The 72,089-nt window shown below is 41.6% G+C and overlaps 2 protein-coding genes and 2 long non-coding RNA genes across 6 annotated transcripts; 3 read left to right on the top strand and 1 right to left on the bottom strand.

The window, feature by feature from the left end:
- Window positions 1-32,413: 32,413 nt before the first annotated feature.
- LOC134217137 (uncharacterized) lies at window positions 32,414-33,416 on the top strand. The gene is made up of 2 exons (XR_009980923.1): window positions 32,414-32,796; window positions 33,219-33,416. It is a non-coding gene; the product is annotated as an uncharacterized LOC134217137 (long non-coding RNA).
- Window positions 33,417-51,178: 17,762 nt separating this feature from the next.
- Window positions 51,179-51,963, top strand: LOC134212978 (transmembrane protein 242). The gene is made up of 3 exons (XM_062691391.1): window positions 51,179-51,366; window positions 51,431-51,669; window positions 51,726-51,963. The coding sequence occupies exons 1-3, from the start codon at window positions 51,264-51,266 to the stop codon at window positions 51,861-51,863; spliced, it is 480 nt and encodes a 159-aa protein (XP_062547375.1). The 5' UTR covers window positions 51,179-51,263; the 3' UTR covers window positions 51,864-51,963.
- On the bottom strand, window positions 51,869-56,261 carry LOC134212977 (inhibitor of nuclear factor kappa-B kinase subunit beta). Of its 2 annotated transcripts, XM_062691390.1 has the most exons (6): window positions 56,161-56,238; window positions 55,692-55,840; window positions 53,768-55,230; window positions 52,656-53,005; window positions 52,198-52,602; window positions 51,869-52,143 (listed from the first exon to the last, which is right to left on the bottom strand). In XM_062691390.1, exons 2-6 carry the CDS (start codon window positions 55,813-55,815, stop codon window positions 52,101-52,103), a joined length of 2,385 nt encoding a protein of 794 aa, XP_062547374.1. In that variant the 5' UTR covers window positions 55,816-55,840; window positions 56,161-56,238; the 3' UTR covers window positions 51,869-52,100. The 2 variants fall into 2 exon arrangements, with proteins under 2 accessions (XP_062547374.1, XP_062547373.1); XM_062691389.1 differs by having other exon boundaries at window positions 55,692-56,261.
- A 716-nt stretch (window positions 56,262-56,977) lies between these two features.
- LOC134217136 (uncharacterized) lies at window positions 56,978-71,708 on the top strand. Of its 2 annotated transcripts, XR_009980922.1 has the most exons (5): window positions 56,978-57,050; window positions 57,116-57,816; window positions 58,611-58,745; window positions 58,806-58,958; window positions 71,124-71,708. It is a non-coding gene; the product is annotated as an uncharacterized LOC134217136 (long non-coding RNA). The 2 variants fall into 2 exon arrangements; XR_009980921.1 differs by having other exon boundaries at window positions 56,987-57,816.
- Window positions 71,709-72,089: the final 381 nt, after the last annotated feature.

Genomic DNA, 72,089 nt, shown 5'->3' with positions numbered 1-72,089 from the left:
CTATCGTAACACTGCTTCCCAGGCGGGCCCTGTCGCGCTCGGTTCCGCCTACAAGCATGTACTTTGTCTTTGACGCATTCACCACCAGTCCAACTTTTGTTGCTTCACGTTTCAGGCGGGTGTACAGTTCTGCCACCTTTGCAAATGTTCGGCCGACAATGTCCATGTCATCCGCGAAACAAATAAATTGACTGGATCTGTTGAAAATCGTACCTCGGCTGTTACACCCGGCTCTTCGCATGACACCTTCTAGCGCAATGTTGAACAACAGGCACGAAAGTCCATCACCTTGTCTTAGTCCCCGGCGCGATTCGAACGAACTGGAGTGTTCGCCCGAAATCTTCACACAGTTTTGCACACCATCCACCGTTGCTTTGATCAGTCTGGTAAGCTTCCCAGGGAAGCTGTTCTCGTCCATAATTTTCCATAGCTCTACGCGGTCTATACTGTCGTATGCCGCCTTGAAATCAACGAACAGATGGTGCGTTGGGACCTGGTATTCACGGCATTTTGAAGGATTTGCCGTACAGTAAAGATCTGGTCCGTTGTCGAGCGGCCGTCAACGAAGCCGGCTTGATAACTTCCCACGAACTCGTTCACTAATGGTGACAGACGACGGAAGATGATCTGGGATATCACTTTGTAGGCGGCATTAAGGATGGTGATCGCTCGAAAGTTCTCACACTCCAGTTTGTCGCCTTTCTTGTAGATGGGGCATATAACCCCTTCCTTCCACTCCTCCGGTAGCTGTTCGGTTTCCCAGATTCTGACTATCAGTTTGTGCAGGCAAGTGGCCAGCTTTTCCGGGCCCATCTTGATGAGCTCAGCTCCAATACCATCCTTACCAGCTGCTTTATAGGTCTTTAGCTGTTGAATGGCATCCTTAACTTCCCTCAAGGTGGGGGCTGGTTGGCTTCCATCGTCCGCTGAACTGACGTAGTCATCTCCTCCGCTGCCTTGACTTTCACTGCCTGTACTCTCAGCGCCATTCAGATGTTCCTCGTAGTGCTGCTTCCACCTTTCGATCACCACACGTTCGTCTGTCAAGATGCTCCCATCCTTATCCCGGCACATTTCGGCTCGCGGCACGAAGCCTTTGCGGGATGCGTTGAACTTCTGATAGAACTTGCGTGTTTCTTGAGAACGGCACAGCTGTTCCATCTCCTCGCACTCCGCTTCTTCCAGGCGGCGTTTCTTCTCCTGAAAAAGGCGGGTCTGCTGTCTCCGCTTCCGTCTATAACGTTCCACGTTCTGCCGGGTACCTTGCTGCAGCGCGACCGCCCGCGCTGCGTCCTTCTCCTCCAGAATCTGTCTGCACTCTTCGTCGAACCAATCGTTCCGTCGACTTCGACCCATATATCCGACGTTGTTCTCCGCTGCGTCGTTAATGGCTGCTTTCACTGTACTCCAGCAGTCCTCAAGAGGGGCCCCATCGAGCTCACCCTCTTCCGGCAACGCTGCCTCGAGATGCTGCGCGTATGCAGTGGTGACATCAGGTTGCTTCAGTCGCTCTAGGTCGTACCGCGGCGGTCGTCGGTACCGAACATTGTTGATGACGGATAGTTTTGGGCGCAGTTTAACCATCACCAGATAGTGGTCAGAGTCGATGTTAGCGCCACGATATGTCCTGACGTCGATAATGTCGGAGAAGTGCCGTCCATCAATCAGAACGTGGTCGATTTGAGATTCTGTCTGCAGTGGTGATCTCCAGGTGTACCGATACGGGAGGCTGTGTTGGAAGTAGGTGCTACGAATGGCCATATTCTTGGAGGCGGCGAAATCAATTAGTCGTAGGCCGTTTTCGTTCGTCAGCCGGTGAGCGCTGAACTTTCCAATAGTCGGTCTAAACTCCTCCTCTTGGCCAACCTGAGCGTTCAAATCTCCTATGATGATTTTGACGTCGTGGCTGGGGCAGCTGTCGTACTCACGTTCCAGCTGTGCGTAGAATGCGTCCTTATCATCATCAGTGCTTCCGGAGTGTGGGCTATGGACGTTGATTATGCTGAAGTTGAAGAACCGGCCTTTGATCCTCAACCTGCACATTCTTTCATTGATCGGCCACCACCCGATCACGCGCCTTTGCATATCGCCCATCACTATGAAAGCTGTTCCCAGCTCATGTATGTTGCCGCAGCTCTGATAGATGGTATGATTACCTCTAAACGTTCGCACCATTGATCCCTTCCAACAAACCTCCTGCAGCGCTACGATGCCGAATCCACGGTCCTTGAGTACATCGGCGAGTATGCGTGTGCTCCCGATGAAGTTGAGAGATTTGCAGTTCCACGAACCGAGTTTCCAATCGCTAGTCCCTTTTCGTCGCAGTGGTCTTCGCCGATGGTTCCGGTCCGTACTCTCTTGTTGATTGTTCGTTGCTTATGATTTTTTAAAGGCTGGCTTGCAGGGCCTGACACCAAACCCCCTAAATTTCCGGAGGACCATTCCTCCTTATTTCCGGTGGACCATGGTGCACAGTTTCACTTAGTGTCCCTCGCTGGCACTCGGACGATGATCAGCCGCCCCTAACATGGAGAACAGACGCTGTTGTGAGCCGATCCTGACATGGAGAACAGACGCTCAATAAGATTTGCACCTCCGGAGAGGAGCAAACCCCCCTTCCCTGTCAGCATACGACCATAGTTCCCACCGGGGTTGGTTACCCGATCTTCCCTAAGGTTGCTCGTATCCCGGCCAGCACCGCGGGGAGGTAGGGATAGGAGTTGCTGGGTAAGAGGCTAAGGACCGCGAGATGGGGTCTATTTTATTCCTTCAGGTACGCGAAGTACCAATGGTACGCTTTACCCAGCATTCGCCGTGCCTATCAAGGGCAATGCCCTTGCTAATATTGTGATCAAGCCTATGTAAATGCTCAAATAAGTGCAGCGTCAGAATTATTGAGGAGAGGTGAGGTTTTTGATAAACTGTAAATTTATTTAAACACGCACGCACCCACACAAAAGCACATACACACACATTCACAACACATATAAACACACATACATACTCATATACACACATACAGATATACACACAAGCACACTCATATACATCATACATAAACACGCACACGATTTTTATTATATATTAGGTATCTATATTATTGGAAGCGTTTGGTACGGGAGGTCCACGCTTTCTTCCTTTCCCCTCGATTCCAAGCTATTAAGTGACTTTAAGTATTCCTGATGTCGCTCAATATCTTGGAGTCATCTCTGCGGTACATACTGCGTAGTTGGTCTGGCCATATGAAAAGAAAAATGACGGAATTCAGAAACCGTCAAACGGAAAACCTGGGATTTAGCGCTGTCTACAAGACCATTTCAAGCAAGAGCATTTGTTCAGTAATAAGAACTTCCGTGTGTTCCTCTCACTACCATTGTTCACCAGTTCAAGGAGAGTTAGTACGTATTTAAACCGCTTTCTCGATTTTTCCAGCAGTCAGTTCAGCCTAGGACCGGGTACCGAGTTTTTTTTAACTAATTGCTTGAAAAGTTGTTTCCGCTGCATATAGTTTAGTCTCAAACAAGAGGAATTCGAGTCTTTCAACTGTCTGCAAGGTAACATTAATTATGTTTTATTTCTGAGACTGCTGTTGGTAGCGGGGACTAAATACGATGAATTCTTACAACTTATTGCCCTAGCTATAAAAATGGATTAGGCTAGGGCTATGTTTGGTAGATCGTACACCGGAACACACTACGTCAAAGTGATCTACCGTGTAACGGGAAGTTCACATGCTTAGTCGTACGTGCCGTGCACCTTAAGGTTGCCTACGATCTATCGAGTGAATCGTGTATAATGGCTATCCGAAGATTCTTGCGAAGATGAGGGTCTCCAGTACATATTTTTTCGGACAACGGTACCAATTTTGTGGGCGCCAACCGGGAATCAGATACAACAGATCGACGTAGCAAGCACTGGCACTTTCACCGGCGCACGCACGAAATGGTCATTCAATCCTCCCTCCGCCCCTCACATAGGCGGGGTATGGGAACGAATGGTACGCAGCGTTAAAGAAGCAATGGTTGCATTGAACGATGGACGCAAATTAACCGACGAAATCTCATGGACTGTGCTAGTCGAAACGGAAGGTTTGATCAACTCACGTCCTCTCACTTACATGCCACAAGAGATTAATTCTCCCGAAGCATTGACACCAAACCATTTCATCTTGGGTTGCTCGACTGGGGCACACGAGCCTCTAGAGCCACCGACGAATGTAGGACAAGTTCTCCGAAGTAGTTTTCAACGATCTCAACAATTAGCAGATGTTGCCTGGAAGCGATGGGCGAATGAATACTCTCCTACAATCAACAAGCGGACCAAGTGGCTGGATGACGTGAGATCCGTCAAGGTAGGTGATCTTGTTTATGTGTCGGAAGGCAAGAGAAGGTCGTGGATTAGAGGTTTTGTGGAAGAAACTATTCCTAGCAAAGACGGAAGAGTTCGGCAAGCAGTAGTGCGAACGGCATCTGGAAAGCTAAGGTGTTCAGTGATTAAGCTAGCGGTGTTGGAGCTGGGTAGCTCTACGGAAGACCCTCCTTTCGATCCACGGGGAGGGGGATGTTCTGGCAACACGACTTCTGAACCATCGCTTCCTAATGCAGAATCCAGCCCTAAACGCACACTACGTTCTTCACAACAATGAGCTGCAATATAGATTTGTATAGATAACAATTCGTCGCTGTACGATCTTATCAGTTAATTTCCTAGCGAACGTGATTCGTTTATTTCTATTAAATTTGTCCTATATAGTGCTAGTGAGCTACGGACATGAAAAATGGACAATGCTCGAGGAGGACTTGCAAGCACTCGGAGTATTCGAGAGACGGGTGCTTAGGACCCATCTTTGGCGGCGTGCAAGAAGACGGTTTGTGACGGCGAAGAATGAACCACGAGCTCGCCCAGCTCTACGGCGAACCCAGTATCCAGAAGGTTGCTAAAACCGGAAGGGTACGATGGGCAGGAAATGTTGCAAGAATTCCGAACAGCAACCCTGCAAAGACGGTGTTCGCTTCCGATCCGGCAGGTACAAGACGGCGTGGAGCATAGCGAGCAAGGTGGGCAGACCAACTTGGCAAAACGACTTGGCGAGAGTGGGGCGCATTCGAGGATGGAGAGATGCGGCTTCGAACCGTGTATTGTGGCGTCAAATTGTTGATTCAGTGTTATCTGTTTAGATGTAAACTAAATAAATTAACGAAAATGCCTTTCGCCATAATGATTTCCGAAAGTTATCTCCTAGTGTGCCGCTGTAAGCACACTCAAAGTAGGCGATTCATTAGATATTGCCTTACTTTGGTGCAATCTTACTGCCACACAGGAATCGTTTGAAAAAACCGCATACCTATATCCATTTTACACAATCTTTCGATTTTTTCGATACAGATCAATAGTTTTCGGCAAAACTCAACACCCTGGGATACTTCCAGTGCAATGAATCCAGTGCTTTATAATGAATCGCCTACTTTGAGCGTGCTTACAGCGGCACACTAGGATTTAACTTTCGGAAATCAGTATGGCGAAAAGCATTGGTATCTCGAAAATAAGCACCTCAATTGAAAAAATATTTGGTAGGCGTAGTAGCGGACACCTTCCTACATATTTTTTATTCTTATTACTTCTTACATAACTGATACCAAACAGTTTTTCGAAAAAAGTTCCTACTGTTGAGAAAACCCGCGTCAGATGTCTTTGGTCATACAAACTTCGGGTGGTTAACTCATGCTGGCTACTTTCACATATACGTTAGCGCCCGGTGCTGGCAGCGGCGGATTAAAAACCAGCCACTGTATGTGATTCACTGCTCTTCAAAGTGCGTGCGCATATGTAGTTTCTCAAACAAATGATGAAAGTATTTTTTTCGTTTTGTTTTTGCTAGAATATGTATTTTAGAACAAGGATTCAGAATACATAAAAATCGCATATTGGCCAAAAATGTCACATATGCAGTTCATTTATCTTCCACTTATTTTATTATGATAGGGTGAATATGGGAGATGACTATTTTGTCTTTTTTTTTAATTTATATCACTGCACATTTATAGTAAGAATCAATTTCTTCACCAAAATGTTTTGATTACGTATCTACCCAAAGTATAATAATTTCGTTTCAATCTTGTTTTCTTGGGCTTCCCTATTGTGGGCTCATTTGGATTGACCACCGCCCAAGTGGCCCCAAGCTCCAATATCGGAAAATTGTGGTAGCGTGTTAATGTTTCGATATCACTCGCCGGCTTCGTTTATTGTCCAAACATCCCAACGCATGACAGAAAAATGAAGCTGCGCTTTTGTTTTCGGTTTTCCGAAAGCGATAAATTTTATGTGCCCACTTGTGTTCGTTCATACGACTACCGGACTCGGGGGCCTTCGTCTGGGTGGTCGATCATATGTGAATGAGAGCGCTTCCTTTTGACTCAAGCCGAAACCAAATCAGAACGAAAACGTCGAATGAACGAATTTTGTGTTTTATTGACAAAACTTCTAATACCAAAAAATCAACCTTGGAAGTCGTTAAGAGATAAGCAAATGCTCCGCGATTAACTGGTAGGATAAGGTTCAAAATTGAGACAGGCACCTTTCGCTGTCCTTGCTCTGAAAGCGATTCGACTCAACTGGTTCTATAAACCGAGAATTGAGAAAATAAAATTTAATGATGAAATAGACGAACCGACATGGTATGGTCAATTAATAGAGAGGTTGCAGGTGCCTTTGTTCGTTCGTGTCCTTTGACGCATCTTCAACGACATTCCTGGGTAATTTTTAACGGGTTTATTTCTGGGATACATATTTTTATTAATTGGAATTCAGAATGGGCACATTAGTCTCGCAAGCAATGGTAGTTAAATTTGAAACAAAAATGAACCGAAATTTTGGAATATCTACATGGCATTGGTATGTTGTTATTGATGTATAATAAATTGATAGAATAAATGGATCGGAATAAGTTGATATAGATAATGATATAGTTGCATACACAGAGTGAATTGCATTTGACACATACACTTTATGTGAAAAAACTGTTCGTTGTAATGTTCACTACTCGAAAGTATAAAGTTTCTTCTTCCATGTTCAATTAAATAATTCTAGGAACTGTTTTCAAATAGGCGTAACTGTATTTTACCTTGAAATCTTTAACGGCTAATACTCTCTCAATTTAGCATATTTCGTTCAACTAACGTTACTAGCAGATAGCTCGAAATCTATTATTTCTGTTAGGCACAAAAGATCATCATAATAGTTTGAACGAAGGGCACAATCGTCGTTCTAAAAATCAAGGTATTAATTACGCACATTTGGAAAAAGCTCCTAAAATTTCAGAAAAAAATATTTAATTATTTGGTTGACCATCTCCAATACACATTATTCTTCTGATTGCTTTGCAGTTCATTTCCTTCGTAAAATAATTCAAGAAACACACCAACCGGAATGTACATGACTCATTCGAATACATTTTAGTTTGGCAGCTGTATTCGAAAAATTTTATCCCCAGACTTTCTCATCTCCAAAAGTCTAGCATTACTCACGTGGATTTATTTATGATTTCGAACTTGGTCTCTCCCATTCATAGTTGAAATCTTCATCAGCACGGGCGGCCCTTCCCTCGTTCGTGCACACGCGCGTATCCCAAAAATTCAACAATCCAAGTTCGGTCGGTATGTCTCATTCCTAATAATATTTCATCCCCCGATCATTCGCTGTCTGTTCGTAGGCAGGGATATGAATGCGATCGCACCCAGCCCATATAACGACTGCTGTGCGAAGGTGTGGGTATATCATTTCATTAAACTTTTTTTTCTCTTGTTTTTGTATATCACTCTTTGCGTGAAAACTGGATCCATACATATAACGTCTCACTCTGGCATGGCTCGGCTCTCGTCTCGTGGGGAATGTATGTTGGTATTTTTAATGAAACTTATCAAATATTTTAGCGTTACTAATATTCCTCCCCGCCAGCTGTGTGTCTTTCGCTCGAGTGCCGCCCTGTGTGGTTGATGTTCAGAGTCGAACTATAACTTTTATTATTATTCTGTCTAATGAACTAAACAATTGAAAACATCTTTTCTGAAATCTCTGTATGGGAAAGATCGATTTTTTTATCTCTGGGATGAGTTACGTGTTCTTTAATTTCAATTCAGCAATAGACAACTTCAAGATGAATTTTCATTTTATTTGATAATCGAATGATTTTACTTCACCAAATTACGATAACATATGCTTGATAGCCGACCCTGCCGATTGTGTTACATCAGGACCATCGTCGTCGCTGCCGTTTCTCGAATAGAGCAAGCGTGAAGGTAATGCTGCCCTGGTGGCCACCCCTTTTCTGTGCGTCGTTCGATATGGCTCATCATACGTTTCAGTCGCTTCGGCATCAGTCAACCGCCATTATAGGCAAAACAGGAATCCTTCTCCCTTGTTTCCTCCTACAATTGTATGCACCGCAACAGCGAGGAGACTCTTGAAGCGCGCGCATTCCAACCATTGGAGTGTAATACAATATAACAAACTAGTTTATTTGTGGACGCAGTAGCGCCCGTGGCAAGTGTTTTTTTCGATATTGTCGCGCTTATCTTTTTCTAGAATGCTGCGGCGGTCTTACACTCGCAGGCTCGACTGCGAAGGTAAACGTCAAGATAGCCGCCGTGTTAAAAGATAGGCAGAATTTTCCCGCTCAGAACAAAACCACGTGCTTTTCGCGAAATGACAGCTGTGTTCGATTGTATTAGTGAGAGGCAACCGGAGTCACTGAGTCCATGGAGAGTGTTTATCATAGCAAGTGCATACAGTGGTTGAGATATTCATTGACTCTGTTGTGTTTAGTGACCGTTGCGATTACCTGAGAAGCACCCAGCAGGACACCGCAGTATTCTATTTTATCTCGAGATGCATAATATAAACGGGTAATTAATTCATGCATTGAAAAAATCAAAATTTTCAACGTCTGTTGTCTGTGATTTTTTCATCAAATGCTGTGTCTGGTTATCTAAGGTTGTCACTGGTTTTGTTTTCTGCATCTGATACATAGTAAAAAAGAATTGAAGTGTTAATTATTTTATTTTTTTGGAGAATTTCCCCGCGTGCTGCGTCTGGTTGGCTAGTCACCGGACAGACAAACAGGGCTATTATATATAGTAATAGACTGTTGAAACGAAATGAATACGTTTCAAAAACACAAATATTTTAATTTACTCTATATATGATATTAATGTTATGTAAATGGATTTTGAAAAATGGCGTTATTAAAACTTTATAGGCATTGATCTCCTAACTGCACGTAATTAAGATTTTCCTTTTGGCATTGAGTTGAGTGTAAAGGTGTGGGATTTCTGTTCTAAAGAGAATTTTCACTTCATTCCTTGACATATTGCAATATGTTCGATTTAATCTGAAAAAATGCAATGGAAATCACCGCTAAGCAATGGGAAACCTCAAACCATATCTCTGTGGAAAACGAACTGCAGTCTAAATCAGTCTTTTCTTGAGGGTTGCTTGAATTTTTCAGGTGTTATGTATCACATTTTTCCGATGTAAGGTGTAAGGTGTTGTTTATAGAGAAACCACCTGCCTTTTCCTTAGTCAGACTTCTTATTTCACTAAGTTATCGTGCTCATTCCTTTCGAAAAGGCCAATCAAATTGAAAATGCAACTCACATATCGATCATGCAATCCAAAGAGCTTGAACTATAACTAACTCTGTATGTGGAACAGCAATAAAAGGCGTTAAAAATTTGCGCATCACCTTCACACTCATTCGCATGACACGTTTAGTGTAAAAAGATGGCCCGCTGGGAAGTTAATTAATTAATCAGATGGATGCAATGGGCATATCTTTATAAGGCACATTTTCAAAGACACGACTACCATGTATTTAGATGGTGGTCAACTCCTTCATTTGAAGTAAAATTTTAATTGCAATTGATGCCAAGAGAGTCAGGCACGTGTATATCGATGCTGCTTTTCAAACTTAGTTAAGTTATTATTGTAATACGAGTAACAATGTTGTTATGAACTTTTTTTCACAAAAAAAACGTCAACAGTTTTCCTAGGAAGATAGAATACTGTGATATTTTATTATTTTCCTGGAACAGGTCATCGAAAAAAATGGAATCAAAATCATCCAAAATCATTACATTTATTTTTATTTAATGAGTTTTTGACTATTTATTTAGCGGTAAGCACTCATGTTGGCAATACGAGCTAACATCGGTACGTTATTCTTTTTGTTCGATATAATATAATTATGTGACCGTGCTATGGAGATCAGAATATTTTTCCTACTTTTAGTAATTTAGCTCACTTTCAAATCAAAATGCTGTTTATGACTGCAGTAACAAGCATTTCCATAAAACCACCGTTCTACCTCACAAACAACAGACCCAACATTGCCACCCGAACAAATTTAATTAATTTAGGCGTTATAATCTGGGAGCTCGCAGCACCACGCAGCGTAATAAAGTGTTCCATGTCGGCCAGCGGACTCTAATTTACCGACTGAACCTCCCGTTGACGGTCGCGTACCGACCATCTAAACTGCACCCTTTTATCCGTCAGTCACCAAGAAAGTCGCTACACCTTCGAAAGCCATCCTACTTTCGGATTCTTTATTAATAATAATTAAAACAAAAAAAGCGTGAGCAATAAACCGAAATCAACCCTTCTCGTTTGTCCTATCTCGGGATCTATATAAATTTTAGCTGTGGCAGTTCGACGCTAGAATGTAACTAAGGAGAACGACCTAAGGGTCGCCTTTTGTCGTATCCGACCGACATTCGCTTAAGGATCCACAGACTATAGAGGTAAGAAGGTGGGCCATAACAACCAAAGGAATTGAGCATCATGCTTTTACGCTTTAACTATGTTCAGATTACGAACTTTTTATTAAAATTATCGCCATGAGATTGGTAGATTCTAGATGTTCCAACCAGAAATAAAATTTATAAAATCTTTTGATTTGATCAATGTTATTCTTATGAAATAAAGTAAAACCTAGTATTGATATTATTTTTTACAAAATATTGTAGGATGAAATAGAACACGGTTTTAATTATACACAGAGTATAACTGTGAGAAAGACGTTACTGAATAATAAGCCTAGTAAACGTGTCTGCTTCTTATTTTTATGTGGGCCAGAGTTGCATTATTTAAAACGAAGAATGAACGTAAGCCCGTATATCCCCGGGCATGGGCTAGGAGAACCGGGTGAATGCTGTCATCAAAGAACAGGTAGAATCACTAAAATTTACCACGGCAAGGTATAGCAAATGGAATTCAAAATGATTTTAAAAATTACAAGCTGATTTTTTCAAATGGTTTATTTCACGATATTAGAAACTCAATAAACATCAAAAATAGTACCTTTTCCGGGATCAATTTGAGAAAAACATTTATTATCATGAACAATCAAAAAAGTATATGTACAATGTAGATACTCAAAAGTTTAACCCTGTAATGTTGAGCAAATACATATCATTTTGAAATTTTTAAAACTATTTAAAGAAATGTATCCCATATCTCGCTGTGGAATTTTTTCGTGGTTCTACTTTTTCTTTTATGACATTTCTCCTAGCGTATGGGCTGTGATGGATTTGTAGAATCCAGAGGTGTTGGAGTCGTCTTCATGCAGCGTCGCAGCGTTTCTGTGATTTAATTCATCGTAAAATATCTTGGTACAAACTGCAACTTACAGTTTCATATTGCGAGGTTCTAATCTTGATCTTTACTCTTCACTTAGTTCGTTGATTGTATTGATTTGTATCATATCATCATGTCATATTATGTTATTAGTAATGATTGATATTATAGACGACTTATTGAGGCTGCTTAAATATCCTGCCTTGGCCCCGGGGAGTCATGTCAGGTCTATTTGGACTCCCACCAGGACTTGGTCGAGAACGCTAGCATAGTTGCATATATCCAATAAGTTGAATAGCTCAAATTTAGGGTGCAAACAAATAAACTTAAAAAAAACAAGAGAGGATTCATCGCGACAACCATAACATTGGTTCACATTCAAATACACCCGTTTTATGCTTGGTTGCTATAAAACGATACACATATTTAACTTGCGCCGCGATAATATAATGCACAAACCCATTCGTGGCTGCTATCAAATTTCAGTGTAACTAATATGGCTATCGTTGAAAATTAAGCCATTTTTCATCACGGAAAATGATAATTTGAATGAAAACGCTTGATTCATATGAGGCAAATGTCGGTAGCGAAAAGTAGTTACAAGTCATTAAAATACCTGGTAGCGATAAGCCAACCATTCGCTTTTATATTCGAGGGAAAAGATAAAGGGACGCTATCAGAATAAATTTATATAGTCTCAACTTCAGTTTGTAAGATGTGGTTTGTTCATAACCTTCTGTTGGATGGATAAAAAGCTCAACTTTTTATCATTTTATGGAGTCGTTCAATATAAATGTACGAAAACTAATTATGTACGTACAGGCTAAACTAAGACTCTGCCTCCGATTTTTTTTTTGGCTTTCCAATAAAACCAATAAAACATCATTCGGGAATTGAAACAAAGCCTTTAAATATCAAATAAATGTTGCGATACGCTATTGCGAGGTTTCGAAATCAAAAACTGAGGAAATGACGGGTTTGAATGGATCAATGACCAAATGATGTGGGCAGTAGGGACTATGTCCAAGGGCTTGACGTTCCCTCCCCAGGCCATCTGCGAGTTGTGGAGCTTGCCTAGGATGTGGTGGGGTTTGACAGTGGGCCCTGTTAAATTCCTATAAAAAGCTGCATGTATCCGCAAGTAGGCCCCACCAAAGCGACCGTGTGCCGCTCAAAGCGCACAAGCCCAAGTCCTGGTGTTAGGTGGGACGCACAGGACGGCCCTCCGACAAGACAGGAGGTTTGGGCAGGCCCAATAAGCCGCCTGGAAAACCAATCATCACCAACTATATAGAAGATAATGCGACTCGATATAATCGGCAAAGACCTAGGCGACTAATAAAGGATCACGATTGGAAGCTTGGAACATGGAACTGCAAGTCGCTAGGTTTCGCAGGTTGCGACAGGATGATCTACGATGAATTACATCCCCGCAACTTCGACGTCGTGGCGCTGCAGGAGATTTGCTGGACAGGACAGAAAGTGTGGAAAAGCGGGCATCGAGCGACTATCTTCTACCAAAGCTGTGGCACCCCCAAAGAGCTGGGAACCGGGTAAGATGCGCCAACGCGTGATTGGGTGGCAGCCAATTAACGCAAGGATGTGCAAACTGAGGATTAAAGGCCGTTTCTTCAACTATAGCATCATCAACGTGCACTGCCCACACGAAGGGAAACCCGACGACGAGAAAGAAGCGTTCTACGCACAGCTGGAGCAGACATACGATGGATGCCCACTGCGGGACGTCAAAATCGTCATCGGTGACATGAACGCACAGATAGGAAGGGAGGAAATGTATATACCGGTCATCGGACCGGATAGTCTGCACACCGTATCGAATGACAACAGCCAACGATGCATAAACTTCGCAGCCTCCCGCGGAATGGTAGTCCGAAGCACCTTCTTTCCCCGCAAAAATATCCGCAAGGCCACATGGAGATTACCTAATCAAGAAACGGAAAACCAAATCGACCACGTTCTAATCGACGGTAAATTCTTTTCCGACATCACGAACGTCCGCACTTACCGCAGTGCGAATATTGAATCCGACCACTACCTCGTTGCAGTATGCCTACGCTCAAAACTCTCGACGGTGTACAACACGCGTCGAAGTCGGACGCCGCGGCTTAACATTGGGCGGCTACAAGACGGTAGACTAGCCTAAGAATACGCGCAGCAGCTGGAAATGGCACTCCCAACGGAAGAGCAGCTAGGCGCAGCGTCTCTTGAAGATTGCTGGAGAGATATTCGATCCGCCATTGGTAGCAACGCAACTGCTGCACTTGGCACGGTGCCCCCGGATCAGAGAAACTACTGGTATGACGGCGAATGTGAAAGTTAGTAGAAAAGAAGAATGCAGCATGGGCGAGATTGCTGCAACACCGCACGAGGGCGAACGAGGCACGATATAAACGGGCGCGGAACAGACAAAACTCGATTTTCCGGAGGAAAAAGCGCCAGCAGGAAAGTCGAGACCGTGAAGAAACGGAGCAACTGTACCGCGCTAATAACACACGAAAGTTCTATGAGAAGTTGAACCGTTCACGTAGAGGCCACGTGCCACAGCCTTATATGCGTAAGGACATAAACGGGAACCTTCTTACGAACGAGCGTGAGGTGATCCAAAGGTGGCTGAATGGCGATGTGGCAGACGAAGATGGCGGTATGGTGATGGACCTGGGAGAACGCGCGCAGGACATAATTCTACCGGCTCCGGATCTCCAGAAAATCCAGGAGGAGATTGGCCGGCTGAAGAACAACAAAGCCCCTGGGGTTGACCAACTACCAGGAGAGCTATTTAAACACGGTGGTGAGGCACTGGCTAGAGCGCTGCACTGGGTCATTACCAAGGTTTGGGAGGAGGAACTTTTGCCGCAGGAGTGGATGAAAGGTGTCGTGTGTCCCATCTACAAAAAGGGCGATAAGCTGGATTGTAACAACTACCGCGCAATCACATTGCTGAACGCCGCCTAGAAGGTACTCTCCCAAATTTTATGCCATCGACTAGCACCAATTGCAAGGGAGTTCGTGGGACAGTACCAGGCGGGTTTTATGGGCGAACGCTCCACCACGGACCAGGTGTTCGCCATTCGCCAAGTACTGCAGAAATGCCGCGAATACAACGTGCCCACACATCACCTATTCATCGACTTCAAAGCCGCATATGATACAATCGATCGGGACCAGCTATGGCAGCTAATGCACGAACACGGATTTCCGGATAAACTGATACGGTTGATCAAAGCGACGATGGATCGGGTGATGTGCGTAGTTCGAGTTTCAGGGGCATTCTCGAGACCCTTCGAATCGCTTTGGAAGGGGTAATACGAAGAGCAGGGATTAACACGAGTGGTACAATTTTCAATAAGTCCGTCCAGCTATTTGGCTTCGCCGACTACATAGATATTATGGCACGTAACTTTGAGAAGATGGAGGAAGCCTACATCAGACTGAAGAGGGAAGCCCAGCGGATCGGACTAGTCATCAACACGTCGAAAACAAAGTACATGATAGGGAGAGGTTCAAGAGAAGACAATGTGAGCCACCCACCGCGAGTTTGTATCGGTGGTGACGAAATCGAGGTGGTAGAAGAATTTGTGTACTTGGGCTCACTGGTGACTGCCGAAAATGATACCAGCAGAGAAATTCGGAGACGCATAGTGGCTGGAAATCGTACGTACTTTGGACTCCGTAAGACGCTCCGAATAGAGTTCGCCGCCGTACCAAACTGACAATCTACAAAACGCTCAGTCCTCTACGGACACGAGACCTGGACGATGCTCGTGGAGGACCAACGCGCACGGGGAGTTTTTGAAAGGAAAGTGCTGCGTACCATCTATGGTGGGGTGCCGATGGCGGACGGTACGTGGAGAAGGCGAATGAACCACGAGTTGCATCAGCTGTTGGGAGAACCATCCATCGTTCACACCGCGAAAATCGGAAGACTGCGGTGGGCCGGGCACGTAGCCAAAATGTCGGACAGTAATCCGGTGAAAATGGTTCTCGACAACGATCCGACGGGAACAAGAAGACGAAGTGCACAGCGATTTGTGTCATATATTATGTTATTAGTAATGATTGATATTATAGACAACTTATTGAGGCTGCTTTAATATCTAATAATATCCAATAACAATAGCTCAAATTTAGGAACAAATAAACTTTGAAAAACAAGAGAGGATTCATCGCGACAACCATAACGTTGGTTCACATTCAAACACCCCTGTTTTATACTTGGTTGCTATAAAACGATACACATATTAAACTTGTGTCGCGATAATATAATGCACGAACCTATTCGTGGTTGCTATCAAATTTCAGTGTAACTAATATGGCTATCGTTGAAAATTAAGCCATTTTTCATCACGGAAAATGATAACGTGATGAAAACGCTTGATTCATATGAGGCGAATGTCGGTAGCGAAAAGTAGTTACAAGTCATTAAAATACCTGGTAGCGATAAGCCAACCATTCGCATTTTTATATTCGAGGGAAAATATAAAGGGTCGCTATCAGTATAAATTTATATAGTCTCAACTTCAGTTTGTACGATGTGTTTTGTTCATAACCTTCTGTTGGATGGATAAAAAGTTCAACTTTTTATCATTTTATGGAGTCGTTCAATATGATTGTACCGAGACTAATTATGTACGTACAGGCTAAACCTAGACTCTGCCTCCGATTTGAATACAAATTTAACTTAAGAGTAAAATTTCGAAAGATAAAAAACGCCCGGTAAGGAAAACTTTTTTTATTTTGCTTTCCAATAAAACCAATAAAACAAGACAAAATTTTCAAAACGACTTATCTGCTTTTGTAAACAAAGATTCAAACGACGATTTGACGAATCTGATAGCTCTCCCACGTAAACCAATACCACCAATAGGTAGGTGAAGGTTTCCGCTACTTGTTGATAGTGTTGGTTTGCGTGGGAGAGCTATCAGTTTCGTCAAATCGTCGTTTGAATCTTTGTTTACAAAAGCAGATAAGTCGTTTTGAAAATTTTGTCTTGAAAACATCTATTCGGGAATTGAAACAAAGCCATTAAATCTATAAACATAAAAAAAAAATCTTGTCTGTCTGAACCTTATAGACTCGGAAACTCAGGGTTTCGACTTTTCGTTTCAATGAGACCAAAGCAAGCGTTTTTCGGGCCAAAGGAGAATCTTTTTTCGTTGTTTATGTTGAGGATCATCTTTCACCCATCAATCTTTTCTCCAGAATTAGCCTGGGAAGATAAACGAAAATCTTGCCTGTTAGATGAAAATCCTTTTTCGTTTCCTCAGTTTTACCTCTCACTCACTGCCACAAAACAGATAGGAATCATAGAACAAACTGCAAGTTTCAAAGTAGGCTTTTCGTGTATCAACAATCGACGGACGGCTCTCCCGCGTATCCAAGGCGAAAGAAAGAGACGACAAAGCATGCGATGCTGCTCTATCTTATGCGCGTTGTTCAGTAAAGCTTGACTTCCACCGCTAGGTTCGCTAGCGTTTCAAAATTCTGGGAGGACCACATTTCACTGCAATGATGCCTATATATTATGTGGTGATGCGCTTACTCTAGCCACACCACCACGCTATCTGTATGAAAGCGTTAAGTTATTTGTTCCACATAAGCTACTACTATTTGCATTTATGGTTACCACGAAAAGACTCGAATATGAAAGAAAAAGAGCAAACCAAGGTTTGACGGCAATCGAAGTGAGCGAAAAATGGTTATCACTCTCCAGGCTGTTTTTCTTTCCAGAAAAGCGATTTCTTCCCGAAAATTTTCGTGAGGGAGCATCATGTGCTCCTGAGATTGAGTGAGCATTACGAACCCTGGAAACTACTGATAACTGATCGGCGTAAAAAAATGTATGCAGAGGTTTTTGGGGCGGGGGAAGGTTCTTAAAATGGTTCTAAGACCCCTCCCCGCTTTAGAAAGGGGGGCTCCCATCCCATACAAATGAAACATATAGGGGAACAGTTTGGCACTTCATCCCATAGCTCCTACTTCCATCCCATCAAAAACAAAGCAATGAAAAGGAATTTGGTTTGTTTATTATTTTTGTGATTTTTTTCTCCAGTGAGCACGCGTGTTAGCAGAAAGAAGTGACGAGATTGATGCTGTATTTCTTTGTTTTGCGATGAGATGAATATATGTTCAATGAGATTGAAAACGGAACAGTTCCCCTATTTCTTCATAATTCGATATCTAATCAAAAAATAAATAAATTTTAGGTGAAACGAAGTTCTTTGCGTTTGCTAGTATCAAATAAATGTTGCAATACGCTGTTACAAGGATTCAAAATCAAAAATCATGTTCATTTATTTAAATCGTTCAGCATTGACGAACCCACATCATGCATTCCTTCCAATCACAATCCGAAAACTTTATGATTAAATTTGAAAGGTGCAGAGAAGCTTCGTACAAAATTCATTCATACGCTTATGTCCCTCTTCTTTATGTTTAAAATATTAAGAAGTCGCACATAAATTAGGTCAAGCTTCTTGAATTGAAAGACTTTCGAGAAGCATGACATGACTGCTGAGTTACTTCGTGGATGTAGTTGCTCTCCAGGTACTCTTTGATCTGCCGTTGCACACTGTCCTTCAGCTCAGGGTCTTTGTCCATCCGCCTTTCAAAGCATTCTAGGTGATGCTTTGGGCTACGAAATGGTGAGTTGACATCTGGTAAGGAGCGCCTAACATAGCTCTGGTCCTCACAAGTTCCAATACTCACGCTTCCACGGGTCTTCCGATGACAATTGACCGCCAGCTAAGGGTTGCGTATTTAGCTGGTAGTGTAGCCTGGGCACTGTTGTCCTTCTGACATCAGCTAGAGTGAGAGGGTGCGTCCTATGGGGTCTGTCTAGGATGTGGTGGGGTTCGACAGTGGGCTCTGTTGAACGTCTATAAAAACCTGTATGTGTCCCCAAGCAGGCCCTATCAAACCGACCGTGTGCCACTCAAAACGCACTAGCCTAGTCCTGGTGTTGGGTGGGACTTTAAACAAATTTGACGAGGCTGATCGAGCGTCTGTTCACCAAGGAGGTCTGTTCTGGTATCCAGCGGCTGAGTATGAAATGCTATTCCCCGGAAGCTATACTAAGATGGCAGCCCCATCCCGGTGGATAGGGAACCTTGCGCCAACAACCTACTGTTCCCGAAACATTAATTTGTTCGAGAATCCGATAATGAAAGAATGCGGACTGATTTTACGGCGACGACTCTTAGCGCGAAACAACGGACACGAATAGGAACATGGAACGTTTTCACCCTAGCCCAGTAGGGTAAATTAGCACAACTTGCCAATGAGGCATGCCGCATGAAGCTTGAGATCCTAGGACTGAGTGAAGTCTTTGGAAAACACAGAACGCCGTCGGGACAAGTTCTGCTATACTCTGGTTTACGAGGTAAACACGCTCCCCGGCATCGCGGAGTTGGCTTCCTACTAAGCGCTCAGGCACACTCTGCGCTTATGAAGTGGGAACCTATAAGTGAAAGGATAATCGTTGCCAGATTTAGAACACGGGTCCGAAACCTTACTATAATCCAATGTTATGCGCCAACTGATGCTGCCGATCTGCAAGACAAAGAGAACTTCTACAGTCAACTCAATGCCGTCGTAGATAGAATTCCGAAGGGTGATATCAAGATCTGTTTGGGCGACTTCAATCAACGTCAACTTAGTAATCAACGTCAACAAAACCAAATCGTTGGATATAAACACGGTGACCCCTTCCAGTTTCACAGTAGCTGGGCAACCAGTGGAGAATGTTGAAAGCTTCCAATATCTTGGTAGCCAAATGGCGTCAGACGGCGGTACCAAGATCGACATAGGTGCACGGATCAAGAAAGCAAGGGCTGCCTTCGCGAGTTTAAGAAATATCTGGAAAAACAGACAGATAAGTGAACGCACCAAAATACAAATTTTCAACTCTAACGTGAAATCTATGCTGTTATATACTAGCGAAACATGGTGTGTATCAGTGGAGAACACTCAACGGCTGAAGGTGTTCATCAACAGATGCCTGCGGTATATAATTCGGGCCATCGTCGTTGTCACCAGAGGCCGATAGCAACGGTAATTCGAGATCGGAAGTGGGGCTGGGTTGGCCACACTCTACGTAGGAGCGGAAACGAAATCTGTAAACAAGCATTAGACTGGAACCCAGCGGGACATCGCAGCAGAGGCAGACCCAGAGGTTCATGGCGGCAAAGCCTCAATAAAGAAATAAAAGAAGTCGACCGAAATCTAACCTGGCAACAGGTTAAAGGTTCCCCCAAACACACGCGATGCGACAGTCGCGACGCAATTCTATCGCTTGGCGACAGCGATTCTGTCATCGGTAATATGGAAGCGTAAATACCAAACTGCTTGCAGCGACCCAACGGTAGAATCGCGGCGACTAGTTGTCGCCATCGCGGCGATGAAATCGCTTTGGTCTGGGGGAGCCTTAAAGCGATAGCTGGGCATCGCTCAGGATAGAGATCTTTCAAGTCGGCCCTTTGCACCACCGGAGGTGTACAGGATCCATAAGTAAATAAAAAAAAGGATCACCTAATTTACCTTCACGTAGGTTGAGTGTTGCTGTAAGACTGGCGTTGTTCGAGCCGAATCAGAAAAGGTTGCGTTCTGTCATAAATATCAATTGAATAATGCAGTCGTACGCATGTTAGGCCGGGAATGCGGTAAGAAATCCTATCTAACTCGGTTCAAATTATGGTACAAAACGGTTCCAATTTTCACATAGATGGGATTTTAATATCTCTGTCCATTGAACGCTGTTGAATTTCATTTGCTTCTGACGTTCGTTCAACCAAAAAATAATAAATCAGATCAGTTTTGGAAGTAGAAGCAAAAACTACTTTTTTGCAATTCCTGATCATAATACCTGGTTTACAGTTGGCGTTTGAGTGATAAAACGGCCTACTTTTCTGTACTGATGACATGAGTGCTTTAATGAACATTATGCAACTCAAATGGGTTGCATAATAGTAGTTTGTGCAATTAGTTGCAAAAAGATGATTTTTTCAGCACGAGTTGTACGAGCACGAGGCTTGCCGAGTTGGATAAATACTACGAGTGCTGAAAAAATCGAGTTTTGCAACGAGTTGCACACGCTATTTTTTGCAATGACGAAAAATGGGCTTAAATATGATGAATCTGTACCCAAAAAACCAATTAAAGCACTCATTTGGGTGCTATAATGGAAAACCAGCATTAGAACAATAATTACATGACCACATTTAGCTGAATTTGCTTGAGTGAGGGTTCAAATAGTGCATTCTCTGTGTCACGTAATAAATGAAATAATTTGATGGACATGACATCAAATTCTCTAAAGGCAGGTTTATCTATAGCCTTATGGTTTGTCGAGCACACAATGGGGCACGATAACATGGAATCTGTTTGTTTCTGCAGCAACATGATTTTGTGGCAAGATTGGTCTTGTTAAGTGAATAAAATTGTACCATTTTAGAACAGATTTATCTTATTCAAGCCTATTTTTAGTAATTGCAAAAAATAGCGTGTGCAACTCGTTGCAAAACTCGATTTTTTCAGCACTCGTAGTATTTATCCAACTCGACAAGCCTCGTTGGCAGGGACAGAAAAAATCATTTTAACTACACTCAAATAGCCGACATCCAACACACAATCAAGTTGCTAGTCCTTCCCGAATTTGAATGTGCGAATGAATAGGACGGCATGTGCACAAACAGCAGCAAGCGTCGACTTTCGGTGTCAGCGTTGTTTTGTGCGGTGTCAAAATGAATCTTCAGTTTGGCACATTGATATTCAATTTGAAATCTCAAAATATGAATATCATTTTATACTGCGGTGCATGGATTCAACATTTTGAAGTCAGATTTCTAAAATATATGCATCTGTTTAGTATATAAAGTAAAATAATCATCATTTATCGGTACAAATCAACCGCAATTCAAAATATTCATTTCAGCCCCGGTAGATATTCATTTTTTACGCTCGATTATCAATCGGCTATTGAGGATCGGGCGGTAAAAAAGGTATGGAAATTTGACAGCATGCTGCGAGATGTTCGTGCCTGCATTGCCGAGCGTCTGATCAAAACAAACACGAATCAATGACGAAGCTGCCTACTGAGCGTCGATGCAACTGATAGTAAAACGAAGATTTCCGTCCTTGCGTTGGATAAACGTACAACTCGTGCTGAAAAAATCATCTTTTTGCACAAACTATTTTGGATGAGTGAAGAATCTTGAAGTACCGTTGAGTTTTAGCTGCTACACACAATTCATCTGAATACAGTATCCCCCCGCTGATCCGACAAATGTATGGCCGGACTATCGAGGTTTCTCTCGTTAATCCGACTGTCAAATCCATACAAGTGAACCAAAACAAAATCACAGCACAAATTTGAAAACTGACAGCATAATGTGTTTAAATGGGTGTTGATACTTTTTAATCCGGAAAATTCCGAATTAGCGAGATCCGGACTAACGAGTCGTCGGTTTAGCGAGGTCCGAATAAACGGGGGAATACTGTAGTTTCGAGTTCCTCATAAACTCTACAATAGAACGTCTATGGGCTCCAGAACGCTTTGACACTGACGAAAATCGGCGAAGATTAGGAAGCAACAACAAAAACATGTTACAGTCAAACCTCCATGAGTCGATGTTCTATGACTCGATATCGACTCATGGAAGGAAATTATGCCATGTTAAAAAATAATTTCTGGGCTACTGTGATGGTCCCTTCAAAGAGCTTTTCAAGGAATTTCTATTCCACATCTCGATATTTCCACGAGTCGATGGTCCCTTCAATATCGACTCATGGAGGTTTGATTGTATACCTATTGTTTAATCACAAACTTTGAAGATAGTACAAAAATGTAAAAATCGCTGAACCGGTGTCTTTTTTAAGCGAAAAACAAAAAATGAAGAAAATCAGGTGTTAGATAAAAGAATGCTGGAATTGAGATAGATCGAGAAATTGATTAAATGCATCAGCGTAAAATGTAACCCCAGTGTAATATGTAAGGGGCTGTCCATATACCACATGGTAAATTTAGGGGGACGGGGCAGTATGGCGAACGTTCACAGTCCATACATTTAGAGATAAACCGGTCAAGAGCCGAAATCTATAAAATAAAGACATTAAAAAAAAGTTCACTCAAATTTTTATGAGCAATTGTCCAGGAACTGAAAACTGATCTATACCTGTCCGTCCATGGTAGGGACAGCCCCTAATATAATTCTAAGGAGCCTAACACTATGCGCGATTAGCAGCTGAAGGTTTTCCAACCAGAAACTTGCGTACAAGCCTACCTAATATTTTGGTAATGAAAGTGTTTAGTTTCGCAAAATTTTACTGTTTTTTTTTTCACCATAACAGGGGAGCTGTTCATCTCGTCGCGAAACAAAGAAATGCAGCACCAATCTCAGCCATTTCGTCGCTTCATTTGACATACATGCGTGTTTACTGCACACAAAAATGAGAAACAAATCAAATTCCTTTTCATTGCTTGGTTTTTCATGGGACAGTCTATAAGTTGAAGTCCAAGAGCGATATTACCCTACATAACCCAAGAAAGATCACTCCATGCTCAAAGCGAACAATTGATTGTTTACTGACAAGAATTGGTGTCCACGTGTATGATGCACGATATTTTAATAATTACATCCGTAACATGCATCAATAAAAAGGGCAAGCTTTTCAAATTGCCGACACACTTGTCCAATATCTTGTTTGTATAGTTATTAGATTTTATTAGAAAAATCCTCTCCTGGAACCAGTCAGCCAAATCGCAATATGAACCTGGACTAGGGAAGGCACCCTCGTATATTCATGAAACCCAAAGAGGGTGTCAATTTCAATCTAAACACTCTTTGCCACCCTCTGTCCATGTCCTCTCTGTATCACAAATAATTGAAGTCTTCGTCACCAGTCAGTCACACTATCAAGAAGACAGGAAGGAGTGAAAACTAATATAAAAACCATAAAACGATTTGTCCTACTGATTATACTCCGTATCATGGCACTTATTGCAGACTCCGATTTGGATCTACGCTGAAAAGGGGAAAATCAAATATTTGCACCCCTACTAACATGATGACGACAACCGGCTTTGAGCGTTGTTTGGTGCGGTTGATGGTTACCACCGGAGCTTCAGATCAAGGGATCATTCATCCACGTGTTCTAGATATGAGCAGAGGACGACGACGGACGATGTGGTGTGCCTCGATTCACTTGCTTTCGTCTCAGTCTCAGACAATTCATAGCCATTTGTCATCTTATGAAGTCATTATTATAGAAATGAAGAGTGATTAATGTTTGGTAATAATTGTCATCAAAAGCCTGTGGAAAATGATTGTTGATATTAAGATACACGGAATGGGTAACCACGGGTAACAGTACTGTGAGAGAGGGGCATTAATTCCTTAGTTTTATCTCTGCACAAAAATCTTCGTGGAAAATATGAGTTTGAAATTGGGTCCTATAAAAAACCTACTACCAGTACCGTAAAATGGGAGATGAATTTAGAATATGTGAACAAATGTAGGCCACCAACCTCTACCTAAATTTGATTAATTTTTTAAACGGCATTACAACATCTCGATATCCTGATATTGAATATATACATTAGACTATTTTGGTGGGGTGCAGTTGTATGGTGGTACGGAAAAACGCAAACTTCATTCAATCAAGTGAGATCAAGGTTTTTCTCACTCGTTTGGGGACCCCAATCAACTGTGCAAAAAAAAGATTGCGTCCCCGCTTTTCCCATTTGAAATTTATAAGAAGATTAGTATTTTTTTAACTTTATTATAGTGATTTTTTCGATAGAGGATAGTATGGGAAAACGTACCTGTTTTGCATTTCTTCTCCTATTTACTTACTTACTTATGGATCCTGTACACCTCCGGTGGTGCAAAGGGCCGACTTGAAAGATCTCCATCCTGAGCGATGCCCGGCTATCGCTTTACCCTGTTGCCAGGTTAGATTTCGGTCGACTTCTTTTATTTCTTTATTGAGGCTTCGCCGCCATGAGCTTCTGGGTCTGCCTCTGCTGCGATGTCCCGCTGGGTTCCAGTCTAATGCTTGCTTACAGATTTCGTTTCCGCCCCTACGTAGTGTGGCCGACCCAGCCCCACTTCCGATCCCGAATTTCTGTTGCTATCGGCCTCTGGTGACAACGACGATGGAGCTCGTTGTTTGAGATCCAGTTGTGAGGCCACCAGGCCCGAATTATATACCGCAGGCATCTGTTAATGAACACCTGCAGCCGTTGAGTGTTCTCCACTGATACACACCATGTTTCGCTAGCGTATAACAGCACAGATTTCACGTTAGAGTTGAAAATTCGTATTTTGGTGCGTTCACTTATCTGCCTGTTTTTCCAGATATTTCTTAAACTCGCAAAGGCAGCCCTTGCTTTCTTGATCCGTGCGCCTATGTCGATCTTGGTACCGCCGTCTGACGCCATTTGGCTACCAAGATATTGGAAGCTTTCAACATTATCCACTGGTTGCCCGGCTACTGTGAAACTGGAAGGAGTCACCGTGTTTACATCCAACGATTTGGTTTTGTTGACGTTGATGACTAAACCTGTCGAGGGGGAGCGATCGGCAAGGTCGTTGAGCTTACTCTGCATATCAGAGCGCCGTTGCGCGAATAGTGCAACGTCATCCGCCAATTCGAAGTCGTTTAGGTGCTCCATGGTTATAGGCTGCCATAACAGCCCGCGGTTTGGTTCACGGTCAATCGCATCTACCAGAATCTCATCGATTACGATGAGGAACAGTAACGGTGATAGAATACATCCTTGCTTCACACCAGCTACGACCCGGATAGGGTCGGACAGGACCCCATTGTGCAGCACTCTACACGAAAAGGCCTCGTACTGTGCTTCGATGAGGCCGATGATTTTCTCAGGAACCCCCTTGCGTCTCAGGGCGCCCCACATATTCTCGTGATTGAGACGGTCGAAAGCTTTTTCGTAGTCAATGAATACCAAGTAAAGGGACTCTTGGAATTCGTTGACCTGCTCCAGAATGATGCGGAGCGTGACAATATGGTCCACACAGGATCTTCCGGCACGGAATCCGGCTTGCTGCCGCCGGAGAGTCGCATCGATCTTCTCCTGAATCCGGGCTAGGATAATTTTGCACAGAACTTTGAGAACGATACACAGCAACATAATGCCTCGCCAGTTATCGCATACAGTCATGTCACCCTTTTTGGGCACCTTCACTAAGATACCTTGCATCCAGTCGACCGGGAAAGTTGCGGTGTCCCAGATATTACGAAATAAATGATGCAGTAGTTGAAGGGATGTCATGGGGTCAGCTTTGAGCATCTCGGCTGATATGCGGTCGACCCCTGGGGTTTTATTCGATTTCATGCTTTGGATGGCTGTTTGAATCTCTAGCAGTGATGGAGCTTCGGTATTGACGCGTGTTATACGTCGGATCCTAGGCAGATCATGCCGAGGTGGTGATGGCCTGGCTGGCACTTGAAAAAGTTGTTCGAAGTGCTCGAACCAGCGTTTCAGCTGGTCAGTTGGGTCGGTCAATAACTGATCATTCGCGTCTTTCACAGGCATCGTTGCATTCATCTTCGCCCCGCTTAAGTGTCGTGAGATATCGTAGAGGAGGCGAATGTCCCCGGTTGCGGCGGCTCTCTCTCCTTCGTCGGCCAGAGAGTCTGCCCACGCTCGCTTGTCCCGTCGACATGAGCGTAGTTCGCCCAGATTGTTCTCGCTGGTGGCGATGAAGGCATTCTTGATGGCGGTCCATTGGTCTTCCACGCTGCCACCTTCCGGAATATCTGCAGCACGCGTCTCTAGTTCTTCAACGAAGGACCGTTTTACCGTGGCATCTTCCAGTCGGCGTGTGTTGAATCGTCGTCCAACTCTTTCCTCCTGCCAACGAATCCGCGCAATGCGCAGGCGTATTTCGCCGATGAGGAGGTGATGATCAGACGCGATATCGGCACTACGTTTATTCCGTACATCAAGAAGGCTCCGTTTCCATTATCGGCTGATGCAGATGTGGTCAATTTGATTTTCTGTAAAGCCGTCACGGGAGACCCACGTGACCTTGTGAACCGGTCGATGAGGGAAGAACGATCCCCCGATCACCATGTTGTTATTACCACAAAATTCTGCGACCAGCTCTCCGTTTTCGCTCATTTCTCCGAAACCATGGCGTCCCATAATGCGCTCATGGTTCGAGTTGTCGGATCCGATCTTCGCATTGAAGTCGCCCAAACAGATCTTGATATCACCCTTCGGAATTCTATCTACGACGGCATTGAGTTGACTGCAGAAGTTCTCCTTGCCTTGCAGATCGGCAGCATCGGTTGGCGCATAACATTGGATTATAGTAAGGTTTCGGACCCGTGTTCTAAATCTGGCAACGATTATCCTTTCACTTATAGGTTCCCACTTCATAAGCGCAGAGTGTGCCTGAGCGCTTAGTAGGAAGCCAACTCCGCGATGCCGGGGAGCGTGTTCACCTCGTAAACCAGAGTATAGCAGAACTTGTCCCGACGGCGTTCTGTGTTCTCCAAAGTTTGGCCAACGGACTTCACTCAGTCCCAGGATCTCAAGCTTCATGCGGCGTGCCTCATTGGCAAGTTGTGCCAATTTACCCTGCTGGGCTAGGGTTAAAACGTTCCATGTTCCTATTCGTGTCCGTTGTTTCGCGCTAAGAATTGTCGCCGTAAAATCAGCCCGTATTCTTTCATTATCGGATTCTCGAACAAATTGATGTTTCGGGAACAGTAGGTTGTTGGCCCAAGGTTCCCTATCCACCGGGATGGGGCTGCCATCTTAGGTATAGCTTCCGGGGAATAGCATTTCATACTCAGCCACTGGATGCCAGAACAGACGCTGTTGGTGCCGCATCTCCTTGGTGGACAGACGCTCGATCAGTCGGGTCAAATTTGTTTAAAGTCCCACCCAACACCAGGACTGGGCTAGTGCGCTTTGAGCGGCACACGGTCGCTTTGATAGGGCCTGCTTCGGGACACATGCAGCTTTTTATAGAAGTTCAACAGAGCCCACTGTCGAACCCCACCACATCCTAGGCAGACCCCACAGTACGCACCCTCTCACTCTAGCTGATGTCAGAAGGACAACAGTGCCCAGGCTGCACTACCAGCTAAGTACGCAACCCTTAGCTGGCGGTCAATTGTCATCGGAAGACCCGTGGAAGCGTGAGTATTGGAACTTGTGAGGACCAGAGCTATGTTAGGCGCCCCTTCAACGGATGTCAACTCACCATTTCGCAGCCCTTCTTCTCCTATTGGCTTCAATTTATTGCCAGTCACGTAACTTGATACGTTTGTATATTGTCTGAAGGATGCCGAAAGACTTTTCTGAAGAAGGTAGGTACGTCTACAAAAATGTTATAACGCTTTAAAAAATAGATTCTTCAAACCGTGTGCAAGAAATAAATGTTCCCGTCAGCACTACTGGGCAGCCTATATGATTGTTAAAGGGCAAAACTCATCTACCTTCTTGTCCGGATTTTTACATTGAGAAATGATTCCGAATAACTCCAATTAGCTACCCAGCCCTATAAGATCAATAATTTTGAGATAACACTCAGTTAAATTATTAGTTCACTTAATTAGAATAAACGATTTTTTGCATATGGTTTGAATGATCAAACTTTGTTTGTGGACGTTCCAGCAACGTACTACTTCTTCAGCAAAGTTCTTCGTCATTCTTTGGGTTACCTATACTTTAACACAATGGTTTACTTTACGAGGTACTGAAACCTCTCGGAGTAAAAATGCAAAAATGTACGTTTTTCCATACTAATTCTCATACAAACTTAAAACGCGATGTGGAAAGCGAAGAAGCATCCAATCGGGCCTAAATTCTGGACAGTTGTATGAGATCCCGAATAGTTTCGAAAAACCATTGATTTGAAGAAAAAAAATGATCATGATGCCCCACTCTAATATACATCCTAACCAACTTGTAGTACATTACGCACCTGCATATGCATCCTTTTCAGAAACATTACCCTCACCGAACCCTTCAGTGCTTCACTAATCTGATTTTTATTAAAAAAGTAAACAAAAAGAGACTGTTGAAAAGGGTAACGTGGAACATCAATAAACTCACCCCTAATCGCGAAGAACAGAACAAGTGAGCTTCAGTTTTTTCACCTCATGAAAAATGTTTGTGGAAAACTACAGTTGAAAGGTGTGGCATTGTGCCTAGACTTGATATTAATCTAGGAAATTAGCTTTGATAAAATATGTATGGTAATGGTATGAACCTATCGAAAATTCTAGAAATACTTCCAACTTTATCTTATTTAGTTGATAGACAGCCTTTACTGTTAAGCTAAGGATAATCGAAGCGGATTACTCAATCTTAGAAATAACCATGTCAAGAAATACCCCGATCTACGGTACCTCCCAATGATGATAGTCCTTCGAAAAAAGGGTCTTTCAAGCACGTCTCAAGTAAGCATGATATGTGCAATAATGTCGGAACTATAAATTAAACCCACAAGGACGGAAGGACGCACGAACACCAGCACTTGCATGGGCAAAACATTTCCGGGACGAATGAATAGATTAACTTTTATTTAATAACACAACCCGGTATAGTCGGAGATGACGACAACCCACCGCATGGCCAGTCAGTGTGGTTCATCTCCTTGGTTTTGTCATTTTTCATCTCGACTGGATCCGGACTGGAAACAGCATTTGTAATAAACGTGCATACTTATAGAACGTAAATCGAATGAAACCAAGAGGGGTAGGTCGGAAAAGGATGCTCCCTATCGTCAGGACACGTGTTCGGCGTCAGAGAACATATTGCCTTCGTTGCGTCAAGTGTATAATGGAAAGGGGAAGTCGATGTTTGTTCGCATATCACGATTTAATTGTATGACCTATTAAACTTTTAATATAACTTTGTCTGTGTTTAAACGCTATGGAGATGGCTTTTTTTAACATTTCATTTCTTACATGATATGCTATGATGTGATTTTTTTTTTGTTGATGAATTCAGTTTCACCAAGCTATTGTGGCATGCACATGAAAATGTCATCATTATAAAGTTATGGCCCCTACCTTAGTTTATAAGGCTTTGTAATTTGTTACTAACTCCTCAAAAAATTTCAGTTAAAAACATTTGCTATTCGAGCTCATTCCGTATTATAGATTATTCGTTGCGGAATTCCATTCTATGAGGTAAGGGTCTCGTTCGGCAAGTAGTTAATGCACATTATACCTGAATTCCATGGAGGACCTAAGTTTTCATAATCGGAATTTCGTGAACACTGGTGTCACTTTTCCGCGGATTTCGGAATTTACGCGGTTGTTTCTCAAGGAGGCATGAAAACCGAGAAAAACCGATTTTTTTACGCGGTTTTCGGGCTTTTCATTCGAATATCGGGATTTACGAATCCGAAATCCGACGGCAGATGTCTGTCCAGATGAATCCCGCTGAGCTGTGGCTCAGTGAAACCGAATATCGATTTTGGGATCGAACCCGTACGAAGATCATCGTGACTCATGACGTGAAGTTCCATAAAGTTTTTCCGTATGAAGTCATAGTAAAGAAAAGCCGTTGGTAACGCAACATTTTCAAAAAAAAAGTTCACCTTTTCAGGACCATGTGGATTAATATTGGTTAATGGTTATTAATTGAGAGGGGTGTAATCTAGATTTGGATTTGACCAGATAATTGGATCGTAAACTGATTGAACATTTTATTTTATTTAGAATTAACTATCATACATCCGTTTATCTGACTGAATGACAATAGCTTCCCCAAAATTTAGGGGGCAACAGGGACTATGTCAGGAAGCAACAGGAAGCCTACATCAGACTGAAGCAGATGGCGGACGGTACGTGGAGGAGGCGAATGAACCACGAGTTGCATCAGCTGTTGGGAGAACCATCCATCGTTCAAACCGCGAAAATCGGACGACTGCGGTGGGCCGGGCACGTAGCCAGAATGTCGGACAGTAACCCGGTGAAAATGGTTCTCTACAACGATCCGACGGGCACAAGAAGGCGAGGTGCGCAGCGGGCAAGGTGGATCGATCAGGTGGGAGATGACTTGCGGACCCTCCGTAGACTGCGTGGTTGGCGACGTGTAGCCATGGACCGAGCCGAATGGAGAAGACTCTTATATACCGCACAGGCCACTTCGGCCTTAGTCTGAATAAATAAATAAATAGGGACTATGTCCAAGGGCTTGACGACCCCTCTCCATGGCCACTGCGAGTTAGGGGGCCTGCCTAGGATGTGGTGGGGTTTGACAGTGGGCTCTGTTAAACCTCTGCAAAAAACTGCATGTATCTATAAGCAGGCCCTATCAAACCCAGTCGACACATGAACGTATATGGTGTCGTCGTGTCGTGCAGGATGCTGAAGTGGAAGCAATAGAGGTACTTCTACATACAACATGTATGTATATTGGCCCCAATTAAGCATCTTGTATTGCACCATGTACGATTTTATGTTGATTGGGTGTGCTGCTCAAAGCGTACAAGCCCAACACGAGTGCCAACAGGCACATCAGGATTAATACCAGTAAGATCCTGATTACGGTATCCAGTTTTCCACGAGCGGTAATGGCCGCCAACTTGCCTGCGAATCAGTCTCTGATTTGACGTTTCTGGAGGTCAACTGCACACACCGCTCCGAGAATTTTGACCAATGTTGCATATAAGAAGGTGCTGGTTCAGTGAATTCAAGCCTTCTTATATACCACATTGATCAAAATTCTCGAATGGTGGGTGCAGTTGACCTCCAGAAACGTCAAATCAGAGACTAACCCGCAGGCAAGCTGGCGGCCATTACCGCTCGCGGAAAACTGGATACTGGTCACGGCAAATGACACACACGCGCGCGAAAGTAATGCAAAATAAACGACATGTAAAATAAACGTAAATTAACAAAATATGTCTGGCTGAACATTCTTATTTAACCTTAAGTGTTTAAGTAGAGATAACATAAGGGTTGCTGATTGACATTAGTTATCCGATTACTGCCGATGAGGTTAAACAGCCGTGAATATTATTTTATTTTCAATTATAATCCCGTTTCTTTTTAACTTTTCTTATACGTTAAAAAAAATGATTACGCGGGCGCCTATTCCGAAATTCAAATGAACAATCGCTCACTTAGAGCGATTGATTGTTTATTTTCGCGAAGGATGAACAATTCTCGGGTACTTATTCAAAATGACGTATGTGATTTTGTAAACAAAGATTCAAACGTCGATTTGTCCGATCCGATGGCACTCCCACGCAAACTAACGCCACCAACAGGTAGCCGAAGCCCCCCCTATCTGCCTATGGTGATGGTTTGCGTGGGAGTGCCATCAGATCGGACAAATCGACGTTTGAATCTTTGTTTACAAAATCACATACGTCCTTCTGAATAAGTACCCGAGAATTGAACAAATTGAGGAAATGCTAATACCGTTGCGTTGTGTAGAAGTTGCATAGGTCACATCACTTTACATGGTGAATCCCGATCTATGTTACTAATTAACCCACCCAACTAACACAACTTCCTTCCCTTTCCTTCCCCACAACCACACACTAACATTCCCTCCCTTTCCCAACTGACTGTAAGGACTTGGCCGGCGCCGTTATAGATCAACATTTTCGAGCTGCTGAAACGTGCACTTCGAGAGTAGATGGTAAATCCCAACCACTATTCACTTGGATCGTAGTGCAATTTGCACCAGTTCTGATCAATCACGGAGTAGCAACCATTGATATGTACAGCACAAACAATGTACAGTTTGCCTAAGCTACCCATAAAAAATTTGACAGCTCCGAGTTTTCACGATCACCCGATGAAATCGGGTGCCTACCAAATCGACCTATTTTTACACCGACGACGTCGATTGTCGTAGGCCACATATTTTCGTCGCCAGATTTATTGTATGATTAAGTCGCGAGCAATCGGTGCCTATTTCATCGGTGAAATAATCGATTGATTGTGTATTTATTGCTTATTTTGATCGTCTGATTATTGAACAGACGAAATCGGGTCCCTGTGTTTATAAACATAGAGTAAAGCAAAGTGTAGTATTTGCTATTTAATTAAGTTAAACAAGATCTTAATTGTAAGATTTTTCGGTTGTGACATATTCCGGAACATCCCGGAGAATGGTTATCTTGTAGTAAGCGGTTAATAAAGGTAAGTGATCACTTTTGATAGATTTTAACATTTGTTAGAATGACTGATTCCCAGAGGAAGTGAATATGTTTTAATACAATCTCTCAATTCTCATTTTTCACTAAACAACGAATAGCTTGGCAAAAATTGAAACTAAGAACATTGGAATAAGGTCTGCGTTCCGAGGCATAACTCAAGCCCCAAACACAATGCAACGGAACGGCGACGGAAACGGAAAATTCGACAGTTAGCCCATATATTTTCTGTCAAATTTTCCGTTTCCGTCGCCGTTCCGTTGTATTGCGTTTGGAGCTTTAATCCAGGATTCAGAGTCAAACTGTAGTTACTTCGTTAGCAGATTTGGTGTTCTAAGATTTTCCGTGATATGATTGAATGGAGCAAATACCCTCAGATTACTTCACAATTACTACTATTTCTTACAGAATCATGAAGCTCGAGACATCCCCGCACGATTACAAAGTGTCTACGGTATTCCTAGAATGATCAGACGTGCCACCCGATTCGATATACAGATTAAACCCCATATTTCGTCGGATTCCATGATTATCAACACCGATTAATTTACAGATTTAGTCTAATTTGCTAAATGATGAAAATAAATAAACCGATTAAACACCCTACTTCGTCTGATTTCATTATTTTGCGAACCGATCAATCTATAGACTAAATTTGATTCAATCCATGATGAAATTTAATATTTCGATAAATCACCCTATTTCGTCTGATTTTATTATTTTCCACACCGATCAATCTACAGATTTGGTCTGGTTTGCTCAATAATAAAATTTAATAAGTCGAACAATCACTCTATTTCGTCTGGTTTCATCACACATTATTAAAAACGAAATTGACCTATTATTCATTCGATTTAGTAGATATTAGTCTACCGATTTCGTTTGGCGTCGCGTCGTATGGCTCCCCTGTAAAAATCCCATAAGGCTCGGTGAAACAATCTATAAATTCGTCGGGAACATCATCGGTCGATCGTACCGACGAGAACCGATTTAGTCTGGGGGAAAGTCGGGAGGATTTTTTATGGGTTAAGCTATGCTTAGCTGAATGACAATAGCTTTCACAAATGAATGTTTATGCTAGTACACTGAAGTCGCTTTTTGGGCTGATGGATTTTATCGATTTCTCGGTCTTCCTTAACCGATTCAATACGTATTTTTTTTCGTCGTACATCAACATAAATTTTGGACATTCTGCTTCAAAAACGTATGCAAACCATGAAAAAGTAGAAATATGGGGTAATTTTTTTTTTGAGATCTTCTAGGGCTTCCAAACCTTCCTTGAGTTCAAATCTTGATGATCTACATAAACAACCAAGCGTTTTACGGGGCCTCAATCCTAATTTGAAGTTGGCGTTGCTACTTGAGACATAATTAAACTATTTTTTTTATCAAATCGCAGTGTTACCAAAACATAAACGGTACTCCAAACAATTCTTGAGTTCAGATCTTGGAGGCCTACAAGACCAACAGAGTGATTGATAGGTTCCTGAGCTTGTGTGTTAGTTGTAAAAACTCCATGGGACGTGATTATGTCAATAAATAAAAACATCCACATTCATAGAATAGCTACGGTACTCCAAATCTTGAGCTCAGATCTTGAAGTTCTACAACACCAACAGAGTGATTTATAGGGTCCTGAGGTTGTACGTTAGTTGGAGCAACCCCTTGGGACATTATTTATTTATCATCAGACTAAGGCCGGAGTGGCCTGTGCTGCACATAAAAGACATCTCCATTCAGCTCGGTTCATGGCTGCACTTCGCCAACCACGCAGTCTGCGGAGGGTCCGCAAGTCGTCCTCCACCTGATCGATCCACCTTGCCCGCTGTGCACCTCGCCTACTTGTTCCTGTCGGATCGTTGTAGAGAACCATTTTCACCGGATTACTGTCCGACATTCTGGCTACGTGCCTGGCCCACCGCAGTCTTCCGATTTTCACGGTGTGAACGATGGATGGTTCTCCCAACAGCTGATGCAACTCGTGGTTCATTCGCCTCCTCCACGTACCGTCCGCCATCTGCACCCCACCATAGATGGTACGCAACACTTTCCTTTCGAAAACTCCCAGTGCGCGTTGGTCCTCCACGAACATCGTCCAGGTCTCGTGTCCGTAGAAGAACTACCGGTCTTATAAGCGTTTTGTAGATTGTCAGTTTGGTACGGCGGCGAACTCTCTTCGATCGGAGCGTCTTGCGGAGTCCAAAGTACGTACGATTTCCAGCCACTATGCGCCTCCGAATTTCTCTGCTAGTATCGTTATCGGCGGTCACCAGTGAGCCCAAGTACACGAATTCTTCAACCACCTCGATTTCGTCACCACCGATAGAAACTCGTGGTGGGTGGCTCACATTGACCTCTCTTGAGCCTCTTCCTATCATGTACTTCGTCTTCGACGTGCTGATGACTAGTCCAATCCGTTTAGCTTCGCTTTTCAGTCTGATGTAGGCTTCCTCCATCCTCTCAAAGTTACGTGCCATGATATCAATGTCGTCGGCGAAACCAAATAACTGGACGGACTTCGTGAAAATCGTACCACTCGTGTCAATCCCTGCCCTTCGTATTACTCCCTACAAAGCGATGTTGAATAGCAGACACGAAAGACCATCACTTTGCCGTAACCCTCTACGGGTTTCGAAGGGACTCGAGAATGCCCCTGAAACTCGAACTACGCACATCACCCGATCCATCGTCGCCTTGATCAACCGTATCAGTTTATCCGGAAATCCGTTTTCGTACATTAGCTGCCATAGCTGGTCCCGATCGATTGTATCATATGCGACTTTAAAGTCGATAAATAGATGATGTGTGGGCACGTTGTATTCGCGGCATTTCTGCAATACCTGACGTATGGCGAACACCTGGTCTGTGGTAGAGCGTTCACCCATAAATCCCGCCTGGTACTGCCCCACGAACTCTCTTGCAATTGGTGGTAGTCGACGGCATAAAATTTGGGAGAGTACCTTGTAGGCGGCGTTCAGCAATGTGATTGCGCGGTAGTTGCTACAATCCAGCTTATCGCCCTTTTTGTAGATGGGACACACGACACCTTCCATCCACTCCTGCGGCAGAACCTCATCCTCCCAAACCTTGGTAATCACCCAGTGCAGCGCTCTAGCCAGTGCTTCACCACCGTGTTTAAACAGCTTTCCTGGTAGTTGGTCAACTCCAGAGGCTTTGTTGTTTTTCAGCCGGCCGATCTCCTCCTGGATTTCCTGGAGATTCGGAGCCGGAAGTCGCATGTCCTGCGCGCGTGCTCCTAGGTTCATTACCATACCGCCACCGTTGTCTGCCATATCGCCATTCAGGTGCTCTTCGTAGTGCTGCTGCCACCTTTGGATCACCTCACGCTCGTTCGTAAGAAGGTTCCCGTTTATGTCCTTACGCATATCGGGCTGTGGCACGTGGCCCTTACGTGAACGGTTCAACTTCTCATAGAACTTTCGTGCGTTATTAGCGCGGTACAGTTCCTTCGTCTCTTCACGGTCTCGATCTTCCTGCTGGCGCTTTTTCCTCCGGAAAATCGAGTTTTGTCTGTTACGCGCCCGTTTGTATCGTGCCTCGTTCGCCCTCGTGCGGTGTTGCAGCAATCTCACCCATGCTGCATTCTTCTCCTCAACTAACTGCTCACATTCGCCGTCATACCAGTCGTTTCTCTGATCCGGAGCCACCGTGCCTAGTGCAGCGGTTGCGGTGCTTCCAATGGCGGATCGAATATCTCTCCAGCCATCTTCAAGAGATGCTGCGCCTAGCTGCTCTTCCGTTGGGAGTGCCACTTCCAGCTGCTGCGCGTATTCTTGGGCTAGTCTATCGTCTTGTAGCCGCCCAATGTTAAGCCGCGGCGGACGACTCCGACGCGTGTTGATCACCGTCAAGAGTTTTGAGCGCAGACATACTGCGACGTGGTAGTGGTCGGATTCAATATTCGCACTGCGGTAAGTGCGTACGTTCGTGATGTCGGAGAAGGATTTACCGTCGATTAGAACGTGGTCGATTTGGTTTTCCGTTACTTGATTAGGTGATTTCCATGTGGCCTTGTGGATATTCTTGCGGGGGAAGAAAGTGCTTCGGACTACCATTCCGCGGGAGGCTGCAAAGTTTATGCATCGTTGGCCGTTGTCGTTCGATACGGTATGCAGACTATCCGGTCCTACCTGAGCGTTCATGTCACCGATGACGATTTTGACGTCCCGCAGTTGGCATCCATCGTATGTTTGCTCCAGCTGCGCATAGAACGCTTCTTTCTCGTCGTCGGATCTCCCTTCGTGTGGGCAGTGCACGTTGATGATGCTATAGTTGAAGAAACGGCCTTTTATCCTCAGCTTGCACATCCTTGCGTTGATTAGCTGCCACCCAATCACGCGTTGGCGCATCTTTCCCAGCACTATGAAGCCGGTTCCCAGCTCGTTGGTGGTGCCACAGCTTTGGTAGAAGGTAGCCGCTCGATGCCCGCTTTTCCACACTTTCTGTCCTGTCCAGCAGATTTCCTGCAGCGCTACGACATCGAAGTTGCGGGGATGTAATTCATCGTAGATTATCCTGTCGCAACCTGCGAAGCCTAGCGACTTGCAGTTCCATGTTCCAAGCTTCCAATCGTGATCCTTTATTCGTCGCCTAGGTCGTTGCCGATTGTATCGAGTCGTATTATCTCCTATGTCGTTCGTAATGGTTGTTTTTAAAGGCGGCTTATTGTACCTGCGCAAACCTCCTGTCTCATCGGAGAGCCGTCGTGTTAGGTCTGTTTAGCGTCCCACCTAACACCAGAACTTGGGCTTGTGTGCTGTGAGCGGCACACGGTCGCTTTAGCAGAGCCTGCTTGCAGATACACGCAGCTTTTAATATAAGTTTAACAGAGCCCACTGTCGAAAAGCAGACACCACAACTCGCAGATGGCCTGGGGAGGGATCGTCAAGCTCTTGAATATAGTCCCTGCTGCCCATCATTACACCAGAATATGCAAATCACAGCATTCCCAGAGTTCCTGGGGTAATCCTAATCATTGTTGAGTTCAGATACTGGAGGTCTTCAAGACCAACAGAGTGATTCATTGATTTCCGAGCTTGTGTGTTAGTTGGAGAAGCCCCAAGAAACATCATTACACCATTATATACAAAATACAATATTCCCTGAGTATCTACGGTACTCCAAATCATTTTTGAATTCAGATCTTGGGGGTCTACAAGACCACCAGAGTGATTCGAAGGCAACTCAGCTTATGTGTTGGTTGTAAAAACCCCATGAGACATCATTACACCAGTATATGGAAATTGAAATATTCCAAGAATATCTAGGGTACTCCAAACGATTTTTGAGTTCGGATATTGGAGGTCTACAAGGCCAACAGAGTGAATCATAGGATCCTGTGTCAGTTGTAGAAACCCCATGGGACATCAATATACCAGTATATACAAATCATAACATTCCCGGAATATTTACGGCGCCATACATGAGTTCAGATATCGGAGATCTAAAAGACCCACAGAGTGATTCATAGATTTTGAAGCTTGTTTGTTAGTTGGAGAACCATCATAGAACATCATTACACCATTATATAAAAATCTTGTTAGTTGGAATTGCTCAAATGGACATCATTACGTGAACAATACGCACGTACGAAAAAAAAACGTATTATTGTGATCACAAACATCGCATCCACAATTTCTTCGTTCCTTTTATCGTCAATAGTGTTATAAAATAAAGCTTGGTCTACGGGTACCACGGCGTCTCTTGATGACCGGCTGGGCTATACATGTGAATTATTGCAACTCCATAATCGATCAGAGTTAGAGTAAGTTACACCCTGAAGGCGTTGGTACTCTCATACTTACTTGTTTCATACTTATTATACATATTATATATTTTATACGATATGTTTACCATTTCTATACGTATTGAAACCACCAAGGGGTATCAAGAAATGGCAGTCTTACCAATAAATGAGGATTGCGTACCAAGAACTGAATAAAGCTCGCAACACATTCAATCGACAATATAATTGGTTTCAAAATTGCACGGAAGTGGATGTTACTAAGACTAACATTTATATGTAAGAGTAAAGTAATTTGCGTATGTATAATATCACAAAATTTCATTTCAAACGCATGCTTATCCCAAAATGAATCAAATGTAATAGCTAAAACATGTTGCTAAAAAAAATCTCTCTCTCAGTTCCTCTGCAACCATTTGATGTGATTCTGCGAGATCGTCAACAGAAAGCGCTTCAGTAAAACTTTCAAATTGACGCGTTAAGCTCTGGTGCACTGCTGCAAACATGCAGCACACTAGGAGTAAACTTTTTGAAAGCAGTGTACCAAAAGGAATCAATAGTTAAGTTTCTCAATAATCATCTACTTCATCTTTTTTTTAACTTTATTAATGTGTTCTTCTTCATCGAAAAAATATTTAGTAGACTAACAGGTAACAGGTCATTGTTTTTTTTTTCGAGAAATGCTCTCATTATTGATGAAATTTGTGTAAGGGTGTTATTCACAAAGTGCGTCACATCCTTATTGTGACGGGGGGTCTGGGCAGCGTGACAAATAATTAAAAAAAAACTAGAGGTTCATTACAAGAAGTGGCGAAGTAGCGAAGGGGAGAGGGGTGTTGAAAATGGTAATTGTTCCGTATGACGTACTATATCGCTCTTCCCTAGATGTCCTTCACCATACAATTTTTTGGCGGTAAATTCATGCTAGACCATCGTACATCTTCTTGTTGATCGATTTGAATATAACGAATTGAACTCAAGGACAATTTGGATTGCCGTACATGTTCAACGAATTCTATAATGTGTCTATATCTAATGGTGTAACGAAGTCTCGTGGAGCTATTCCAACTCATAAAAATAGATGGGATGACGTAGATCTTCATGTTGATCGATTTGAGTATTGAGATCTGTACTCGTGGACAGTTTGGAGTGTCGTGGATGTTCAACGAGTTCTGTAATGTGTCTATAATGGTGTATCGAAGTCCCATGGAGGTATTTCCACTCATAGAAATAGTGGGGACCTCAAAGATCTTCGTGTTGATCGATTTGAAAATTGGGATCTGAGCTCAAAGACAGTTTGGAGTATCGTAGATATTGGAAAAGATCTGTTATACCGCTGGACAGGCGCGGATATTATCATAAAGTATTTCAATTTCAATTATTTAATCAGAATGTGGTAAAAAATGGTGTTGATTTCTTAGAACATCAAAATTAGAACTCAAGGATAGTTTGTATGCTCTAGATCATCCTAGTGACCATAACCTGACCTGGGCAATATTTTTCCTGGATGGAACAGTTAATTTTTAACATTTTTGCTGAAGAAAGCAAGGCTCTATCTCTTAAAACTGATTTTTGACAGCTGATTTTCGTCTTGGGTCATATATGACCCATCCGTATTGAATCGGTTAATTTCCACAATGTTTCCAAAACCACCAGATTTCTTGATTTTTATGGAGTTTTTCGTAAGGTCAAACCAATGGCAACTCTAGAATACACTGAGAAAATTGAATTTATTTGACACAAACATATTCTTTTTTGCAATTTGGGGACTCAAATATATTGATACTTGATGGGGTACAGCTCTGTTAAACTTCAATAAAAAGCTGCATATATCCGCAAGCAGGCTTCGCCAAAGCGACCTTGTGCTGCTCAAAGCGCACAAGCCCAAGTCCTGGTGTTAGTTAGGACACTAAACAAACCTGACACGACGGCTCTGCGACGAGACAGGAGGTTCGCGCAGGCCGCAGGCCCAATAAGCCGCTTGTAAAACCACAAATTATACGAACTAAGAGATAATAAGACTCGATGTAATCGGCAAAGACCCAGGCGACGAATAAAGGTTCACGATTGGAAATTTGAAACATGGAACTGTTCGTCGCGTCACTAGGTTTGGCAACTTCGACGTCGTGGCGCTGCAGGATTGTTGCTGAACAGGACAGAAAGTGTGGAAAAGCGGGCATCGAGCGGTTACCTTCTACCAAAGCTGTGGCTCAGCCAGCTCGTTGGCTCGTTGGAACCGGCTTCATAGTGCTGGGAAAGATGCGTAAACGCGTGATTGGGCAGCAGCAATGCAAGGATGTGCAAGCTGAGGATGAAAGGTTGTTTCTTCAACAACAGCATCATCAACGTGCACTGCCCACACGAAGAGAAGCCCGACGACGAGAAAGAAGCGTTATATGCGTAACATGAGCAGTCATACGATGGATGCCCACTGCGGGACGTCAAAATAATCATCGGCGACATGAACGCTCAAGTAGGCAGGGAGGAAATGTATATTCCGGTCATCGGACAGAACGGTCTGCATACCGTATCGAACGACAACGGCCAACGATGAATAAAGTTTGCATCCTCCCGCGGAATAGTAGTTCGAAGCACTTTCTTCCCCCGCAAGAATATCCACAAGGGCCACATGATCAAAATCATCTAACGAAGAAACGGGAAGCCAAATCAACCACGTTCTAATTGTCGGTACATTTTACTCCGACATCACGAACGTTCGCGCTTTCCACAGTGCGAATATTGAATCCGACCACTACCTCGTTGCAGTATGCTAGCGCTCAAAACTCTCGACTGTACAACACGCATCGAAATCAATCGCTGTGGCCTAATATTGGGCGGCTACTTTGTACTGGTCATTTTGAAGTATGTCGTTTTACCCCCGTTGTGCGGTGCTAGTGTGCTGAACATTATCAGCACACAGGTAAAAATTAGCCGTATTTTACTTTTCAGCGCTAGTGTTCATTCCAATTCACCACTAGATACCCAAGCAACCAGAAGTTCAGATTTTACTTAAATTTACTCTTAACGGAACTAATTGGTTCACTATGGTTCACATCAAGTTCCAAGCATCCTTAACGGAACTTTAAAGTTCACTTAAAGTTCCGTTACATACACCGAAAAAAATCTTTATATTGAATATATTTGTCGCAAACATAAATTTTTGCAATTTGGCGACCCAAATATATTCAATTTGTACCCACACATAAATTCAATAACTGCATATTAGAGACCACAAATACATTTTATTTGATTATAGATTATATTTGCACTTCGCGTGGAGAGTGGTTATGTGTGCACTAATTAGAATCATGAATTAAATTAATGGATTTTTGCCAATAAAAATGTGTGGAATTTTTGTAGTGTACAAAAAATTACTTAAAATGAGAGCTGATTAAGCCAAAATAGCCCTTCTTATCCGAACTTCTGGTTGCTTGGGTAGCAGCATCACTTTGTTTGAGATTGAGTTTTTGTTGAAATAAGGTAGTGACAGCCCCCTGGTAAAGACGACAATGACGCACACTAAGCTGAATTTGCATCTAAATTTTATGTGCAATGCACATATATTTTTGCAATCAAGCTTTGCAAATAATTTTTATTAATCGTGCACATAAAACTTGAAATTTTGTTCACCCATAAATTTTATGTGCAACGCATAGATAAAATAAATGCCGATCAAATGTTATTTCATTGGCCAGTCCAATATAGTTTATGTGTGACTGTAAATATTATTTATGTGACTTCCTTTTAAGCATAAATATTGAATTTCTGTTTCGTTTCATTTGATAATAATAAGCATACAATATTATAAAAACTCAAACTACGAGAAATTTATTTACATTTAATTTCTAATCAGCATGATATTATTGATTGTTAATTTTCTATGCTCTAAATACATGTTTCCGATGTGCGGTCTCCGGAGATTTTTGGCAGCAACCATTTGGAACCTAGCTGACTTCATCAGGTGTTCTGGCCATTATTTTCAACTACATAAGATGTGACGACGTCGCAAAATCTTTGATGATGTGTTTTCTCCAAGCGGCACTTGGTTCTCTCCGTCCGAGGAGAATGTCACTGGCTTTTCTAGGCCGAAAATGCCCCCAAACAGATGACATAGGGAGAGACCATTTGGACGGCACCACTATTCCCGTTCGCAACGTTGGAAACTCGGCAGTATTTCAATTGAAACAAAACCATAGTTTAAAAGAAAAACAAGTAATTTGATTGTAATGCGCTCGAGAGATGAACGTTGTGATCGGGAGTGGGCGGTGCTGCTGAATGATCCTTTACTCTATCTTATGCGGGTTTTATCTTCCTTTCCAGGCTTTTCGGCTTTGAGAAGGCTTGTGCCATTCCCCCCAATTATGTCATATTTTTGGGGCAAAAGTTTATAGAAGGAGAAAATCTGGCACAAAGATTTCACGATGTTGCTTTTTTCCACACTTCACGAAACTCCTGAAAATGATCCGCATACGAAGCGAGTGCGAATTGTTCGTGAATTAGCTGTTCTGATGACGCTTGCTCATTCTATTTCGCGTTTTAACTTTTAACCTCTCGTCCTTGAATGTCGTATCCGAGCACTACTGAAAAAAAATGTTTAAATATCATAGAAATATATTCTGTTGAATAAAATATGAAATCATCCTACATCATTTTGTCTCCCGATGAATCTTTGCTGGAATCTTCGCTAGTCAACCATTTTGTTTTGAACTGAATTTAGGTCTTTTCTATGCCTTTGAATTTTTTGTGCGATGATTGATAGTTATCAACTATCGGTCGTTGCACATAAAATCTATTGTGCTGCCTAATAAATTATAAACAACTTCACCTTCACAATATATATGCTTGGTAATTAAATATTATTGTTGACGAATAAAATTCAAGAGCTGCATATACAATCAAGTCTAAAGCGGTCGATTCCATTCTATATGGTTCCCGCACATATAATGTAAAGGTAATTTGATTTCAGTGCAGTAGTGTAAACTTTATTGAATGTGAGTAGCGTTAAACGTGTGTGTAATTGAAACTGACAAATCATCAGTGGTGGAAATCTGTGAACCTTACTCACAAAACAAGAAGTAGGCAATGCAAAAGACTCGCGAACATTTGTTTTGCCTTTTTCTTGCCTACCTACTACTCGCAGAGAAAACAAAAAAACGAACCCCGAAAAATGTTCGTGAAGCTTCGCGAGTCATTCCGGTTATTTTGCTAAAAGTCATAAAACAACCTCGGAACTTATTTCTCACTGATGTTCGAGCAAGAACACAATTGTTTATTGTTATTGTGTTTATGTCAAGTCAAATCTATCCATTGTATTCGAAGTAATCACAAAAACTCGCGATCGTGTTTTTACTCCCGAACAAAATACAGCCCGGCTTTTTGTTTTTGCTACGCCCGTACTCGCGAACAAAGCAAGCGCCAGAAAATGCAGACAGTAGGTTCGCGCGAGTATGGCATTTTTGGTAGGCCCAATTACACTCTTTTCTTACTCGTGAAGCGAGTATTTCCACCACTGCAAATCATAAAGAGCTGAGCAGAATGGATACGTTTGCGTGCGTTTTGACAGTTTCGCCATGGGAAAACTGTCAAAATGCACGCAAACGTATCCATTCTGCTCCGCTCTTAAGTGATGATATATTGTGTATCCGGAATAAATTTATTCCGCTTTTTATACCGAAGTTGGATTTTTCTCCAGATACATGCAACTTTCCCAACTTCGGAAGTAGTGCGCTGGATTCGCCTAAAGATGCGCTAAACAACCCAACAAACAACGACAAGCTACAAATAAGCATCTAGGTTGAATTATTGTTTATTAGTGATCTTCATAGCTGAATAAAATGGATGCTGAATAATTTGCTAGACAGATTTCATTTCAGCATTTAATCTAACTAATATTCGACATGGCCAATTTATTTGTTTACTACCTTTATTTGAAGTCGAACTTACGTTTTCGTTTTATCACATTTCAGCACATTGGGGAAGTTTAACAATGTACTGAACTAATGATTTTTAAAGTTCTCTGTTCGACTATGATGTGATGCTCTGAAAGGGTGGTCGAATTGAGTTTGAATAGTAAGTTAATAAGCAGGCATTATACATCCTTCTTAACCTTTGTCCTTCTTAACCATTGGATTTCACATTTATCTGATCTATCGCACAGTGGAAAAAAACATGCTTTTTCAGTTTGAGAGAAAATCTGGATTCTAGATTTGGGAAATTTGATTTATAGAAAAATAAAGATTTATTTTCAAGACATGCTTTTTATTTTCGTGATTTATTAAAGTGTCGGAGATTATAACGAACAAAACTGCTGGAGCAATAAAAAAAATCATGCATTCATGCTGAACTAATTTTTTACTAACTAACGAAATTTACTAAAAGCCGGACATAACGCCGTTGAATAACATCGGGAAATTATTGAATCTTTGATGTGTGGAATCCCAATATTATCGCATGGATGTTGATCTTTATTGCGGCGAAATCAACCGATTATCAAAAGATTCTGAGGAAGGCCGAATATACATTGATTTTATTTTCATAAATTCATAAATAGCATTGGGGACGGATTTTATTTTATCGTTTATCGACATTATTTTTACGTGTTTTTCCTAGTGTGCGATGGTTATGACTGGCTGAACAATGGTTGAAATAAAAATCTTGTACAGTTATTAACAAACTGTAGTTTGACAGATCGACTTATTGAATAAAAGTCCAATTATGATTCATATTCAGCCATAAGGTTATTTATGTTATGCATTGAGTGAGCCATATCTAACAAATCAAGGATGGCGCGGATGACAACGTTACCGGCGGATGATCAAATGACAGCAGTTCGAGACCCGATTTAGGAAAATTTTAAAATGATTATATGAAAATAGCAATTGCTTCAAAATACGTTCATTGGAGATCTTACTGATGTTACCTTCTATGCGTTATTATTTTCGAAGAATTCACATGTAGCTGAATTGAGGCTTAGTAAAATGCTTATTAAAGGATTAACGAATCAGTTAGATGAGATGTTATAGTTGTATAACTTCGCCAAAATTGTGTGAACAAAGCTTGAACAGAAGTTGTGATAAGAAATAGTACAGACATAATTCAACACAGCGCTGAATTAAATCATCACACTGATGTTAGTTCAACTAGTGAATGTTTGTTGGGAACGCATCAATTAGTTTGATAAATAAAACTTCGGAAAAAAGTTCGGTTCGGAAGTCCTGACTTCCGAATTCTAACTTGGTGCTACGCCGACAATATATTTGTAATGTATTTGTTTATGTTTACATTCAGTTCGTACTAGTCCGTAAATAAAGAGAGTCCGTTGTGAAAACTATTTGTTGGTTTGGCTATTTTTTCTTCTGCAATCACGCGATTCCGGGAAATATTTATATTGTCCGGTCGATCTGAAGCGAACCGTGTCTGCTGCGCCTGAGGAATTTAACAGGTTATGTGCCCAGATTATGCAGAGAAAGCTAACAGAAAAAGTGTCTGTTCGAAAAGACATTTTTGTTCGTGCGATATTGTTCATTGTGAACGGTCGAAGTTAGTGTTTATTTGTTATTGTTGTTGTTATCTCCCGGTGGGAGAAAGGAATTGAAGAAAGTTTATCCTGATGATGCATTAATTGGCCAACTATTTGACGAAAAAGGACAGTAGAGTAGAGTGGGGCAAGAGTGCGCGTGGGGTAAGAGTACGTTTTCGATTTTTTGAAGTAATAAAAAAAGATAAACTAGCAGCACTGCATCAGTTTGACAGGTATTCTGGCCAACTATTATCATGTGTAATTGTAAACGAATTGAATAAACAACAAGGGAGATATGGAGTTAGATAACTTTTTGGTCATTTTTCTAAAAATAATTGGATTTCCGCAACTAATATTTCATTACCATATATACGTTCAATCAGGTGAACATTATACCATTTCGATAACCTATTGTATAGAGTACTTTATGGTACAGAACACCAATCCGATTGGTTTTCCAAGAAGTCAAAACCATTACTTAAATAATTTTTGGGACTGTGGGGTAAAAGTACGCAGGAACCGGTGGGGCAAGAGTACGCATATGAATCTTTAAGTTATGATGTCAAACCCGTATCTCCGGCTGAAATAAGACTTCTTCCAAAGCGTAAAGATCCACAACTAAGAAAAAAGGGACAGAATTTGAAATTATCACAAGTTTTTAGGATAAGTTGAAGTAATTTGGTGTTAGAAAGGACTTAGCGAACAAAGCACTGCAGTGCACTGAAGCGAAATAATGAAATTGTATTAAGACTTGTTGTTCACCTAAACATAGTACGAAAACACAATTTCATCGAAATGATAATTTCATTTAATCAAAAGAAACATTTATAAATTACGCAACGTTTAGCTGGGAGGTGTTGTGAGATGTGTGACCATCCATATAATTTTTAAAGGATTCATACAAATAGTGTAAGATAGGGGGGGAGGGGTGATGAAATAGCCAAATTTTACGTTACGTGATTGGTGGACTTTCTTTAAGGAAAATGCCTTTGTATACGCCACGCGAAACCTGATATATATTTTTAACTCTGTAGTTTTTGTATATATAAAAAACAATGGTTTTTCGAATGAAAGTGCACATTTTTAGGACCTCCCTCCCTTTTTAAGAGTTACGTAATCTTTAAACATTCCCTAATATATGCTCATTAAACATCAATTAAATGTTATTAACTCTTACTTGAGTTAATATATACTTAAAGCACATGATTGGATAAATGCGTACTCTTACCCCACCCGATGCGCACTTTTACCCCACCGGTGGGGTAAGAGTGCGTTTTTCACTTGTCTTGCAATAAGGGTTCTACTAAAACGAATCTGAATAATTTCAATATTTTTTCCACTGGGTAACATGAAGGAAGAGTATATGAATCATCGACACTGATTTGATATGCAGAAGCTTGCTTCATAGGGGCCATATGATCGAATGAAAACTAAGTGCGTACTCTTGCCTCACTCTACTCTACGGATAGTGGAAAGGATTGATGAACTTTGTTCGAGGAAGAGTGATTTTTCGCCATTGTTGTGTAGAAGCTTTGTCACCGTTACTTTGTGTTTGTTGTGTGTATATTGGACACCGATGAGAATGTATTGAGTATGTTGAACTGAACTGTAGACAGACTTAAACTGAGGAGTTTAATTGTGGTCACAGTGGTCCAGAAAGTGTTTTTTGTTTGACGATAGATTGAATCTCAAAAGATTAATAATGACGGAAGCAAAGGTTACTTTTGATCGGTTAATTGATTCCAACTGGGCAACATGGAGATTTCGGATGGAGCTAATGTTAATGAAGGATGATTTATGGACGACTGTGAAAGACTCTAAGCCGGAATCGACTGATATTACATCAGCATGGACGAGAAAAGACGAGAAAGCCCGAGCAATCATTGGATTGTCGTTGGAGGACAGCTAGTTGAGTCACATCATGGATACTGCTACTGCCAAGGAAATGTGGGATAAACTTAAAAGTTATCACGAGCGTGGATCTTTGTCTAACAAAATTCATGTTTTGCGGAAACTTTGCTCAATGCGCCTGAATGAGAGTGGAAACATGTCTAATCATTTGGTGGAGGCTTCGGAGTTAGTGCATCGCTTGGCTAGAATGGGAGAGGCGTTGAAGGAGCATCTGGTTGTTGCGATTCTGTTGTCCAGCCTTCCGGAATCGTACAACCCGCTTGTTACTGCTTTAGAAGGTCGCCCCGAAGAAGACTTGAAGTTGGACTACGTCAAAGGCAAACTACTGGATGAATGGCGAAGGAAGGATGAAAGTCGGGTGGATGAAAGCGAAAAGGCTATGAAATCTTCTGTGCGGATAGCTGACCGGAGGAAATTGAGAATATGTTACCATTGTAATCAGGAAGGTCATATCCAGTGGTATTGCCCTGTTTTGCATAGGAACAAAGAAGGTGGAGCAAAAGAGCGAGGCAATGGCGTGACGATGAACTCTGCAGTGTACCAGAATTCAGGTAGCGGAAGTAGCAGCCGTGGAGTGTGTTTCACGACAACAACTGAAAGGAAAATAGTTCGCAAGGAAAGATGGGTCATCGATACAGGTTGTACGGAGCATATGACGAATTCAGCAGAAAGTCTGATGAGCAGAACACTGGGGAAAGAGAATATACTGTTAGCAGACGGAAAAACAGTTATGGCAACGGCTAATGGTCGTGGGAGAATTGTAGGTCGTGGAATGAGAGGAGAATTCGTCGAAATCAAGCTGAAGGAGTTGCTGTATGTCCCTGGGTTATCCGGATGTGTGTTGTCGGTTAGCCGGATGACTGACGAAGGCTATAGTGTAGTTTTTGGACCTGATGATTGTCGGATCATGGATGGTAGTAACGTGATTGCTGTGGGGAAAAAGAAGGAGGTTTGTACTACCTAAAACAATAGAATTTGATTAGCTCCGAGATAGGAGGAGTAGAAAAATGAGAGGCACAGATAATACATAAGAGTGGTGGCTTCACTAAGGAGGAGTGTTGAAATAAGGTAGTGACAGTGACAATGACGCAGTAGTGTAAACTTTATTGAATGTGAGTAGCGTTAAACGTGTGTAATTGAAACTGACAAATCATAAGTGATGATATATATTTGTAATGTATTTGTTTATGTTTACATTCAGTCCGTACTAGTCCGTAAATATAGAGAGTCCGTTGTGAAAACTATTTGTTGGTTTGGCTATTCTTTCTTCTGCAATCACGCGATTCCGGGAAAGATATTGTCCGGTCGATCTGAAGCGAACCGTGTCTGCTGCGCCTGAGGAATTTAACAGTTTTTATGTCGGGCAGTCTGCGTTGGCGGCGCTGCGGAGCTTTGCACACGTTTTCAACAAAATTTTGTATGAGTCTCCATGTCTGTTCTCTGTGCCTGCTACTCTATGTTTTGAGATTTTCACAATTTTCACTATGAGCTCATGGAAAAATGGTATAGTTGCAAATCGATAAAATGTATAGGCAAATTCGAGAAGGATCCAGTGGTAGAGTGCGCTGCGAGAGTTTCGGAGAAAAGTCGTCAGAAGCGATTATTTAAATTCAAAATTAAATTTTCTCCATGAAATTTACTTCACTTTTTGGTATATTGTCACATGTTTTCCACTGGCAATGGCTTCTTACAGTCTTTAAGCAGCTGTTGAAGACGAATCCCAGCCAAATAAGACGCGAATTAAAAATCCGGGAGTTCATAACCAAGATAGTGCGGTGGAGGCACTGCAAGAGATGTACTATTTAATCGGAAAAATCATATGCAAGCGCCCACCGGATGGAAGCTCATCTCAAAGAAAACAAAATTTTCTTCCAATTTGGACTATTTCAGCTTTCATAAATGGTTGAATTAACCAGACAACGCGAAAATCGTACTCCTCCGTATGCTGCCAGTGCACTTTTTTGACCAACGACACTTTTTCGTGGTTCTTGTGACGACCACCAGATGTCGAAATGATCGATGAGCTTTACTCAAATTCGCCTATAGAAAACAGGTATTTCGCAAATTTATGGAAAATGGGGGTGTTTTAAAAGAAAGCAGTGATAAGGAATGAAGTACGAGCACAGAGAACAGACGTTGAAGCTGCACTCGCCATGTTGTGATAACTTTTTACTGTTCATTTTGAAGCTGTAAGAAACCATTGCCAGTGGAAAACATGTGACAATATACCAAAAAGTGCTCTAAATTTAATGTAGAAAATTTGATTTTGACTGTAAATAATCGCTTCTGACGACTTTTCTCCTAAACTCTCGAAGCGCACTCTACCACTGAATCCTTCTCGAATTCGCCTATGCTATTATTTTATTTGCAAATCGCAGGCAAAGACAAAGGTGCTGTTTGAACGAGATGGCGCCACAACATTTAAAGTAAAATGAATTTCCTTGTATGGACAAATCATCTTTTCTCATCAACTACGCATCGGATCAATATGAAAGCTAGGTCGAAAAGCAGCAAATAATTTTTAGATTTTTTGTACTCACGACTTGTTTAACAGTTATAAGCAATAAAAGAGATTTTATTGTACCTCCATACTAAATTCTAGCTGTTTACTTTCAATTTCTTCAAGACTGTTCTCCACCTCGAGTGTGCGGAAGGAACATTAAAAACTTACGATATCGAACAGCAGATGTCACTGGTGTATATGCAATATTACATTGATGCAAACACGCAGCAACACCACCTGTCGCCTGATAATGGAAGCATTGCAATTATATCATCAGGTGTAGTGGCTGTTGTTAAAATGTTTTGAAACGGCCTCAAGCGGAATTTTTGCTAGAATGCAACTGACGACCTCCTATTGGGCTTAATCTACGAGTAGAGTGACGTGAGATTCCTTGAATGACGTGAGAAGAGTCGTATAGCCCCATTTGAATAACATGGTCACCTCACGTGAGAATTGCTAAAATCGACTCACCTCACGTCACTCAACTCGTTGAATAAGCCCAAATAACACGTCCGTCGAACTTTCGGCTTAAGTTAGGCCAAACTTCCTTTACTGGGAGATGTTTTACTACGAAACGATTGTAGCGCCAAATATCCAATGGCGAGCAGTCACAGAAGCTTCATGATAACGTGTGTAACCTCTTGTAACATTTTCTCCATGTTGACAAATAGTAAATAGGGCAGTACATAACTTAGAACAAACGGAGACTTTGTTTTGTTTCACGTTATATAAAGATTATATCGTGAAATCTGTGAAATGGATACTAACCAGACAGCAAGCATGGAACGACCACAAGATTCAAAACCAGGATTATACCGTAGAGAACTAACCGACGAGGAAAGGAAATTCCGTTACCGAGGTGAGTTCTCAATACATTGGTTAGGTATTTCGTGTTTCTCGTACTATTTAACTCCTTTTTGCAGCATCGGCCTTTCTCGCTGGAGTTGCTGGCATCTCGGTCGTGGCTGGATTTAGCAAAACCATATTGACCGCTAAGAAATCCGATCCGCAGTTTTTTGAGCGGGGTGTCCAAGGCAGTATCGCCATGCAGGAAACCGGTGCAAGTTTAGCGATGCGAGCCCTTGGTTGGGGGACGTTATATGCTTTCCTTGGCACCGGAGCCATTTGCTATGGCATCTGGAAACTCACAGGGGCTAGCAATGTATAGTTTTCAGTTATGTTCACAGCTCTTTGAATATCAATTGATGTTTATTTCAGATGAAAGAATTCAGGGAGTCTGTAGGCAACATTTTTCCAAGGGTACAGAAAAACGATCCACCCAGAAGCAGGACGGAATTCGATGGACTGACGGATCTTATGAAGTACTTGAGCACTTGGGGAAAGGATGAACAATAACAGGCTATTTTAACACGTAAATCTGTCTAAATTTATTTTACTTTTCTTGTAAATATAGTCATAAACATTAAACTTTAGAACGAAACAAACTATTATGAAATTTGTGTGCATGTATCTATTTAAAATGATGATGATTGCTTCATTCCTGATCACAAGATTTTGATCCTTTTTGATGCACCACATGAATTGACTTAGTGATTGCGAGTTGCTTTTATTATGCAGTCGTCTATTTCGCCTTCAATTTGTCCAATCAAACCCATCGTTGATGAGATCGTCAGTCCTGGAAGAAAATGTCATTCAATATTGCGGACGTACGAATAGAATGTGTTCTTACGTTATAATTAGCGAATGATTGGCACTTATTAAAGATTGTACATCCGGTCCCTCACCAAAACAGAGCAAACTCTTGCTGATTGACTCGTTGCCAAGAGTACTTAATGATGAAACCGTTCCTCCAAGGTGGAACTTTGGAGCACCCGGCAAATCGCCGTTTAGCATTCCACTAGTAGAGTCCATTATCCGCTCTATATCGGGAATGATTGACGCACCTCCGTTGCATGTTATTACTGATGGATTTGCAACATTGTTTGACGAACCCTCATTCAGTAGAGTCCAGACGCTGTTGTTATGGTCCAGTATCATTTTGGCCAAGTCTTTTTTGAATTTTTCCACATGTTCTTGAGCCTTCTCCAGTGCTTTTTTGATCTCCTGCATCTCGCGACGTATATCAATCAGTTGCCTATTGATAAAAATGATCAGTCACCTTAAATTAAAAAATAATTCGAAACTTACTGCTGCAGCTCTTTAAAACCGTAATCCCTCAGCAAGATGTCCCGCTTCTTCAGACATTCGTACACCGATTGCAGCATATCGATGTGGGATTTTTCATGAGTGTTCTTCTCAAGGATCTGAACCCGAGCAATCTCGTACCGATTGTCGAGACTTTTCAAATTATAATGGTCTTGTTGATCGTATGCTCGCAAAAGTTGATTGGCTACTGCTTCGCGACTACGCTTCAGAACCGATTCGTAGCGAGTGGTGATTTTGTCGGCAACCTCCGTCATTTTTTTAATAGTAGCATCCATTCGGGTGCAACGGTCTTCTAGTATGGCAAAACATTTCTGCACGGTGCCTGGCGGTACCTGAAACGAAATAATATCGGGTGAGAATTTCGATTGAATAAAAAAATATTGATTATATTTTTTTTTTGCAAACTACAATCCAAATCACGCATGTGTGTAGTTTTCAACTGATATGTATCCGATTACCGGAATTCCGCTTCCTTACGATTTACCGGGATCCCAAAAATGGACAAAATTTCTTGTAATTTTTTTTTTCTCTTTATCAATGTGAGTTATGATGGTGATAGCTGATCATCTGATTTAAGGCAGATTTTATATCAAGTCTTAAAGTTAAGAGATAAAAAATATATACTCTCCATTCTTTTTCATAACTAGTCTCATGAAAGAGAACATTAGAATGACATACAACCATTAACCATACTGTTTAAGACTCGACTACAGTTTCGAAAGGTAAGTGTTGGCCTCATCATTTGTTTGAAAAAAAAATCCTACGATATTTCCGTTAAAATAGAAGTAAAAATTAAATACTTTATAGATTATTTTCCCTTTTGCCTCATTCAATAGCCCTACATTCCCGCCGATACTTGGCCTGCTTATTGACTTCGTCAACAGTTCGACTTGTATTTCCATAGTGAAGGCTTTTCTACGCCTACCAGTGCATGAATATGTTTCTTTCTGTGGCAACCGGATCAAGAATCTAAATTGCAATCACCAGATTGGAAATCCTACACCTTTGCTCGCAAGGCTGACTGAAGGCTTTATAGTCATATGATGTGATAAGTAAAAAGTTCAAAATAATTGTCCTAATGGAATAATAGTTACCTGACCAATCATCGCCCTCTCTTTGGCATGAGACAACGATAATTTGTGGTATTCCAATCCTCCACTGATGGCATACGACACTTTGTTCATTTTGATCACGTCATCCTTGCACTTGACAATCTCCTCGTTCAACATTAAGCCATAGTTCTTTATTCCATCCAAAGCTGCAACGTAGACCCGTTGCTCGTTCGTGACAAAATACCAAGCATTAGATACAAACTGCCTCAACATATGTGGCTTCAATTTCACCTTGATGTTCTGGAACACGTCGGTCACACTCTTTGGTATTTGCGGTTTGAGGTCTGCCTGGATGACGGTACCTTGTTTGATTACAAATAGCATCGGCTTGTCAGAGTGCCCATCCAGATAAAGATCAATCGGTTTGGTAGTAGGCGTTATACGTTCTAGCTTCTGCTCTAGTGGAAGAACGAACTCGATAGCTTCACGCGGGATACCGGTTTCAGTGCCGACCGTAGATATAAGTGATTCCATATCGGTTGATTCGTCTACTTCAACACTCAGAAAACGACAATTGTACAAACAAAAAATGGTAAGAATTTTCTTACACAGAATGGTGTCCAGCATTGAGAAAATTTTCAGCACTTGAACTGGTTGCCCGTTGAGTGGTTCTGTGGTAGACTTAAGCTGCTGTTCTGTGACCTCCTTGTTATCAATCTGGAAGACATGTCCTCGCTGTTTTGGATTCCACTCCAAAGCAAGGGTTAACCATTTTTCAAGGTAGGTTTTTAATACATTGGAAATGTGATTTTCCGGAAAAATTTCACTGTGATAAGTGTAGTTCTCTCTGTTATCTTCAGTGATTGCTATATGGGTCGATTTCTTTTGCTGAACGTGCATCATCCATTTCGCGACGATTGAATGCGGAATAAATGGACGTATACCACAAATAATCTCAAAGCCAATAATTCCCATAGACCAGTAATCTACTGAGCAATTGTATCGATCGCAGTAGATCAAATCCGGAGCAATGTACTCAACCGTACCAACCAAACTGGCATTCAAACTCTGCTTATCCAATGCTTTTGCATAGCCGAGATCAGTTAGTTTGTACAAAACCCTATCGCCCATCTGTTTCAGCACAATGTTCTCCGGTTTTATGTCCCGATGAGTGATTCTTAGATTGTGCAAATAAGATATTGCGTTTCTCAATGAACGTAAAATTTCTCGGACTTCCTGTTCCCTTAACCCGCTGCAGCTCTGAACGCGATTGAGTACTCTTCTCAGATCACCTCCCTCACAATACTCCATACACAGGATAGGTAATTTGTTCGCCGAATGCTTGACCAGTTCCTGTAGAAACGTTTCCGGCTGTACCGACACCGTGCGAACGATGTTCTCATTGTGCACCTTCTTCGTCATCAAAGCAACTTCATTGCACCACCGCTCGCAGTTCTTATCAGTCATCTCGCTTTTATCAAGCAATATGTGACACTTTTTGATAGCTGAAATAGTTGTGAAGCAATAATTAAAAACAGTGAAACATTTGGCTCATTCGTTAGGCATGGATCAACCACCCTAGCTCCATTATTCAATACTGGATGAAATCTTTGCATGTCAATAATACTGTTGTAAGAGAAGTTGTTAGTTGATAAACTACATCAGCATATTATTAAGAGGTTTTGATTGGACAATGATACATTAAACTTAATTCATATTCTATTTCAATATAGGGCCTGGGAACAAACTCCGATCCCTTTCTCCCTTCCTTGTGTTTTACGCTGAACTCAAATGTTTAAATGTTTGATTTTTATAACACTCATAGAAGTCTAAAAGCTACATATTCCCACTGATTGATAGATACGACATTTCGACATCAACAACTATGATATCATATTCTGTATTCTGCTTTTCACCAAACAAGATTTAAACGGATTATATGATTTTATTATAATTTTCTACCTACCAACCATCTCATTAGTCTTGTGATTCTTCCAAAGCGTAACGAACCCAAAGCCGCCACTTCCTAATCGTTTCTCACGGTGCCAATCTCCGACGAAAGGAGGATCCTCGCTGGCTGTCGTCATCATTGTTTGTGGTCAGTTTTCTTCGTTTCTGTGAATCTCACCAAAATTCCCACAGAAATGAAAAAAAAATTACTGAAATCCTAACCGGAATGAAAATTCCTTCTCAGATGTGACGATATTTTCTCCGCACTTTTCCGACCGTCGAATGTGGAATAATGGGCTATTTATAGCCGAGCTTAAGCTTTTTAGTTTGGATGCGTGAGAATTTGCGTTCTAATTTTGTAAGGCAATGGGCGGCACCGAGTGTGCTCTTGATGCAAATTTCCGGCTACGATCTTGGATTTTGTACGGAAACACTATACCGACAAAATCTACTTATATCCCTTGATTAGAAGAATATTTTTTCACCCTTCTCACCGAGCCGGGGTACTAATTATTTTCAACAAAATTACCAGCACTCAGCAGACAACAAAGAACGTCGGAAGAATACGGTGTTGATTTGATTCACTTCCAGGAGGAAACAGGGAATCAAAACAAAACGAAATTGAAGTACACTGAACCAGAACATCCGTCGTAACAACGCACTAAAACATACACGGTAAGATCAAGCAAACCAAAATGAGGATCAAACAAACAACTAAGGGTTGTGAACCATTCCATCGATTCGTTTAACTTTTAGTTAAATTTCGACAGTTCGATGGTTATTTCGCCGTGGTTAAAAATAACCCTGCTCCGGAGCATGGTTAGATTTGACAGTTCAATAGTTAAACTTTGTTCGTGAGAAAATTGGCACCAAATCCATTTCGTTCCGAATAACTATCAATCTGTCAAAACTCAAATGGGTCAGCTTCGAGTAAAATTTTACCCACACAGCAACAAATAATGTAATGTGCAGCGATGTAGTCTTAGCGATGTACCAAAATGTCTACTGTAATGCCAGAATCATAATGCATATTAACATTCATGTTGATGTAATTTTACATTGCCTGAAAATTACACAAAAGCAGATTCATTAATTTCTGATACGTCGCATTTGTGTAATATTCGATTGTCAATACATCGAATATTACACAGAAAATGATGCAACCATTTGAACCCAATAGAGTTGTGTAAAATTACACAATTTGGATACAATATTATATCCATTGATAATATAATTTTTTCGCAACACTGCGGAATTGAAGTCGATCGCGCCACCGGGATCGGCGCTGTTTTGTTTATCGCCATTTTGTGCTGGAGTTGTGTTGCGAAATTATTTTTACTGTTTAGTTTTTCTCTGATGTATTTAATTCGTGATTGTAATATTAATTATTATTTGGTGAAAATAACGTGCTTAATTAGGTAAAATTTTCCATCAAAATAGATACGAAAAATCCGATTGTTTTTTCCTGGGTTTTTCGTTGAAAACGACGGTAAGCATTCGCGGATTTCGACGACGGGAAAGAACGGCCAAGAAAAAGCATGCGGATCCTGGAAGACAATCGTCAAAATGGAAGTGCCTGTGCCAACTCAAATCCAGCGCAAAACTCTATCCCGCTGATATGAAGAGCCGCGATATGGTTGCGATGGCCAAAACAGGCTCGGGTAAATCCTGTTTGTGAAACGTACGTACAAGTTCAAAAGCAGCTGGGAAATTTGACGGAATTAAAAACGATCCTAGAACTTCAAGTTGATTCAATGGATTTGCAGTTTGCGGCCATTCGCATGCTGCCGGATCGGAACTGTCAGCGGTGTAGTACTCTGTGTTTGACGAAGGGGACTGCTTTTCGAGATGGATTTCAACGCGCAGCTCAAGAAGGTTGCCTGAGGCAAAAGATTTTCCGCAAAACATTTGATCCTGTTCTGTGCAACGCTGCCAAAGCTGATAGTCGACTTTCCGACGGCTGGTTTGAGCGATGAAACGCTTATCCGAATAAACGTTGAGTCCGGAAGCGCTGGATTTGAAACTCGTTTACTGTCGATTGAATGATTTCCCACCCATTAGTTTTTGCTCGCGAGATGATCCCGAAAAACGCCCAAACTGAGTTTACCAGGTCGCAGCATCATGTTGAATTGATTTCTCCGGTGAGTATTGAACAGGCTGTTAAACAACAATTTACTATTTTTATCACTTAATACTTGAATGATAATGCTATCAGGCTCTCGCGACAATCAAATTTTCTCCTATTTTTGGATGTTGCAACTGCATCGTAAATATTACACATGAGGCATACAGCTGCAGCATATAGATTGGTACTACTTGTATTGCACTTGTAATATCAGGAAATGAAAGAAAACTGAATTAATAAATTAATAAAAATGAGGGCGGTGATTCCCGGTTCCGGTCTAGACAATCTTCGGTTGGGAAATTGTCTCGACTTCCCTGGGCATAAAAGTATCATCGTGTTAGCCTCATGATATACGAATGCAAAAATGGTAACTTGGCTTAGAAAAATCGCAGTTAATAACTGTGGAAGTGCTTAATGAACACTAATCTGCGAGGCAGCTCTGTCCCAGTGTGGGGATGTAATGCGAATAAAAAGAAGAAGACACTGTTTGTCATAATGACAAAATATTTGTCAAGTCAGCCTGAAATCCATGGTCATTTCTAAAAAGTTTAATTACATACATCTAAATTGACAAATGTTTTTCAATATGACAGACGGTGGACTGTGGGCTTAAGTATCAGGGGAGATGCAGAACTTATTGTTATCAGAGGTTATCAGTTGCCACACGAATTTAATATGCTTGAAATTTCCTCGCCTAATTGCAGCAAGAATGGCAGCAAGGGCAAGCTTCTGCTACTATATAGCAGATCTACTATTGATCATTTTATTCTATTTTTTTCTAATTGTTGATATTTTCATTCACATTTTCAGGCCGGACGGAACAGCCTGTATGTTGTTTTCTTCTCGATCGACCCATAACCCATGCCCTTCAAATCGCTATCAAGAACCATTTTCACCCGTTTACAACTTTTAATGCGCAGGAAAAGCCCGTAATATTCAATTCTGGTAAGTTTTCATGAATTAAATTATAAAAGAGTTCACTTTTTATCCCTAATTTTTATTTAGGTTCGGTCAACATCTACATTTACGAACAATTATTGAAAAATTTGGCTTGCTCCACCAGGCTCGATGTGCCGGTTCTAAGAAAACGTTTTGCATCTACTTAAAAAAAGGATAGGATGCCTTGGGACACCAAGAGGATGTACCTAGAACCGTAACGTAAGTACATAGTAATAAGTTTCCTATACAAAGGATTTTTTGAACATATTCGATTTCGAATGGAATTCTAGAGCTCGGTGGTCTAGTGGCTACCGCTTCTGTCTTATAAGCAGGAGGCCGTGAGTTCCATTTCAGGCTTGTCCTCTTCTTACTTTGTATTTCTATCTTAGTTATTCTGTGTTTCATGTTCTATCAAAAACGATTATACTGTTATAACCTTCCACATAATCCCAAAAAAAAAACTCCCGTGATAAATCTCGACTATGATGTGCCCAAAATCAATATCTGTGGTAACTCCCAGGTGGTATCGAATGAAAATGATGCTGCTCTCATACAATAGTCTTGGCTTGTACCATCTACGAATTTGTGCGAATTTCTCAATGCTAATATTCGATTTCCAATGGATGGCGGTGGTTATTTCCTTGAAGTTATGCCTATCCGTTCTGCTCATAATCTTTAGTACTATGGGTCGTCAGCACTTTTACATAAATAATGTGGGGGACACAAGTAGATTGGAAAAAAAACCTTTAAAAGAAATAAGTGCCAAGAACAGGTATCTGTCGGGCGACGCCAAACGATTCAACGGAGCACACATATTAAATTGAAAGAATCTTTACATTTTAATCCTGAACTATGGCTTTTGTAGCCTTGCCTAATGTAATATCCTAAACTTATTATAATAATAATAAATCTTTATTTGGTAAATCGCAAGAGAGGTTATAACTCTGCGTTGTAATTTTTCCGAATCTGTGCAGCTAGGTTTGAATGTTAGATCAAATATAGTGATAGTATTTGTAGATGGTAGGTTAAAGTAATAATTTTTAAATATTTTGATTATTTGAAGTTTTACTTTTCATGTTTCCAGCATAGAACAACGCAAGAGGGATGTGAACTTTGCGTTGTATAGTATGGGGCCATCCACAAAGTACGTCACGTTCCTAGTGGGGAGGGGGGTTCCGAGCAGCGTGACGTGACGACTCATACAGAAATTTTATAGGTTTAATACAAAAAGTGTGACAAAGGGTGGGGGGCGAAAATCGTCAATTTTTGCGTGACGTACTTTATGGATCTTCCCTATGGTGTAATCCTAAGCTTCAAAATCCTTATATATTCAAATAGACTTCAAGTTTAATTACTCTAAATGAAATAAAAAGTAGAATTTTTGTTATTTCATGCGCCTGGCTAACAGATTGTGAGCTATTTTTATAGATCCAAGTTAAAAGCTAAATGAACCTGTCATAAGATGAGTTTATATTGTACTTGACTCGACTTAGTATACGAGACACTGAAGACGGCCTTACTGTTGAGGTCGAAATACGTATCTGTCAAGATACAATTAAGTGGTGGAATTCAATGGGATTGTATAAACTCGTCTTATAACAGGTGAAAACATTCTACTAAAAAGCTCAAAATAATTTTCTTAGCTAAATGAAAATGTTTCTATTTTGAGACATAAAGGTGATTATACAATAAAGCCAGAAATCGGCCATTTTGTAAACCACGTGCTTTACCTTTTTCTGACTTTATTGTATAATCATCTTAAGGGTTCGTCTTAGGTGACCCATCTTGGCTCATCCTACCTTACAAACGACTATACGTAGTCCAACGTTACCTTTGCGTACAACCCGATTAGGCTACATCTTTAAGTTTTTTTTAAATTTATTTATTTTATTTAATTAATTTCTTCATTATTGTGATTTTTTATTTAAGGTCATCACATACTAAGAGGAGCTGGGTTTGGTTTGGTTCTTTATTATAGACCTTTGAACCGTATTGGTTCTTCGGGTCCACTGAGAGGAGTACTTTGGGTGTTTCAAACTGAATCTGTTGGGGAAGCGAAATCCTTTGTGGTTTCCGAATGAAATTCTTCGGGGATACTGAGCCTTATCCTTTGGGGATTGTAAACATGATCCATTATAGATTCCGGTCGGAATACTTTGTGGATTCCGAACAGGCTCTTTAGTGGATTCTAAGCTGAATAATTTTAATATTATGAGCGGAATGCTTTACAGATTTTAAGCGGAATCCTTCGTGGATTCACAGCGGAATCTTTTGGGCGTTTCGAGTAGAATCATCAGAGTATTTTGAACGAAATTCTTCGGGGTCTGCAAGCGGAATCCTTAACCCTTATGCGGCCGACGGGGTACCCGTGTTCCTTTTTCAACTTCAAGTGGTGATATTTCAATGACTTTTTATAGCTGAAAGCTGAAACTCGGTGACATCTAAGAACTCCATAAAATGTAGCAATGAGAAAATCACGTTGATACAGTAAGGAGGGACGTGGGGAGGGGCATCTGATTTTTTTTACCACGTGGATGGCCGACAGGGTACCCGTGTTCCCATAAATTGATATTTTCATAACTTTAACAATTTTCAACCGATTTAGATAATTTTGACAGTTTTGGAAACAGAAACTCATATACTTTTTGCCCATTGTCAAGGTTTACAGCTTATGTCCATGGTTATACAAGAAATATTTGAAGTAAGGCTTAAGAGTCTACACACGTAACCGAAGGACTATCAACCAGTTTCAAATATATTACATGCTCATTGCGCTTCTTAGAATAGTCGGTGTTCACAGTATATATTCTGGGTCTCCAAAAACCCCTGGAGTAAGGTCTAAGTCATCCAAAAAATCCCTGGAATAAGATCTTATGGTCTGCTAACGTAACCAAAGGTCTACCGTGCAAATTCAAAAACGGTACATGCTCTTTATGGTGCTTAGCATATAATGCTTTCACAGTATATATTCCGGGTCATCCAATGACCTTTTCTTAAAACATGTTTGCATTCCAAGTAGTTCTTGTTGCTGTCATTGATTCTAGATAGTCTACGAACTCCATACAGTCAAGGTCTTCGGATCAATCTCCGTAATAGAGGCAGTTAACGAAGAATAAACAAGTTGCGTGACTTCTTGGTATATGTTTGTATTCCAAGTAGTTCTTGTTGTTGTCGTGGGCTCCAGGTAGTCTTCGAACTCCATTGAGTCAAGATCTGTGGATCAACCTCAGTAACGGAGGCAGTTATTGAAGAATAAACAAGTTGTGTGACCCCTTCTTGGTATTTGTTTGTATTCCAAGTAATTCTTGTTGTCATTGGTTCCAGGTAGTCTACAAACTCCATAAATTCAAGGTCTGTGGATCAATCTCCGTAATGGAGGCAGTTAATGAAGAATAAACAAGTTGTGTGACCCCTTCTTGATATATATATATATATATATATATATATATATATATATCTGTTTTTCATGTAGTTCTTGTTGTTGTCGTGAGTTCCAGGTAGTCTACGAACTCCATACAGTCAAGGTCTTCGGATCAATCTCCGTGATGGAGGCAGTTATCGGAGAATAAACAAGTTGCATGACTTCTTCTTGGTATATGTTTGTATTCCAAGTAGTTCCTGTTGTTGTCGTGAGTTCCAGGTAGTCTACGAACTCCACACAGTCAAGGTCTTCGAATCAATCTCCGTAATGGAGGCAGTTATCGAAGAATAAACAAGTTGTGTGACCCCTTCTTGGCATATGTTTGTGTTCCAAGTAGTTCTGGACTCTGGTTATTGTCGTGGGCTCTAGGTAGTCTACGAACTTCATAGATTCAAGATCGGTGGATCAACCTCCGTAATGGAGGCAGTTATTGAAGAATAAACATGTTTTGTGACCCCTTCTTGGCATATGTTTGTTTTTCATGTAGTTCTTGTTGTTGTCGTGAGTTCCAGGTAGTCTACGAACTTCATACAGTCAAAGTCTTTGGAATAATCTCCGTAATGGAGGCGAAGAATAAACAAGTTGCGTGAGCCCTTCTTGGTATCCAGCTTTCCATGCTCGCCATAATGGCGGATGCTATAAAAGTTTTGACATTAACTGTTTCCCGACACTGAACTGGAATTTTCATCAAAGTATGCAGTGTACTCTTCGTTGCCAATGACATCCCAATGTTTATTATTTTCAGTCAACAAGCAATCTACGCATAAGACCTTTCATCTTTGGTATTGAGAATTTTCAATTAAAAACATTTAATTAATATGTTATTTCTTTCAGCTAAAGTTCGGTCATTCTAAAGAGGGTTACAATCTTCTACAAGTTCTATTTAGTTGCTGCAAAAGTCAACGGTCAGCGACAGCTGTGAGCAATGTTTCAAGTACTGTTTCTCGGCATTCCAGCACGAAGAAAGAAATACCATGGGTTATTATTAAAAACTTTCGTATTTCACGAACTCAATAATCTGGTTGATTTCGCAAACAACGTGTCAATGCTCAAACTTATGACTCAAGAAGAGTTTGCAAAACAAAGTGAAATTCGGCGCTGATGTGTTTTTCAGCACATGACAATCCCAAAAAAAATCATTTAAGGCGTAACAAGAAATTAGATTTCTTTGCAGAAAACCAAATTTTCAAATCAACCAAATTCGTTCGAGTCGACAATGCTAATTTACATCCGTACCAACAAGCATTCAAACGTAAACGAGTATAGGCCCACTTGTAAAAGTCTATAGACATCCTAATTATTACATTAACGTTCAGCCAGCAGAAACTTAATGCTTTATTGACACACTATTCGAATGTTACCGTTAATAAAAAAGTTGAACTGAGTCATTTGTTGGGACGGGACCCCAGCTGTAGCATCGCAATTGAGAATGCGAAACGTTTTGGATCGCGTTGAATGGGTAGTTGGCCAATAGTACAAACTTGAGCCACATCGTGTCCGGATTATTTTAAACCTCAAGGGACAGGTGCAATCTGAGCCCACTTTCACTGTATGACCTCTCGCATAATTTGACCAAAATTGTATTTCATTCTATAAACGTGTAAGCATCATGGTTACATGCTATCTGAAATAAAAGAAATATTAGAAAATATGAAGAGAATAGAATTTATTTTGATACGATTACGTTTACAAGTTTTCTTGTTGACGAAAAATAACAATCTTTGGACTGTCAATGGTAACGAAAGAAATCATCGCTTGCTTAGACTAAAATTTCAGTTCAGTGTCGGGAAACAGTTGATGTCAAAATTTTTATGGTATCCGCCATTATGGCGAGCGTGGAAAGCTGGATATGTTTGTATTTCATGTAGTTCTTGTTGTTGTCGAGGATTCCAGGTAGTCTACGAACTCCATAGAGTCAAGGTCTGAGGATCGACCTCGGTAACGGAGGCAGCGTTTGAAGAAAAAATCTGGGAGTGACAAAATCGGGTCAACCTCATCTGAGTGAATGTACGCATTCCTAGCACAGTAGCCGTTCGATAACTGCAAAATGTTTACTTTTCAGTTATCGTATGCCGTTCGATAACTGCAACGCACTCTAGACGTCAAACGGTTGTCAATCGACGTCAGATGCAATAAAAGTGCATCTAAATGTGCAGCGCAATGCAGCTGTCATTGAGTCTGACATCGGTTTGAAGTTTAGCGGTCCGATAACTGTAAAACTGTTGCAACTATCGAATTGCAGTTAAAAAGCATTGCAGTTATCGAACGTCTGCTGTAGTTTTTGTTTTTGCCATGGTACTAGGTAGTCTATGAACTCCATATAGGAATGATCTGCAGATCAACCCACGAACGGAAGGCTATTGGTATATGTTTGCATTTCAAGTAGTTCAAGTTGTTGTCATTAGCTCTGGGCAGTTATTGAAGAATAAACAAGATGTGAAACCTCATCTTGATATATTAGCATTCCAAATAGTTATTGTTGTCTTGTTGTTGTTGGTTCCAGGTAGTATACAAACTTCATTCATATCACTAATATGAAGTTGTCTATTCTTTGGAAATGCGAAATGTAATTAAATTGGAACGATACAACGCCGAGAACGTGAGTGAAAAAACGGGCTAATATCGCAAAGATCATGTACCATATTAAAATTAGGTTAAGGACACTCCTCACGGAATCCAAGTTTCAAAGTGCCAATCGATACGGAGGCGGCGCACAACTATCATTTTTGTTGATTTAGCTTTGCTGCGTCGCAGCATGCGTGAATTAATAAAAATGACAGTAGTGCGTTGCTTCCGTATCGAGTGGTGTGCCCCCGAAAACGCGAGCACTTTGAAACTTGTATTCCATAAGGAGTGACCTTAAAGACCCTCTAGATATTCATGTAAGCCTAGAAGTCTTACTCCATAAATTTCTAGGATGACCATTAGCATATGCCATGAACGCATTTTATTCATGGGCCCCAAAGGCATGTACCAAATTTAAAACAGGCTGATATACCTCTGGTGTAGATTCAAATGCCTTACTTCAGGGTTTTCTTGGATGACCATGAACATTTGAAATGGGTGCATTCTATTCTACGTACAATAAAAGGCATGTATAACTATTCAAATAGGCCGAGTTCTTGAGGATTGTTCAAGTGTTCTCTTGGATACCCATGAACATATGCAATGAAAGCGGTATATTCTATGTACCACAAAGGGCATATGCCACTTTTGAAACAATCCGAAAGGTATCTGGTTACGTGTGAAGATCCTGAGGCCTATTCTAGCATTTTCTTGGAAGACCATAAACATATGCAATGGACGTATTTTATTCTATGTACCACAAAGGGCATGTACCACTTTTGAAACAAGCCAAAAGATCTCTGGGTACCCATGCAGATTTAAAGGCCTATTCCAGGGTTTTCTTGGATGACCATGAACCTATGCAATAGACGCAATCTATTCTATGTACCACAAAGGGCATGTGACACTTTTGAAAAAAAATCTGAAAGATCTTTGGTTACACGTGTAGACCTGAAGGCCTTTTCCAGGGTTTTCTTGGATGACCATGAACATATGCAATGAAGACGCCAGAGGACTTATCTGACAGATTTCTTCGATAGCGCAGAACATATGTAGTGATCACATTTGATTTCAAGATGTGCAAAGAGCATGTACCACTTTTGAAACAAGTCCATAGACCCATGGTTACGAGTGTAGACCTTAAGGCCTTACTCCAGAGATTTCTTGGATGACTCGGAACATATACTGTGAGCGCATTCTATGCTAAGTACCACAAAGAGCATGTATCGTATTTGAATTTGTATAATAGGCCTTTACTCCAGAGATTTCTCGGATGACTAAGACCTCATTTCAGGGATTATTGAATTACCCGAAGCATATACTATGAACACCTTCAATTCTAAGAAGCGCAAAGAGCTTGTAGCATATTTGAAACTGGTTGAATGGCCTTTGGTTACGCGTGTAGACTCTTAAGCCTTACTTCAAAGATTTCTTGTATAACCATGGGTATAAGCTGTGAACCTTGACATTGGGCAAAAAGTATATGAGTTTCTGTTTCCAAAACTGTCAAATCGGTTGAAAATTGTTGAAGTTATGAGAATATCAATTTATGGGAACACGGGTACCCTGTCGGTCATCCACGTGTGTTTTTTTGTTGGCCGCATAAGGGTTAAGAGATTCTAAGCGAAATTTATTATTTTATTTATCAGACTAAGACCGGAGTGGCCTCTGTGCAATACATAAAAGTCTTCTCCATTCAGCTTGGTCCATGGCTGCACGTCGCCAACCACGCAGGGTCCGCAAATCGCCCTCCACCTGATAAATCCACCATGCCCGTTGTGCACCTTGCCTTCTTGTTCCCGTCGGATCGTTGTCGAGAACCATTTTCACCGGATAACTTTCTGGCAACGTGCCCGGCCCACCGCAGTCTTCCGATTTCGGTGTGAACGATGGATGGTTCTCTCAACAGCTGATGCAACTCGTGGTTCATTCGCCTCCTCCACTTACCGTCCGCCATCTGCACCCCACCATAGACGGTACGCACCACTTTCCTTTTGAAAACTCCCAGTGCGCGTTGGTCCTCCATGAGCATCGTCCAGGTCTCGAGTCCGTAGAAAACTACCGGTCTAATATGTAAGCGTTTTTTAGATTGTCAGTTTGGTACGGCGGCGAACTCTATTCGATCGGAGCGTCTTGCGGAGTCCAAAGTACGTACGATTTCCAGCCACTATGCGTCTCCGAATTTCTCTGCTGGTATCATTTTTGGCAGTCACTAGTGAGCCCAAGTACACGAATTCTTCAACCACCTCGATTTCGTCACCACCAATACAAACTCGTGGTGGGTGGCTCACATTGTCTTCTCTTGAACCTCTTCCTATCATGTACTTCGTCTTCGACGTGTTGATGACTAGTCCGATCCGCTTAGCTTCTCTCTTCTGTCTGATGTAGGCTTCCTCCATCCTCTCCATCTCTCCATTCTTTCCTTTGAAATCCGAGTCGAAATCGCTTTCGGAATCCCAGAACAATTTCCTTTCGGAATTCGAGAGGTATATATCCTCTTTCGTAATCCCACAAGGATCCCCTTCGAAATTCAAGAAGGATTCCATAAGGAATTCAAAAAGCATTCCATCTGGAATCAGAGTTATTTCCTTTTGAATCCATTTCGAAAGTATTCCCTTCAGACTCTCAAAAGAATGCCCAACGGATTCCTAAAAGGATTCACACATCTCACAATCTCAAAAGGATTTACTTCAGAATCCCACATAAAATTCCCAGAAAAATTTCATTTGGAATCCAAGAATGCTTTTCTTCGAAAACCCAGAAGGAATATTTAAAGGATTTCTTTTGAAATTCCGGTTTCGGAATCCTAAAAAGATTCCCTTCAAAACCTTAAAAGGATTCCCTACGGAATCGCTGAAGGATCCGCTTTGGAATCCCAGAAAGTTTCCAGTCGGAACTCTAGAAGGATTTCTTTTTGGAGTCCCAGATAGATTCTCTCCGGAGTCCCAGAAGAATTTCCTTCAGAATTCCAGAAGAATTTCCCTCGGGATCCCAGAAAAATCCCCTTCGGAATTTTCCCTGAAGGGTTCCCATCGGAATTGCAGAGGGGTTTCCTTTGGAATCTCAGAAAAAAATTTACGAGTCCTAGCCCAGCGGTTCTCAACCTGGGGTACATGTACTCCTGGGGGTACCTTCGCTGGTTCCAAGGGGTACCTCGAACAACAAAGCGTAATGGCAGATGTATTAAAATTCCATTTAAAGCTTACTGATAAAGTTTTAATGATTGGGTAATTTATTTTTATTTTTAAACTTTGTCTTGTACATAATATGCATGGCTATCAGTAAATCGAAACTTATTGAATCCTGCCCTCCACAACCAGCACAGTGTATGAAGGGCAGTGCGACAAAAAATCAAAAGGACAAAACGTCTACTGAATAAATTTTGAAAATGTTCAAATCGTGCATAAAACAAAATATTGGATTATATATGCTTTGTAACTAAAATCTTGAGTTTGAAGGTACGAAGAGGCATGAAGGATTTTTTTTTTCGAAATGCTCAATTGCTTAGTTGCAAGAGAATCGGAAGCATTCTTCTACGATTCTCGGAAGCCTCTTTTAAGGGCACCTTCCCAGAGGCTCTAGGGATTCTTTTCAAGAGGTTCGGAAGCCTATTTTGAAGAGGCTGAGAGTCCTTTTTTAAAGAGATTCGGAGACCTCCTTTTCAAGAGGTTTGGGAGGCTCCTTTGAAGAGGCTCGGAAGGCTCTTTTAGGGGGCTCGGGATGCTCCTTTCAAAAAGTTCGGGAGGCTCCATCCAAAATGCTTGGAAGGCTCCTTTCAATATGCTCGGAAGGATCCTCTAAAGAGGCTCGTAAGCCTCCTTTCAACAGGTTTGGAAACTTTCCTTCAAGAGGCTCGGAATTTCCTTTCAAAAGGTTCAGAAGCGTATTTTCAAGATGATCAGAAGCCTTCTTTTCAAAGCATTGGAAGCCGCCTTTCGAAGGCTTTTCGAGCAGTACAAGTCAGACAAAAATGGTTGCAGCAACTTCATTGTGACTAAATCTGGTCACATATGAGTTGCAGTAACCCATATGGAACAAGTGTGCTACTAGGGTTGGAAGGTTCAAATCAAGAGGCTCGGAATCCTCCCTTCTATAGGCTTGAAGAGGCTCCGTGGCGTCCTTTCAAGATGCCTAGAAGCTTCTGGTGGGTCGGAAGCCTCCCTTCGAAAAGATCGGAAGGCTGCCTTCAGAAGACTCGGAAAGCTTCTTTCATGATGCTCGGAAGGCTCCTTCAAGAGGCTCGGGAAACCCCTTTTTAAGAAGTTCGGAAGCCTCCTTTCTAGAGGCTTGAAAGCTTTTTTTAAGAGGCTTGAAATTCTTCTTTCTGGTATTCTGGAAGCCTACTTTCATGAGGCTCAGAAGCATTTTGAAAGCGGCTCGAAAATCACCTTTCAAGAGGCGTGGAAGCCTTCTTCGGAAGGCTCCCACCAAGAAGCTCGGAAGCCCCCTTTCAAGGGCTTCAAAGTCGCCTTTCGGAAGCCTCCCTTCAAGAAGCTCGGAAGGCTCTTTTCTAGATGCGCAGAAGCTTACTTTTAGGAGACAAGTCCTGTAGGAAAGTATAAACCTAATAAAAATCATTTCACGTACTAATGAAAATATCAACCAACTTTATGAAGAGTTATACATCCCGTTAGTTTTCAGGTTCATTTTTCATATTATTTATACTTATGCCCTCCTTAGCCGTGCGGTAAGACGCGCGGCTACAAAGCAAGACCATGCTGAGGGTGGCTGGGTTCGATTCCCGGTGCCGGTCTAGAAAATTTTCGGATAGGAAATTGTCTCGACTTCCCTGGGCATAAAAGTATCATCGTGTTAGCCTCATGATATACGAATGCAAAAATGGTAACTTGGCTTAGAAACCTCGCAGTTAATAACTGTGGAAGTGCTTACTAAGCTGCGAGGCGGCAATGTCCCAGTGGGAGATGTAATGCCAACGAAGAAGAAGATACTTATTTTCATTTACACCATAAAAGGGGGGGGGGTACCTCAAAGCATGCAAAAGTTGGAAGGGGTACCTCTTATGAAAAAGGTTGAGAACCGCTGTCCTAGACGAATTCCCCCCGGTGTTAACCTTCGTATAATTCCAGAAGGATTCCCCTCGGAATTGATCCCAGGAGAATTTCCTTCGGAATCCCACAAGGATTCGCCTCAAAACACCAAAAGGATTCCCTTTGGAACTTCAGAATCCATTCCACAAGAATTCCCTGCGGAATCTATTTTAGAATAGATTTCCCTTTATTATCTCAGAAGGATTCTCTTCAAAATCCCAGAAAGATTCGATCCGGAATCCCAGAAGGATTCCCATCGAAATCCATCCTTCTGGATTTCCTTTCGAAATCTCAGAAGGATTCCATTCGGAATCCCTGAAGGATTCTCTTCCGTTCCAATCTCAGACCATTTCTCTTCTGGGTTCCAGGATTTCCTTTCGTAATCCCATAAGGATTCCCTCCGAAATCCAAGAAGGATTTCATCCGGAATCAGAGTTATTTTCCATTTTCAAAAGTATTCCCTTCAGACTCCCAGAAGGATTGTCTTCGAAATTCCAGAATGATTCCCTTTGAAATCCAAGAAGGATTCCGTCGGAGATCGCAGAAGGACTCCCTTCGGAATCACACAGGAAACCAGAAGAATTTAATTTGGAATCCAATAATGCTTTCCTTTGAAAACCCAGAAGGAATCTTTTGAAATTCCAGAAGAATTTCCCTCGGAACCCCAGAAGGATTTATTTCGGAATCCTAAAAAGATTCCCTTCAAAACTCCCCTCAAAATTCCCTTCGGAATCGCTGAAGGATCTACCTTGCAATCCCAGAAAGTTTCCAGTCGGAATTCCAGAAGTATTTCTTTTCGGAATCCCAGATAGATTTCCTTTCGAAGTCCCAGAAGGATTCCCTCCGGAGTCCCAGAAAAAATTCCTTCAGAATTCCCGAAGAATTTTCCTCGGAGTCCCAGACGAAATCTCAGAAGGATTCCCTCCGGAATTTTAGAGGGGTGCTCTTATGAATTGCAGAGGGTTTTCTTTTGGAATCTCAGAAAACAACTATACAAATCCTAGAGGGATTTCCCTCGGAAGGATTACCTTCAGTTCTAAACTCCAAAAGAATTTCGTGTGGGAACCAAGATGAACTCAAATTGGAATCCAAGAAAAATTCCTTTCGGACAGCTATATAATTAAGATTCCGTATCAAATTGTAGAAAGATTCCGTTTGGAGCCCCGGAAAAAATCCACTGCCATAATCATAAACGTTTTGGACTATGTCATCGTTGATAAATATATTTATAGGCGATAAATCAAATCAATCATCTCAATTAAATGTGTAGGACATCATAAACTCATTCTTTTTTTTTGTTCTATATAATAATTGCGTTTGAAACTGATATTTTCTTTTATTTTTCTGAAGGTCGATGTATCGCCGTCATGTAAGTCCTCTACGACAATTCGTCCGTGTCGCAGTCTCTAGGGAAACATTTGTCACTCGATGGCGAGCAGATTCGAGGGCACTAATAAGATCGTACTATTTTGTTCCGGTGTGACATCTACCATTTCACTACGATTTCTTGGCTGCGCCGGTGACTTCACGAAGGGGAAAGTAACACCGAAGAAGAGCATCGCTTTCCGGCATAAAGAAGAACGCATATGAGGATGGTTACTACGGATAACCACTTTTGAAGAAAATAAAAAATAACATGTTTTAAATGGAGAAATAAATCATATAATTTATTATCAATAGAAAGTATTAGTTTCGCTACCAAGAAAGAAAACTCAATTATTTATGATTCATTTATGCCATGTACATCCTACTATAATACATCACTTTTTTTTACATCGCTTCGATTACGTTGTCTGCTTAATACGTCGGAAACAAAATTACATCGTTCCTGTTTATTACGCAGAATGTTCCCGAGTACATCGTATGATGTAATATTCAACAACCGATGGATTCAGTGGGTTGCAGCTGTTTCGATGTAATATTCAACAACTTTTTTTGCTGGGCACGATGGGAAAATAACCATCGAATTGTCAAATTCTAACTAAAAGTTAAACGAATCGGTGGAATGGTTCACAGCCTTAAAATTAAGTTGAATAGGCCTTTTAACGAGACGTTTAAAATCAACTGATTTTGACTTGTTCGGTCGCATTTAGTTATCGCCTTAAATTTATAATATTGTCAGATTCTGGATATGATACACAGCGCGGCGTTTGTAATGTTCCCAAATGGGTACAAAACTTCACGCGGCGAATGAAATGAACGCGGCCAGCTTGCCTGCGGGTCAGTCTCTGATTTGACGTTTCTGGAGGTCAACTGCACCCACCGCTTCGAGCATTTTGACCAATGTTGCATATAAGAAGGTGCTGATTCAGTGAA

This window comes from Armigeres subalbatus, chromosome 2 (assembly GCF_024139115.2).
Source record: "Armigeres subalbatus isolate Guangzhou_Male chromosome 2, GZ_Asu_2, whole genome shotgun sequence".
Lineage (NCBI taxonomy): Eukaryota > Metazoa > Arthropoda > Insecta > Diptera > Culicidae > Armigeres > Armigeres subalbatus.
This window is presented reverse-complemented; position numbering and strand designations above follow the sequence as displayed.

What these genes read in the sequence shown, in the direction of transcription:
- LOC134212978 (XM_062691391.1), top strand. Translation starts at nt 51,264, where the DNA reads ATGGATACTAACCAGACAGCAAGCATGGAACGACCACAAGATTCAAAA. An exon ending in AAGGAAATTCCGTTACCGAG is followed by an intron (nt 51,367 to 51,430) that starts GTGAGTTCTCAA and finishes TCCTTTTTGCAG; the next exon opens with CATCGGCCTTTCTCGCTGGA. An exon ending in AACTCACAGGGGCTAGCAAT is followed by an intron (nt 51,670 to 51,725) that starts GTATAGTTTTCA and finishes TGTTTATTTCAG; the next exon opens with ATGAAAGAATTCAGGGAGTC.
- LOC134212977 (XM_062691389.1), bottom strand. Translation starts at nt 55,815, where the DNA reads ATGATGACGACAGCCAGCGAGGATCCTCCTTTCGTCGGAGATTGGCAC. An exon ending in CAAGACTAATGAGATGGTTG is followed by an intron (nt 55,231 to 55,691) that starts GTAGGTAGAAAA and finishes CAACTATTTCAG; the next exon opens with CTATCAAAAAGTGTCACATA. An exon ending in AATCATTCGCTAATTATAAC is followed by an intron (nt 52,144 to 52,197) that starts GTAAGAACACAT and finishes ATTTTCTTCCAG; the next exon opens with GACTGACGATCTCATCAACG.